The 72,089-nt window shown below is 30.4% G+C and overlaps 2 protein-coding genes across 5 annotated transcripts in view; both read right to left on the reverse strand.

Annotated features, from left to right (window-relative positions):
• Positions 1-23,921: 23,921 nt before the first annotated feature.
• Positions 23,922-56,754, reverse strand: LOC135925289 (uncharacterized). 2 transcript variants are annotated; one of them, XM_065460532.1, is made up of 9 exons: positions 56,613-56,754; positions 36,273-36,507; positions 31,063-31,338; positions 30,618-30,762; positions 30,246-30,436; positions 29,990-30,165; positions 28,975-29,698; positions 26,349-26,668; positions 23,922-25,412 (listed from the first exon to the last, which is right to left on the reverse strand). In XM_065460532.1, the coding sequence occupies exons 1-9, from the start codon at positions 56,682-56,684 to the stop codon at positions 24,780-24,782; spliced, it is 2,772 nt and encodes a 923-aa protein (XP_065316604.1). In that variant the 5' UTR covers positions 56,685-56,754; the 3' UTR covers positions 23,922-24,779. The 2 variants fall into 2 exon arrangements, with proteins under 2 accessions (XP_065316604.1, XP_065316605.1); XM_065460533.1 differs by having other exon boundaries at positions 23,924-25,412; positions 26,349-26,665.
• Positions 56,755-62,788: 6,034 nt separating this feature from the next.
• The window catches only part of LOC135923307 (solute carrier family 41 member 1-like), a 17,250-nt gene continuing 7,949 nt past the window's right edge, over positions 62,789-72,089 (reverse strand). For all 3 annotated transcript variants that reach the window (XM_065457982.1, XM_065457983.1, XM_065457981.1), the window contains 4 exons: positions 71,352-71,499; positions 70,939-71,153; positions 69,442-69,590; positions 62,789-63,178 (listed from right to left, as the gene is read on the reverse strand). In XM_065457982.1, coding sequence (XP_065314054.1) covers positions 62,993-63,178; positions 69,442-69,590; positions 70,939-71,153; positions 71,352-71,499 — 698 coding nt within the window. In that variant the 3' untranslated portion in view covers positions 62,789-62,992. The remainder of the gene's footprint in view (positions 63,179-69,441; positions 69,591-70,938; positions 71,154-71,351; positions 71,500-72,089) is intronic.

Below are 72,089 nucleotides of genomic sequence, written 5' to 3' on the forward strand. Positions count from 1 at the left end.
GGCCGTCGCCTCTCTACCAAAAAAGGGTAGATGCCCAGATTAGTTCTCACGAGATTCGTGTAATATGATTATTAATCTAGCGGGAAATGGTCATTTTAAGAGAAATAAAACCAAATATTTATTAGGAGACATTATTCATAAACTAAGGAATGAAAAAAGGAAATTCCTAGAGGATCGCACAAGAGAAATTAATAATCTTTTTAATTCAAACGACACTTACAAAGCCTTCAAACTACTAAAATCATTAACGTACGACAGGAAGGGCATAATATCAAAACTAAAATATGATAATAAAGTGATAACAGACCCGAAAATCCAAATGAATATTTGGCAAACCCTCTACGCTAATCTTTTCAGTGGAAATAAAACCCCTTCGGATAAGGATACTAATTCTAACACAGATCCAATAACAAAACCCAATATGACAAATACCCGTTCCTACCCATTCCTTCCCAAAAAGATCAACTCCCTCCCACCCTGAATTTTCGGTCCATTACCCCCCCCCCCCCCCAAAAAAAAATACGATCAAAGTTCCTCAATTCTGAATTGGTCCAGTATCCCTCCCCCAAAACACGATCAATGCCCCTCAACTTCGAAATTATGGCCCCCAAAACACGATCAATGCCCCTCAACTTCGAAATTATGGCCCCCTAACCGTTTCGCTGATCACACGAAATTTATACACTGCTCTTCCTCGCCTAATCATCACATTTCATGGCATACATTATTAAATAATCACAGTAATAATGGGACCCTTGAACAAAATCCCACAACTTCGAAGGATTGGCCTCCCACACAAATTAATAATAAAGTAAAGAGATGCAGTCATAATACCCCCCCCCCCCATTTATAACCAGCCTAAATAAAAACACAATAAAAACACTTAGTACAATGAATGACGTTCTACCTTCATCTAACTACCACAAAAAACAAACCTCAGAGGTTCACCCAACGACTAAAGGTGAAATAACAAATATAATCAAAAAACTAAAGAACCACAAAGCGTGCGGGCAGGATTCCATCTATAGTGAATACCTAAAAACCGACTCAGTTTTAAGCGCTGAAATTATTTTCCCGGTAATAAACCGTGTGTGGTACAAAGGGACTTGCCCCAAAGAATGGATTACAGCCATATTGATCAACTTCCCAAAAACGAATAATCCTACTTCCCTGGAGGATTGGAGGTGTATTTCATTAAACTCAGTCATCTATAAGATTTTTGCTAATATAATACTAAACAGAATAAGATGGTTTATCGAACCAAAATATGTAGATTCAATAGTGTCTTTTAGAAGAGGGCATAACACATTAGAAGCAATTCTCGCTGCAAAAATTCATTTGGAAAAGGGCGAACGTACGGAAAAGCCAATTAATTATGGTCGCCTTAGACTTCGAGAAGGCATTTGATTCAATTATACACTCCAAATTATGGAGTACACTAGAGGAAGTAGGCATACCTAATTCCTTAATAAATTTGGTAAAAACGATTTACAAAGATTACTCTATACAAATCATACAATCAGATCTAAAATCTGCAAAAATTCCAGTCAAAATAGGTCTTAAACAAGGGTGCGTATTATCTCCCATTATGTTCAACCTCATTATAAACTGTATAATTCAAAATAAAAACATTCTATACTGACAGATGGGACAAAGGTGAAATAAATATTTTAGCCTTCGCCGATGATCTATGTCTGATAGGTATATCAGAGTTAGACCTACAACATATCATTGATTTAATAATAATAGAGGCTGGCCTATTTGGGTTAAAATTAAATATAAGGAAAACGAAAATGCTAAGTTCATTATATACTTCCTCGCAGACAAATCTTACATTAAATGGTCAAATAATAAGGGTAGTATCCCAATTAAAATATCTAGGCGTTACAATAGATAGGAAGGGAAGTACAAAGCAAGATCAATGCTTAAAAATAAATAAAACAAGAACCAAATACAGAATGCTCACAAAAATATGGACCTCCCGACAGATATCAATTCCGCTAAAAATAAGACTTTTTAAAACTCTTATAATACCATCCTTATATTACGGTATTGAAACCTAGAAGGATTCCCAAATAGGGAACAGAAAGACCCAAACATTTATAAATAAATGCCTTCGATACATAACAAAAACCTATTACCCTAGAAACACAACAAACTACTCCCTATGGACGAGATGCGATCTGCTCCCCGTCTATAAAATGATACAATACAAAAAAATAGAACTGATGGGCGGCCATATCCTACGACATAAATCCAACAACTTAATTTATCAAACATTAGTAAATATTCCGGAGGAAAAGTTTCACAAGCCTTTCCTGTCGTACAAAAACAGCTGGTACGGAAAAATAACAAAATCCTTAGAAGAACTCGACCTATCCTGGGGTTTCCTAGAGAGAGCGCCGACCGACAGAAAAATTTTCAAATCCATTCTGAGCCTAATTGATGAGCATATGTCCAATAACTGCTGAGTAGGGCAATAAATTAAATATTAATATTGAAATATCATAATTATGAGCTATTAACATTCCTTTAAGGGTAAATAAATAAATTAAGCACAGATAAAAAAAACAGGAAAGAAAACATAAATAAATTAAGCACAGATAATAAAACAGGAAAGGAAACTAAACCTCATAAGAAATAAAAATTTTTTAACCCACAATTTTTAATCTTCAGAGCTCAATTTAGGCAATGTAATTAATCTTCGTGACTAATCGTAAAGAATAAAACCCTTTCTAAAATCTTTTAAATCAATCCTAATTAAAAGAGACTGTTGTATTTGGTACTTGAAAATAGAGAAAATAAATAACAGTTATTCCATTACTATTCCTTTTCTTTGATCCCCCTTTACTTTCCTCACTAAATCTAATTATTTTACAAAAATGGTATAGGGAAGTTCCACCCTCACTTAAAAACTCGTGGGTAAGAGGTTTGTTGGTACCCTCGAGGAAAAAAAACCGGCATAATTATATAAAGGTGGGCCTTCATTTTGGGCAGGTCTATGATCAACGTGCTAGATAAGATAAGATAATAATTATAGAATATCGATTATTATTAAAATAATTTTTTTTTTAATATTAGAATATCGATTTTTATTAAAATAATGTTTTTTTAAATATTTTTTGTTATTTTTTTTTCATCATATTTTTTATTTATTATTTGTTAAAAAAAGAAGAAATTATTATTTGTGTTGATATACATATATAGAGTAGAAAAATAAAAAATAATTAGTCTCGTCATTAATTTTGAAAAGTTGAAAAATAAGGAGTCTTATCAATTTTTTGTGTTGAAGAACAAGGTTAGCGAAGAATAAAAATATACAGGGCAAGGTAAACTTTAAATAAATATATATACTTAGGGTTTTTTTTAACTGGTACAAACTTCGCAATTATGAAAATTGTGGTGTATGTACATAGATTACAATATCTTTTTGACAAAGGATGTCTATAATTTTTTTAAATTAAAATTTCAATATGAACTGTTTTAAATATAATAAACACAATGATCCTATTTCTTATAGCACTAACCAAAAACACCCCAAAAACCTTATCTATGAGTTTGTTTAAAAAACTAGTTAACGAATAAAAAATAAATCTTGTATAAGTATAAGAGACAAAATAAAAATAAACTATATAATATAAAAATATTAAACAAAATATTATACCTTGATCAAGAAGTGGAATAGACTGATCTTTCAAATTTGAGATGGGAAGATATGTTTGTGATTGAACTATTACAATATAATAAAAAATAAAAATATTAAGCAAAATATTATACCTTGATCAAGAAGATGAATAGTCTGATATTTCAAATTTGAGATGTGAAGATATGTTGGAGGTGATTGAACTCTTACTATATGATATAAAATAAAGTAAAAATATTAAAGAAAATATTACACCGTTATCATCACCATCAGGAAGATTTTACAATGTAGTAATAGGTGTGGGATGTGATTTGTTGAAATATGAATAAATTAATGATTGTTTTATAAAATGGAATATGACAAACTAGACAACTTTTATGAAATGCAAAATAATATAAAATTTATTTAATTATTATTTATAATAAATTTGAAACATAAAAATCAAGCGTTTTATTAAAGTAAAAAAAAAAACTTCATGGGGCAGGGGGGGGGGTGGCCTATGCCACTCTTATTCTTTTGTAATATATGATCTATACTTCGTTAATAATATAGTAAATTTTTTGGAATTTTTTTTTATTTTGATCTAAAAAAATAATACGCGAACTTGCGGATTTAATATTAACAAAATTTATAATTATAATAATTATTTTTTTTTAAAAAATTTAATAAGTATTTCTATTTTTAGATGAGTTGTTACTGCTACTTACTACTTTGACGATGTTTGTTCTTTTTTAGTTTTTATGGGATATTACTTGATCCATTAGAAAGTTTTTCATTTCCTTGATATTTGATCTCCAAATTATTTTTTATCCTTATATTATTCTCATTCTTTTGTAATATATGATCTCTTTACCAGAGTTGTTAAACGCTATTTTTAAAAGTAGCGCGCTACCGTAATAGATATTTGTCAAAAAAAGTAGCGCGCTTTTAAGCTACTTTTTATAAAAAAAAATTTAGAAACAAATGAAACAAATTTTTTTTATTTTTTTGCTTATAATGTAAATGTATAATAAATAATATATAAAAATCAACATTTATAAATATAAAAATATAGTTAGTTTAGATTATAAAAAAATAAGCAATATAAATAAATATTTATTTTAATTTGTTGCATTTTAATAATAATATCATTTCAATATAATCATCCCCAAGTCTAGAGCGACGATCAGAAAGTATAAGCTTTCCTTTACTAAATAATCTCTCGACACTAGCACTTGAGGGCAAGGGGGTATTAAATTTTATATATAAATTTTTAATATATGAAAAATTATCAAAAATATTCATTTCAATATTTTTTGATTGAAAAAAAAGATCAATTGGATTTTCTATTAAATCATCTTTAATTTCAAAAAACAGATCTTCTTTTTAAAGTCCTCGGGTCTAACCAATGGCCTGTGATTCCCAAATAAGCTCTAAAAAATATTTAATCAGATCAATTTATAAATATAAATAAGTTTTTACCTTCTGTTATGTGTCCAACTATCTGCTGTGGTACATACATAAGATATATCTGATAACTCTACTATTAGAGCATCTTTCATCACTTTGAAGTTGTCGGCTATTTTATTCATAAGTGTCTGGCGACATAAACTGTTGTGCCAGGGGATAAAGTTTTAATCGTCAGAGTAAATGATGGATTATCAACCAAAGACACTGGCTGAACTGTGTCAATAATAAAATCAACAATAACTTTATCAGCCAATTTTTGTGAAATATTGGCATGTTTATTATCAGTTAATTTGGTTTGGATAGTATTTTTCTTGAATGAAGATTCTCCTATACCAAAATTTTTTATATGCTTCTCTATTTCCTTATAGCAATTGGCGTGAACAGTCTAATAAAATAAATATTATTATAATGTAAAAATAAAAATTTACCTTTAGGTGTTTCTTCAGGTTATAGCTACTCGATTGATTTGATGATATATTTTTTTTACATTTTAAGCACATGAATTTGAATCCAGATTTTGTTTTAATATTTATTTTAAAAACTTTTTCAAATTTAGGGAATGGAAAAACGTTATTAGAGCTATTAAGTACATTTTCTTCCATTGAATCTTATATCTGAATCACTTTCAAGGATTTGGATATCCATGGACGATGCCATTTTAGATTATTAACACAGATTGAAAATATAAATTAAAAATTGAAAACATATTTAAATTTCAAAATTAAATAATAAATTATAAAAATTATAATTAATTATGATATTATATTTAAATTTTCATGTTTATACTTACATTCATGCTACTTAGCTACTTTTAAAAAAAGTAGCGCGCTAAAAAATTAAATAATTTTAAAAAAGTAGCGGCTATTAGCTATAGCTACCAAAAAAGATAGCGCGCTACTTTAACAACTCTGCTCTTTACTTCGTTTTTAATAGTATTGATATCATTTTCCTCATTGTTAGAATAAGTTGATAATTTTTTTTTTTATAAATTTTAAATTATTTGATTAATAAAATAAATAATTTTCTTTCAGTAATCTGAGAAAAAAAAGCCAATTTCGTAGACCAATATTGTTCTAAATGAAGGTTAATTAAAAATTGGAAATAATTCCCCCTTAGTGTTGTTAAACTATCTATCTTTAGTCAACTGTAAGACAGCGAATCCATATTTTTATCCGGAGATATTCTAATCAATCTTCAAGTTGAGGCTCACTTTTTTACAAATTTTTTAAACTGTGCAAAGCTAGAGAGATATCCGTTTTCACAAGAATCCATATTTTCAACTCAACCATCATCCCGATTCTCTTTTATGGCGGTGATACATTGGAGATTACCAAGACCGAAACTAGGAAATTACAAACGTTTGTAAATAAATGCCTAAGAATAATAAAGAATTTTCTACCCTAATATTATCTCTCAAATGAAAACCTTTGGAAGATGTCTAACCATACCCAAGTTCACGTGTCTTTAAAAAAGAAGCGTCTTACTTTCTTTGGCCATATTTTGAGAAACCATAGTAACAATAGCCTCGTTATCGATGCCATTAATTGGTTATACTCCTTTAATGGGAAAACATATTGCAAATATAAGACATTATGGTTCTACAGAGCCTTGAAGGACATAATGGATCTAAACTTAAATTTGAAACAGTTCCTAAGGCTAAATAAAAACAAAAAATCTATAAAGAAATTACTAAAAGTTAAATCGAACTACCTAAACCTCTCATAATTTTTTATTTCTGTATTTCAGGTTATTTAATTTATTCATTTCTCAATTTACCTCCTGACTTTGTCTTTCACCTTTTCTGTGAATGACTTACTAAACCGACATTAGCTTTATTTATCTTATTGATCTAATGTAGTAATTTAAATCAGTCCGTCTCATATTTTTAATTACATAAACAATGTCTTAGGTATTGTTGTACTTCTATACATTTCCCATTATATGAGTTAAGATTTATTAATGGCATTTGAGAAATAGTTTGTGATTTGCGTTTCTTAAGTGGGCTAGAATTAATCTTTGGCTCTTTTTAACTTAGTTCTTGGGTATGTTTTTTATATTTTTCCATAGTTTTTGAGTTCGAAATGTTTCTGGGGTAGAGGGTATCTTCTTTTGTTTATGAGACATTTATTTGTTTATAGTCATTTATTTATTTTATTTTTTAATTTATTTTTATTTATTTTTTTCTTCCCTAGTTTCTTTGGTTTCTCTAACATGTCCGCCCCCTCCATAGACTAATATAGGAATAGTGGATGTGCCCTCAGTCTAGAAAATACCGATTTCTCTCTTATCTTCCATACTTTTTGTATACGTTTAAAAGTTTCCACTCGCCTTTGTATTATAATTTTTCTTCTTCTTTGCAACTACTTTTATTATTAAGTTTATTATTAAGTATATTACCTAAATACATTGTGCATTTACTCTGTTATAACTATAAGTTTTTGAAGTGGTTACTTGTTTTCTTGGGAAAAATAATGAGGAAAACTGTTTTTTTTTCAATATTTTTCTTTATTATTGCTAGTTAACTAGATTTAACGTCTTTAACTTTTTTCTTTTTCAAAACATTACATCTTAATTGGAGTCTGCATATAATACATTGGTCGTTGCCAGTGTTTCTCTTGTTTTTATTTTTATGTTTTTATTTATTTAGGAGTGGTAAGAGTTTAGCCTTGTTTTACTCCTTTTTTTTACCTTGGAGGTAGGGGATTTTCTTCGTCATTGATTTTCGAAGCATCCAAACATGTATTAGTGGTTTTCTGGATCTGGAAGATGTTGGGGTCTTCCCTTTTCTGAAACGAAGCTGCTTGGTTAACATTATAATGTAGTAGAAGGAGGTTTGTACTTACTTTCTCTGCATGATTATATTTCTGAATTAATTTTTGGCTTCTGTATTTTTCTTTTCTTGGCCTGTATATACTTATGTATTTTTGGGGAGAAAATTCGGTGTAGGTGATACGCTTGTGGTTTTTTGAGTGAACCAAAAATTTTTTCCCATGCTACAGGATGTGATGGCTATAGCTTGTGGTCTTAGTTTTTTGGGTAGTTACTTAGGTAGGATTTGTTCCATCCCACTGCAGTAGTTCCGCTCTCCCATATTTTATTGAAAGAGGGCAAATAGGTAGCGATATTGTTATAGGTGCTATTTTTGGTTTTTCTGCTGTGATATTATCTAGCCCCGGAGCTTTGTTTTTTCTTAGTCTTTAACCACTTGTTATTTCATGGAGAAACCAGTTGGCAGGGGGGGGGGGTGGCGAGGTTTTGTAATTATGTTTGTTAGTAGAGTCTTTTCATGAGTGATAGACTATCATATAACAATCAAGCCATAATGCCTTTTGTTGATCCTGGCAAACAATTACTTTTCTATTTCCTAAAACTTACGGAGCTGGTTCCTATTTCTGCGTCATGGTTCCCATATCTTTATCATTATCAAAGACCTTTTTCGCTATATAATCTATCTATCACTCCATAGTGTTTCTCTGGGAAGAGAGAAAAAAAACCTTTGTTGTGTGGTGTTCGTTGCTGGATAGTCATAAACCTATCACTGTCTAGTTTTTAGCCTATTCACTGGAATTTTCACCTATTTAAACAATTTGCGGTAAACCCATTAGCTTTTTATTATTTTCACGAATAAATTCTAATCTCAATTGATATGAACACATTCTCAATTATTGATAGTAATTATCAAGGCTTACATTAGATGTTAAACTTAAAATTAGCTATCACACCCTTAAAGTAATTAAATTATTTTTGCAGTTCTTGGGTATAGGCTTTTGTTTTGCCCATTTCTTTTTGTTTATTAGCATATAGACGTTTAAGCCACAGATCTCGGACTGTTGGGCGTACAAGTACGTGCGGCTTGCCACCAAACGTGTGAAGAGCTCCTCATTTTTCTCCCCTTAATTAACTATCCAGTTTGATGGATTTTTGAAGAAAACCTAGCGTAGCTCTGTTGTATCCACAACCAGAGGGCTCTGTTGTATCCACAACCAGAGGGCCAAAACGCTTTTATCACGTATCACATAAAAAAAGTAAAAAAAAATTTTTTTGTTTTTTATACCATAATTTATTTTTTAAGAAAATTATTTTTTTATTTGTAAATAAATTTTTTGATAATATTTTTTTTTTTTTCCTAAATATTTTTATTAATAATATGTGATATCAATTGTAGATCAATTATAAATCTACTATGATTTTATTTTGGTGTCATCAGTAAAATTCTATCATTATAAGTTTTCGAATGTAATATAAACTCGATGCATATATTAATCTGTTTAAGAAAATATATAATCATTAAAATGATTAGGATAGAAAGATTGTAAGATTATTTTTGAGATTTCATATTAATTAATGCCATCTATTGTTCTATTTGTTATTTATTTAAAAATTATTCGTTTATTTATTACAAAAAAAAATATAATGATTAGCATTTAATAATCCTTTTATTAAAGTCCACTTTCATATTTTCGATTGTAAACTTAGCGTGGCGGACATTATTGGTATTTTAGAAGTAAATTAAATTTTCCTAGTGGATTATCATTTCGTTTTATTTTATTTCCTATTATCAAATCATAAGTTATATTTGCTGACAAAGTTTAATGGAGGAAAAGGAAAAGCCCCAAAGAAAACTAAAATATAATTATTTAATTTTGATGGTTTCTCTTTAATCATTTTTGGTGTTATGAACAAGTCAAAACATTTTTATGGAGTGTGCCTTTTTCCCATATTTTAAAAACTCCTGGCAGATAAATAACTAAATTTTCTTGACTAGTTCTTATTCTTTGATTAGGAAAATCCTTTTCCCATTTAATTACCTTATTTATAGCAAATTTTATAGACAATCATCTAATTCAGATAGTGTATCATAATCACTATCAGAAAATCTTCATCTTCACTATTAAATACTTTGTCATAATCACTTTTAATAAAAATGATATTACATCTTAAATAATTTTATATCCAATTTTTTTAATATGGTGTATAATTTATATAATCATATTGCAATTTTTTGATTTGAATTTATAGAGAGAAATCTAATTTTTAATTTATAAAGAGGAATAAAAATAGTAAATTAAAATAATTCTATCCACATGCCTATGCCCCTGTATAATTAATTTACTGTTTCTTAAGTTTTAAATAATTTTTTCTTTCAGCTGCTAAATGTATCATTGATCTCTGGAATTTCAGCAAAGATGGTTCAACTTGGATTTTATATGATATTTATAATTTTAAAATATATTCAAAGATCAAATTAGAAAATTTTGATGGAAGAAGATGTGGTAAAGGACATAGTCAATCCTCAAATAGTTCTATCTACATCAATATATGATCAAATTGAACATGTTAATATTGTTAGGCGAAAAAAATTATTTAATATGGAATCATTATATGCATGATTCTAAAACAGAAACAGCTAGATGTAAGATTCTTTTTTAAATGTCATTTTTAATGATATACGATTTTAATGTAGACCAATTATAAGTCTGCTATGATTTTATTTTGGTGTCATGGGTAAAATTCTATCATTATAAGTTTTCGAATGTAATATAAACTCGATGCGTATATTATTCTGTTTAAGAAAATATATTTTAATCATTAAAATGATTAGGATTGAAAGAGTGTAAAGATTATTTTGAGATTTCGTATTAATTAACGCCATCTATTATTCCTTTCGTTATTTATTTGAAAATTATTCGTGTATTTATTACAAAAATTGTATTTAATAATCCTTTTAAATCCCACTATCATATTTTTGATGGTACATGTGTTATATAATGAAATTTAACGTAACGGACATTATTGGTATTTTATAATTTTTTTAAAAATGGCGATAGCGTTATTTATGATTATTATTTTTAAAAACGAAAGATTTTGATATAAATTTTAAATTTTTAGTTAAATAAACCTTTTGTTTTTTAAAGCAGTGTTTCGAACCGTTAAGTACAGCGGTTCGGTTAGTTTCGGATTTAGTTCGGTTTTTTACCGTTTGTACCGGTTTTTATAAATTTATAATTAAAAAAAAAAAATTAATCACAAACCATATATATATATTAATCTTAGAGTTTAAATAAGTTTAAAACTAACATTTGCATTTAAATTATTTTTAATGCTTTTATTTATTTATTTATTTATGTGTTTTATATTAAATAGACTTACATTGAGTTAAAAAATAAATAGCAAATATTGACATTTTGATGATAAACTAAATACAAATACTATAGTAGTTTATAACTTAAATTATTCTCTCTCTCATATTCTATATAAACTAAGAATAAACCTCTTTTTTTTTATTAATTAATAAGAAATTAATATAAAACAAGTATTTTTAATAAAAGTGGTTAGTACTTGATTTTTTTATATTAGATGTTAGGTTATTAATGGTAGAACTATAAGAAATTTCCCTAAATTATTACCAAGTATTATTACAAGAGCTAATCGTCGGCCTATGTTTTAAAATGAGAAAAAAAAATCAACATTAAAGTTTAAAATAAAATTATTTGATCAATTTTAATATTAACTTCGGCAAAAATTAGTATTTTTTAAAATCTATATTAATATAAATTTGAAATAAATAAGTTATTATCCACTTCTAACTCAAAAATTTTGTAAATGTCAAGTGGAGCACTCTAATTCTAGACCGAATATATATATATATATAAACTTCTTAATTTAGCCAAGAATAGTTTTGTGTGATTTTAAGATTATATCTTATCAAATTAACCTGTAATTTGCCTAATCTCTATTAAATCGAGTATATAAAGTAAAAAAAACAATAAACTTGGTATTGATTGATTGATATGTAGATAATAAAAAAAAATTTTAATTGTGAAAAGGAATCGCGAATTTAAAAAATTGCCCCCCTAGGAAAAAGTAAAATTTTAAAATTAGATTAATAATTTTAACCGTTTTGAAACCGGTTTAAAATATTTATAATCAGTTCGCTCTTTTTATATTTTCTTTATAACAGTTCCATTTCGGTTCATTCCGGTTTGTCGGTTTCTATTCGAAACTCGGTTTTAAAGTGTTAGATATTTTTATTCCTCCTGTAACCATATATTCCACGTTTTACAAATTGAACTAATAGCTCTCACATCTTATAATCTAAAGAATTATTATAATTTTCTGCCGAAACTAAATTACTGACATACAAAAAGGGTGTAACATGGAGACTTTTAAAGAAAAATTACTAAATGAGTTTTTTTTTATATTAACAATAATAATTTTGGTATACTTTACTCTTTAATTAAAAACCTCCCGTCTATTATAATATTCCTCACCGTCAATCTAAATTTAACCAATAGTGTTCTTTTTTTTAAAAAAATAATATATTCGTTCAATAAAAATGATTATAGCGTATATCGGGCCCAATTGATACTATAATACCAAATTCAAACATTCACGCACTTCGACCATTATATTTCACACATTACAAACATATATTATATACATCATCACCATCTTCTATCAATATTTCATTTCTCACACAATCAATATATTAATTAATACATATATATATATTAGAGGCAATGTGTTATTTTTTCAAGTTCAAATCTTTTTTTGAGAGACCCTTTTTTAAAAAATCTGATACCGAAAGTGCATTCCATCATGTTTGGAATATTCCTAACTAATGAATTTGTAGACAATTTTTGCTGTTAAACCTTTGGAGTCATTTATAAATTTAATATAAAAAAAATTTTATGGTCTCTTCTCTTCTCTTCTCTTCTCTTCTCTTCTCTTCTCTTCTCTTCTCTTCTCTTCTCTTCTCTTCTCTTCTCTTCTCTTCTCTTCTCTTCTCTCCTCTTCTTCCTTCCTTCCTTCCTTCCTTCCTTCCTTCCTTCCTTCCTTCCTTCCTTCCTTCCTTCCTTCCTTCCTTCCTTCCTTCCTTCCTTCCTTCCTTCCTTCCTTCCTTCCTTAAATAAAAAAAGAAAGAAAGAAAGAAAGCAAGAAAGAAAGAAAGCATCATATATTAAATAAGTTTTTAAAAAAATATATATATCTCATATTAAAAGAGACAAATAGCCAATATTTAGGACCACGTCATCAGGTATACAGTTAACTATAGTTAAAACGAGCAAGGTGAGCGGAAATTTCAAAGCCTCAATGATAGGTGTTGGAAGGGGTCCGTTAAGAATCATATTCAGTAACCTGGTAAGGTTCTGTAAAAGGGCTCTGCATGATTTTTTTTTCAGTATTTTTTGTAATTATATAATTTATTTTTTTTTACAAATTTATAATACGCGATTCATATTACCAAAATCTTACAATCAATAAAAAATAACCGAGTTTAAAATTTTAAATCCGAGGCTAATTTATTCTAGAAAATATTTCTAAATTTTTGGAATGGTTTATCAAGTTGATTCATATTGAAACTTCGTGTTGGTATTATTAAAATTCTGGTCAACGTTATGCCTTTAAATTGGGGATGATGAGATTGAAGGATTTATAAAAGGAAGGAAGGAAGGAAGGAAGGAAGGGAAGGAAGGAAGGAAGGAAGGAAGGAAGGAAGGAATATGGTTGACGAGATTCGATAAAAATTATGAAATTCCGAGTTCAGATAAATTTTATTTTAAAAAAAAGATGAATGTGTAATATTTAAGTTTTGATAACATTCATTATGCAAGATAAGGTGTAAATATTCAAGATAATTTAAATATTTCATCATAATTTAAAAAAATATTGATCGATAATATGTATATTTATCGATTATTTATCATTATGTTTATTTACAATATGCCAATTAAAAATTAACGAGATTATATTAATGTTGCATAAAGCAGAGATCTGTAGGTCCGGCCCGGTCCGGCCGTATTTTAAAATATACCCAGGCCGGGTCGTAAAATTTTTTTTAAAAAATTTATACGACATGAATTGTTATATTCATCAATTAGATATGGTTATAATGATTATATATAGTTATGATTAGTATATTGTTGGGTGAAAGTTAACACTAGCTAACACTCATAGTATCTATTACATAATATAATTACAGTTTTCATGCCCTGGAATAATTAGGCAAAGGATAGATAATAAGTAATAAATACATTATTATATAAATATATGTTTAATTTTTTTATCAATTTTAAAATATCAGTTTTTTTTTTATAAATACAATTAGTATAGTATATATCTCAAAATATTATTTACAAAAAATTTTTATAGTATCAATTTGTATAATATACTAAATATCTGTTTAAAATAAAAAAAAAATATTAGTGTTGTTAAAACGGCTAACAGTATTTTATCCAAAAAAAATATTACGCAAGCCTGAAAACTTTGTCCATAGTAGTAGCGAAGGTCTATAGACATATAGTATCTCGGAATTTTGAGGCTTAGCCAATATTTTTCTGGCAAAAAATATTGAGTTAGTCGTTTTTAAAAATCGGCTCAAAATGAGTCGATGATTTGCTTATTAAATGATAATACTCGCCAAAAAATATGATAAAATAGCGAATAGGTGATTTTTTTGTACATACTAGGTCCGATATAATCTTAGAAAATATCCGGGCCGGGCCGTGTAAATGGTACCTGTGGTGTCTGTTATGAAGGTTATATTTTTTTCTTTATCCACGATTTATAAAAAATTTAAAAATATATGTAATAATACAATAATATCTGTTATATTTGAATATCGTATATATTCAAAATGTTACGTTATATATTATAAAAGGACGTTATTTGTGTATTATATTATTATAACTTTCCGACATGTAATACTATATTATCGAGGTTAATCGAATTGCATATTATTAGAAGTTAATTGGATAATATGTCTATATGTTAGCGGCAATATGTTTTATCCGGCAATGTGTTATTTTTTCAACTTTAAAACAATTTTTTTAGCGCGTTTTTTTTTAAAATTTAAAAATCTGATTTTACCCGAAAATGAATTCTCCAGCATGTTTTAGAATACCCATCTTATGAATTGTAGATAATTTTACCTTTAAATTTTGAGTTATTTATAATTTATATTGAAAAATCTATGGGAGAAATAATATAAATTATATTAGGTTCAAAAGCTCACGATAAAATTATCTGAATTTCTTAGGGTAGGTAGGTACTCCAAGCATGATAGAATGCATTTCCGGTAAAATCCTATTTTTAAATTTAAAAAAAACGCTTTTAAAATATGATTTAAAGTGGAAAAAATAATACATTTCCGGAAAAAAGAGATTACTGCTAACATGTATAAAAAATTACAAATAAAATTCATTATTGTTTTTAAAACTTTAATCGATTTAATAATATCGGAATGTCGATAAAAAATAAATAATAAAACGATTAATATAGAGTTTTGTGTAGAACAATTATAGTCGGCTATGATTTTACTTTGGGTATCAACGATAAAAGATACGTTATCACATTATTCAAATATAATTATAACTGGATTCAGATTTATTCTGTTTAAGAAAATATGTATAAATATATAAAATGATTTGTTATGAAAGATTTTAAGAGTATTTTTTACGATTTCGTATATTAACGCCATCTATCTTTCGAATTATTATTTATTTAAAAATTATTTTACTTTTTTTTTACTTACCAAAAATAATAAATAAAATGATTGGCATTTAATAACCCTTTTAAACCATACCTTCATTTTTGTTGATTTGTACATGTGCTATAAAATGATATTTAGCGTCGTGGACATTATTGGTATTTTATATCTTTAAAAAAATTCTTTTTTGTTAGTTAACGTCTTAATTTATTCTTATATACAATAATAATTCACATCTTTAGAATGACAGCTGTGGCTCAGAGACCCAATGAGAAGGCGCTACATATCAAAACGGGTTTCGATCTCCTGCGCCAGGGACAATTACTTGAACCCAAATCTCTTGGATGCCTTAGCTAAAGATTAGAATGATATGTGATTAAAGTAACTATTATATATAAATGATTCAAATAAAATACCCTTTCCCATCGTAACTATCTCCCCCACGACTTAACGTTTGATGATTGGCTATCCAATCGGTTTCCAATTTTTTCACCTCCCAATCAAAATTACGCTATCGATTTTAATATAAAAATTTATATTTTATTTGAATTATTTTTGATATTTTAACCCTGTATTGCATACTGTGTATCTCAATCCACATACCACAAATTATACAATAAATATTTTATAAATAAATTTTAAATCAATTGCATGGTGTGTATTTGAAGCCACAATCCATATTTTCGATTCGAATGTTAATATGGCCCACGTGATCTATTATATATTTTTAATTTCGCATTTTATTAAACCCTATTTTTAAAAATGGCTATTTTTTTATAAAATTTTTCTTCTCAATTTTCTACACATCGTAAAAGGATAAATAATATATTTGACAAATTTCAAAACATTAAAATTAGATAAATAAAAGGTAAAAATTAATGTTTATGAAATTATTTTATATATATTTATTATTTTTGATAATTATATTTTGTAATAATCATACGTTGCTTTAAAGACACATTATGCAAATAAGGTATTTTATTTGAGTTTTATATTTTTAGAATTATGAATTGTGGTACCATACCTAATGATAGTGAAGATTCAAATTTAAGTGAATCGTCTGATGAGGAGTTTCTGTCAACCCAAAATAATGATTTAGGTATATTTAAAATGTATGCTCTTATATAATCTATAAATATCTAGATTTCAATGAGAGTGATGAATCGGAAGAGGATGAAAATATCAATAATGAAAAAGGAATCGTGAGAAAAATGATTTGGAAAAATTGCTTAACTAATTTACCGTTAGTTATTCCAAAGTGGAAAGGAGAAAACCAACTTTTGATAAGGAAAAAAACCAATGGATTATTATAAGACATATCTCACTGATTTATTACCTCTAATTGTTTACGAATCAAATTTATATGCAATTCAATGCAATTCCAACAAACCTTTGAATTTATCGATAGATGAATTAGAAAAATTTATAGAAATTATTTTTACATGTCAATTATTAAACTTCCCAGAGCACGTCTCTACTGGGCCACCAATACAAGACAGGCCAAGATGGCTGATGTCATGACCCTAAATCGCTGGGAACAAATCAAATCATTCATTCATATAAATGATAATGACAAATTTATTCCACTTGGAAGTGAGGGCCATGACCCACTTCATAAAATTAGACCCTTGATAACTATAACCAATAATATACTAAAGTCTTTATCGATAGGGGAAAATATTTGCGTAGATGAGCAAATAATTCCATACAAAGGGATGAGCAGTAGAAAAAAAAGGATAAAATAATGATAAAATGTCCAAACATTGTTAAAGTTTATAATAAATCAATGGGAGGTGTAGATCTTATGGATTCTTTACTTTCATTATATAGTTCATACCAAATCAAGAAAATGGTACCATCGAATTTTATTTCATGTATTCGGCATGTTACTTATAAATTCTTGGTTGCTATACAAACGGGATTATAATAGTATATCAATAGCAGGCAAGGATCGATTAATTTTGTACAATTTCAAAATTTCGGTGGCGGAAGTCCTTTGCAAATATGGCAAATGCACTTCAAACAATATTCCAAAACGAAAATCAGTTCAAACTGGTTATCGGGAAAAATGTAAAAAAGGACCAGCCCAATCTTTACCAAATGAAGAGGTTAGGAAAGACCTCACAGCTCACTGGCCCAAATATAATGATAAAAAGGGTAGATGTAAAATGCCAGGATGCATATTTATTACAAAAGTATCTTGCAAAAAATGTGGTGTATATTTATGTTTTACGCCCACAAATAATTGTTTTATAGATTTTCATGAAAATTAAAATGTTCAAACATTTAATATTTGTTGTATTTATATAAAATTATATATATTTATAGTTTATAGTATAATAAAAATTATTGTGGAAAAATTGAAATTTGTATCCTTAATTGCATAATGTGTATTTTAATCCACATACCGTTCATCTTCTAAGAAATTTAGAATTTTTTTAAAAAAAGTGAGCCATGAGATTATCAATAGTATCGAGAGAAATAAAAAATCTAGTTTGCCAAAAAATAATTATTCTAACATAGTACATGCAATACAGGGTTAATAATAAATATTAAAATAAAAAAAATAATAATATAAAAAATAAAAATATATTATTTACGTGATATTAAGCACATAGCCCTAAAATGTCTTATATATATCAAATATATATATATACAACAGAGCAACGCTTGGTTCTCTCATGAAAAAATCCATCGATAAAAGAATGGGAAATAATTAAATAAGTAAGAGGACCATCCACGTTCTTTGGGCTAGCCGCAGTTACCTGCGCGCGCAGAGGCTAGGCCCCTTACTTAAACGTTCATGGGAAAATAAAAAAGAGAGGTAAAAAACCCATGCCCGATTAAAATAAAAGTTGATTATGGAAGGATAATATTGGCTATAATAATTTTGTTTAAAATAATATTGATAATAATATAACTCGGGCTTAAATAGATATAATAACATAATGTTAGGATAATATATTAAAATAAGGTTCAAAACTTAAGTTGAGCAACAATAAATCGAATAACCAAATAATATTAAACGTTAATAATCTGTTAAAAGCAAGGTTTCCAGGTCAAAATTTTTAAATTGCGGGAGAAATTTGGTATTACGCGGGAGAAATTTAAAAATTGTGGTAGAGATCTAAAAATTGTGGTAGAGATCTAAAAATTGCTAAAAAAAAAAATTTTCGGTAACTATTTTTCAAAATAAAATATTGATTTATTAAAATATATTGATTTATAAAAAAAACCAACGATCTATTTTAAATATAAAAGAATGTACAAGATAAAATTAAAAAAAAACCATATTAATTTTGCTAAATATATTTTATGCGAATGTCCCGCAAAACGACCACAATTGGAAATCTACCGTTTGTGTGTATAACTTTAGGGATAGGCGCTTATTTATCACGTATTACGTTTAAATATATAATAAGGTACTCCAAAAATAAGAAATAATACAGATGCAACTACATTTGCGGCAATTGTAATCACTTATCTTGTAGTACAACATTCAAAGAGATACTTATCATCACAATGTTGGTAGAATCTTTTTCCCATAATATTTAACGACTCTAATATAAGTGATAACTATGCTTTTAGAACAAAAATGAGCAAGGCTATCATCAATGTTTTAGGACCTAATTCCAAGAGGTCAATTCTTGACGATTTGAAAGATGGACATACATATGCAATTCTAACAGATGCATCGCTATTTCAACAAAATTAAGGTCTTTTCAATAAAACTATTAAATTTTCCCCCCTCAAATAGTTAAAAATCCGACATAGCTAACCATATAATGGTAAATATAGCAGATTTGAGATTATCAATAAATTGCATGTCAGATTTTTGATCTGATAATGCCTCAGTGAATTTGGTAAAAACAGAGTGTATTTACAGAATTGAGTCAGCACAATGTTGGTTGCGATATGTTCATAATACCCGCTATCGATAGAATTTTAAAATTTTATAAACATTTAAAAAAATATTTCACAAATAAAGATTATAAAAGCTGTCCTAATATTTTGAAAATTTTTTCCAATAATCAATGGCAGAGGTATATTTAGGAATGATTTCACATGTAGGAAATCTACTACATGTTGTTAATGTGTAGTTGCAATCAGTATCTTAACAAAGTATCACAAAATTATGCTGCAGATGTGTTCATCTTTACAGTTAAAAATTGTCAATAATTTTATGGCGCCATTGCTCAAACTTAATTATATTTTATTTGAGATTTAAATAATAGAATTAATGTTTACCGTTGTTATTGAGGTATTTATAAAATTCCTGGAATGACATATTATATATTTGTGTAACCATTAGCTCGGCCTCTAATGTTGTTAAAGCAATCCTATTACTCTCCTTTTTCCAGGCAGTCCTCATCGGGCTAAAAATGCGCTCGGATGAGGCTTTAGAATGAGGTAAGGAGAAGACATACCCGCATATTTTTTCCAAGCATGGGGATTTATCGTTATTACGAAAAATTTCTACCCATTTCTCCTCTGCTTTTAGACCATCTAACTTTAAGTATTTTAGCAAATCATAAAAAATAGAGAGAATTACAATCTCCTCAAACAAGACATCAATGTCTTTCGGTATTTTTAATATATTTATTAAATTATAAAAACCATCAATTGATGGTTTCTGTTCTTAAGTCATAATATTTATACATTTGTAAATAGAGTTATTAAAATCAAACTTTGATTGTAAATATTCTAAAAATTGTCTTAATAAAAATATCTGCTTCATTTAAAAATGTATTAAATAGAGTATTATTTGAACATTTTAATAAAATATTTTTAGCAATAGCGCCATAAAATTTATTATCAATTTTTAACTGTAGCATGATTTTGTGAATCTTTTTTAATGATTGCAATTAAATATTAATTTAATGAAGTAGATTTCCTACATGTTCATCGCAGTTCTTGACGGCGATCTTTCACGATGGGCTTGTTCCATTGCTTGCATGCGCGTAGACATATTTTGCATCTGTTGTGCTTATCCCAAATAAGCTTCTGCCATTTCATCTTCAAAAAAATTTTTCAAAATTTTAGGACAGCTTTTAATATCTTTATTTAAGAAGTATTTTTTAAGGGTTTATAAATATTTAAAATTCTATCGATGAGAGGTATTAATGACAACCACCTGATAGGTATATATCGCAACAACTCACTCCATTCCAAGTCAGACCACACTTCACCAACTCTTTTAATTCAATAACTCTTTTAGTTGATGAACTAAATTCGTTAAAACATTTCATCACAATTATTTCGACATCCACAGATAGTACATTTATTGCCTTCTTGCAAGAATTATATAGTATATTACTTATACAGCCAATTGGTATTAATTCATTATTGTGCTGCCTCAATTCTGTAACTTTGGTTTTTGCCAAAATTTACAGAGGCATTATCAGCGCAGAAAGCTGATGCAAATCATTGATAACCCTAAATCAGCTATATTTACAATTATGTGGCTAGCTACATCGTTGGATTTTTCACTATCCGAGGAAAAAATTTTAACAGTTTTATTGAAATGTTCTTATTCTTGTTGAAATGGCGAAGGATCGAGGGAAATGTTTTAATATTTCCCTTATTAGATGCATCTGTTAGAATTGCATATGGATGACCATCTTTCAAATCGTCTAGAATTGACCTCTAGGATTCAGGTACTAAAACACTCGTGATAGCCTTGCTCATTTTTGTTCTGCCACAAGTAAGGGTTTGCACTTATATTGGAGTCGTTAAATATCGTGGAAAAAAGATTCGACCCACATTGTGAAGATATAGCTCTGTGAATGTTGAACTACATGATAGGTGTATACGATTTCCGCAACTGTAGTTGCATCTGTATTATTAATTATTTTTGGATAATATTTTTGTATTTCAATCGATGTTGATATACTCTGTATTAATGAAATGATGTTGATTTATTGTATAAAAATAAAACAGGATAGAAAGAAATTTACAAACTAGACATGTTTTTCGAATAAATATTTAAAATTTATTTTAAAAATATAAAAATAATCAATTAATGTCTCTCAAAATTATTATTTTTAAAACGTTAAAATACTAAAAAAAATGCGGAATAAAATTAAAAAATTGCGGTAGATTTTTGCGGGAGATTTTCATTTGCGGTAGATTTTTACAGGAGATTTTCAAATGCGGTAGTTTTGCTAGAGAGAGATGTCTGCGTGTAAACTAAAAAATTGTGGGAGTCTCCCGCTGATGGGGGGGGGGGCATGGTAATCCTGGTTAGAAGTCGGAATATAATATATTTCCGGCAGGATTTGTTCGATTTCATCGTTATTTTTCTAAACACACTGATTATTTTTTTAATTTTAAAAATGTGTTTTGGACTAGTACATTTGATAACATTATTTTCTTAAATACGGCAAGCTTGAGCTTGAATGAGATATTTAGAATAATTTTTGATATTCGTTTTTAATTTGGGGGGGGGGGGGAGAGTAAACAAGCTACAATTTTTATATAGTTTGGGAAGGGAAACCGGGGATAGTGTGATCCAGGAGGTATTTATTACTCAAATAATTTAAAAACTAACAAACTTTGAGTTTTAAAATTTATGTCAAACATGTATTTTAATAAGGTGCTTAAATAGAGCTAAAATGTTTGGCACAAAATTGGTCATGAAAAAATTTTAACATACCAAAAGTTGACTTTTTAAAATTTTACATTTTCACATATAACTTTTTTTTTATTAATGTTGTTTAGACTTAATATTAACTCTAAATAAAGAAATATAAATTATTATCATATACATAGAAATATTGACACAATTTAATGGTAATTTTAATTTCTCAATATTAAACTTTAATTTAATGGTGAAAACCTGGGGGCAGGGTTTGACGGGTAGCCATTTTTAAACAAGGATTAGCTGTGAGGACGAACCAAAAGATTTATCGCTCATAAGACAAATAACAATGACAATATTTCGAAGTTTTGGAAGGCAGTAATATCATTTTCCTTTTTCGAGGAAATTAGCGACTAAAATTTTGTCAGCCCAGGTAAAATTCTGCTTCTAGTGAAAGTTTTTTTCTTCAGCCCAACCTCTTATTAGAAGAAAAGAGTAGAAAATTGAAATAAAAAAAAATATAGACATTTTTCTTAGTTTCGAAAATTTTTTTTAAAAAAAAACATCGAATTTTTGGGGCATGACGGGCCTAAATCAAAATATCGCCATTCGTTAGCGGACAGGTCGGGTCGAAATTTGATTTAATAGTAAAAGCGTGAATTTTTTTATTTGCCACCGTGAGTGAAAAATTAGGCCCGTTTACCCACCTCTAGTTAAGATTACTCAAAATTTGACATGTCGATTAGTTCTTTCCAATAAAAATCATCTAAAATAAATTTTGATTAAAATCACGCGTGCGAATTTTCCAATTATTAATTATTAAATTAAACATGATGATTAATATAAAAAAATATCAAGCAACTTTTGAAATTAAATCATAAAAAATAAATAGATTTTATTAATAGTGTTTTAATGTAGACCAATTATAGGTCTGCTATGATTTTATTTTGATGACACACGGTAAAAGATACGTTATTATATTTTTCACATATAATTACAAATCGACCTTCTATTCTGTTTAAGAAAAATATGTTTTAATAATAAAAAATAATTCGGTTTTGAAAGATTGATAGATACTTTTTTACAATTTCGTATTTTAACGCCATCTATCTTTCGAATTGTTATTTATTTAAAAATAATTCCCTTTTTTTATTTACAAAAAATAATAAAATAAAATGATTGGCATTTAATAACCCTTTGAACCCCACTTTCATATTTTTGATTTATACATGTGTTATAATATGAAATTTAGCGTCGCGGACACTATTGGTATTTTATATCTTTAAAAAATTATTTTTTTTGTTAGGTAACGTCTTAAATTATTCTTTTAAACAATAATAATTCTCATCTTTTGAATGACAGCTGTGGTTCAGAGACCGGATGAAGAGGCGCTACACATCAAGGTTCAATCTCCTGCATCAGGGACATAAATTACTTGAACCCAAATCTCTTGGATGCCTTAAGAAAAGATTAGAATGATATGGGGTTAGTTAGGGTTACTATAAAAAATTTATCGTTATTTAGTCAATAAACGTATCATTATCCCTCCCCCTAAAACGACCTAACGTTTTATGGGCTATCCAATCGGTTGCCAATTTTTTCACCGCCCAATCAAAATTACGCAATCAATTTTAAAATATAAATTCATATTTTATTTGAATTTATTTTGATATTTTATTAATAATTAAAATAAATAATAATATAAAAAATAAAAATATATTATTTAATAATAATAAACGTTATATATATTTTTTTTTTCGTTGTGTATTTTGTCTGTTAGAAATCGGAAATATAATATAAATCCCCCCCTAAATTTATTGTCTAGAAAACTCATTTTAAAGATAAATAAAACATTGGGGGGTTATAACTCATAGCGAAATAATAAAAAACAAATTTAATAATAATCAGATTATTATTTTTTTTCTAGGAGTTTTATCCTTAAGATATCTTAGATATCTCTTCAAAAAAAAATATGGTGCGTTTCTTTGGATTGCCAGAGACTAAACAAACAACTGTCCAAATTGATAAGCGCGTGTCAACTTAGGAAGAATCAGAAAACGAAAATAAAAAATTGTATTAAATTAAATTTTTAATAATTATTTTGAAAAAATTTCTAATTTCCTTTACGTTAAATTGAAAATAAATGTTGAATACTTATATATATATATATAAAGTTTACAACGTGTAAGCGAATCGTATAAAATTCGGGAGGTTGGAAGGGGGGGGGGGTGATAGGGAATTCGAAAAAATTAAATTTTATTTTTCTCGTGCGATATGAAGTTTTAAAAAAAATAGAATAATTAAAATAAATTATATTATAAGTCGTAATAAGTGTGATGGTCGAATTTGTAAAAATATAAATATAATTCATATAAATTCCTAAAATATTTTAATTTTTTTAAAATAAAAAAAAATGGAAATAAAGATAAAAAAAAATTCATTCGTTCATTCACGCGGTGTTCCGCAACCGTAGGCGAAAATGAAATCTGAGGACAATAGTTCAAGTCAATCAAACATAAATCATAAGTGATTAGCATTCGAGTTTTCTGAGTCTTTTTAAAAACTTTTTCTACATAAAATTTTCTTATTTTTTAAAAAAAAATGAGTGTTGTGAATAATCAGATCTTGGAACATAGCATAGGGGGCTTAGGTGCCCGTTTTTTAGCCGAAGTTCTGACAGGCGGGGAAAAAAGGAGGGAAGGATTTATGGAATTGGTGTGGGAAGGCGAAAAAATATTCGATATTGCCGATAACTTCTTAGGGTCATTAGTCCCCATGCCCCGAACAGCTGATAACCTGATAGCGGACTTCAGGAAAGTGTCGATGTCGCTTATATTACTGTTTTCTTGGTGGCTGAATGCGACGTAGTCGTCGTAGTATGTGGCCCGCTTTTTATAATGATGCTGACCGGGCTGAGAATTCTGATTATTTTTCGCGGAATTGTCACCGCGAATCACGACACCGCCGCCATATTCGGCACTTAATTTGGTTTTGCCATTTTCCGCCGTATATCCTCCGTGTTTTACCACCAGGGGCGAAATTCTTTTGGCGGAATGAATATCGGAGGTTACAGAATTCGATTTATCGCCATGATTGAGGTTATCGTGGTCTACATTTTGGTTAGTCACATCATAAATCATGACGTCATCGTCATCTTCCTCCTCTTCCGATTGGCTCAAGTGATCCATGACGTCCTCGTAAAACGATTTACCGAGGTTCAATGTGGAATGCAGGAGCGAAGGTGGCGGTTTCTACAACGGATAATATATTACAACACAAAACAACTATATAATAATATGCATAACGTGGAAAAAAAAATCTCCCAAAAAGTTGTTAATCCCGTAATTCTTTTGGATCCCTGGCAAACTTCCTTAATCAAAGATGCTTACCTAATTTCTTTCAAATTATTTCATTTTTTTTTAAAAGAGAGGTTAATTGAAAAACAATAATACGTCGCCAATACATTTCCCGTGAAACCAATCTTTAAGGTTAAAAAATTGTAAAAATTATGTACTATAAAAAAAAAACTAGTGATGTTAAAACGGCTAACTCAATATGTTTAACCAGAAAAAATTATACCTAAGCCTCAAGATTTCGTTAATATGTGTCTAGATCTTTGTTGCTTCTATGAGCAAAATCTTCAGGGTTCGCGTAATCTTTTTTTCTGGATGGAATATTGAATTAGCCGTTTTTAAAAATCGACTCAAATGCGAACCGTCTTACAACACTATAAAAAAAACCGTACCAGTACAACGCTATTTTGTAACTCACACAATTTACCAACACCACAAACTCTAAAATTAAAAGTAATTACACGTGATATATAAAATCAGGTGACTATTTATAAATGATAAGATAAATATTAAAGAAAACAATTTTTTTTTTACAAAAATAAACAATTTTAAATAATAATATCATATGAGATGAATGAATGACATCGTCGATTAAGTAAACACAATTTTTGCTTCGACAAATTAATTATTCGGTAACCTATATTCTGACCGATAAAAATGTTTAAAATATAATTTATTTAATATTGTATCTCCCATTTAAAAATGCCAAGGAAAAATTTAAAAATTACTAAAAATGGACATAGAACAAAATAATACTGGAAAGACGACAAGTATAAAAAGAATAGTTTAAGAATCTTGCATCACGAATTATTTATTGAGAAAAAAAAAACAAACCTTATCGTTTCCGAATATAGGCGAAGCGTCGAAGAGCGATTCGGCGAAATATCTATCGTTTTGATTGATAGCCGTTAAATCGATCGAGCGTGGGCCCTTATCGCGCGTAGAATCAGCCAGAGAAGCAGGGCTATCATTACGAGCCACAAGGCGGTGACCGTTTTTATCGGCTGGCCCGTAAAAATCGTCCACTGTCCGATTCGGGACATTTTTGGCGAGATTCGGCGAACCTGGGTCACGAAAAAGATGTTTGGAAATTTTGCCCGTTTCGGGAAATTTGGAGGAATCATTTAGGCCAGCGTCGGATATTTTTAGACCTTCTCATTTTTTTTTGTTTTTGTTTACGGTTGGAATAAATATAAAAAATTATGAGCTATATATATAAAAAAAGGTGTAAATATTTTTTTTTGAGAAAAAGGACTTTACGTATCTTTAGATTAAAACGGGGTTTGATCTTCCCTTACAACCCCCGCTATGCAGAAGATTCTTATAGATACAGAAGATTCATATCTATAATATTCTTATAGATACAAATTATTCTTTATAGTATCGAGTTGGAAAAAAATAGCAATAAAATTATCACCTCTCATAATTTCTTCCACTATTATTTATTTTTAATTACAGGCTAAAAAGTATTAGCCAAAATCACCGTGAATTTTATTTTAGCTAAATCACTTGTGATTCTCGTTTCCTTAACTTGCGATCGTTAACGGCGTTAAATAAAAATTATCACTTTAAAAAATTTTTTTTTTTTATGGGCTGAAATTTTAAGGGAAGGTTATTAATGTTGTTGTGCTGCTCAATATTTTAGCCAGAAAAAAAAATAGCAGCCTAAGGGCGCGTTTACCACGGTAGAGAGGGACAGTGACAAGACTAAACACGACATTGAGCGACAGAGCAGCTGATGTGCAGTAATGCGTCATGGCATTCGCAGTATTTTAATTCTTTTTAGCTTTCACCTTTAAGCTCTCTCAATATCTCTCTCCACTTTATTACTCATGCTATCTTCTTTTTTATCTAATTTATATTTTTTGATATCCCAACCGGAAGTATTCTGATCGATTCCAATCGGATCTCCCACCTATCTTGAATCTCACACCGATGAGCCGTTTAACAACACTACTGCTAACTCTCCTTCCTCTTCGTCAGATTATTTTTTTCTTCGCCTTTTCATGTAGCGATTTATAGTAGGATTAATCACATCAGCTGCTCTGTCCCTTACGACACATCAGCTGCTCTGTCGCTTAATTTCGTGTCGCGTTTGTCTTGTCGCTCTCTACCGTGGATGCGTCTTAACAAAAAGGTTTTGTAATTTGAATTTCTATGTTTATTACGACAAAACTTGGCGGGATTTGCCGTGCCGCGTTGCTATCGCTCTCTACTGAGAAGGCACCCCCCCCAAGCCTCGAGATTTGGCTGATAAGATGTCCAAAGCTTTGTGCCATCTACGAGCAAAATTTACATGGCCGCCGCCATTTTTCTGGATAAAATATCGAGTTAGCCGTTTTTGAAAATTGGCGCGAATCGAGCCTTTTAACACTGCAAGACACTCTATACATTCTCAAATACGATTCTCGTGGTTAAAAAAAAATGATTTTTAGTTTAACCCCCCCCCCCCCCCAACCCTCTGGCATTTATATGTAGGAGAGATTAGGGGTAGTGTGTGGCATCATTTTTAGAACATTTTATTTACATAAAAAAATTAATAATAAAGTTGTTTTAGATATAGTAAAATTTGGCCAACAAAAATAATATATTATCTCCATATATCAGACACCTACGATTTTATTTGGAGTACTGTGTTTTCATACCCTAAATATTTACCCATAAAAAAATATTTTTAAGCATATTTTCATTTTAGCTCTTTCAAAATATCAAAAACTGAAATACATAAATTTTAAAAATGAAATCTCTCAACCTCTCCCTTATCATGGGACATATAAAATGTATTTTATCTATCATGATAATATATCACAATATCTTTAATATTGACATCTGCCAAAAGCGAGTAGTAAAGGGGCACGTGGGAAAAATTTATTTGTGCCAATCATTGATATTTATTTCTATCAGCCAAATAAATTAAAAATCCATGAAGCTGTCTGTTCAGAATACGACCTCTAGATTCAATTTTTTTTAAGAGCATTCATTCTAATCGACATTTTAGGTCAAAGTTCTCTATTTAAAATAAAACAAAAGCGCGTATCTTTTACCGGCATTTTCTGGATAGATGCTTTATTCAGTATTAAGGATGAATTTATAGTAACTGTAATTCGCGTAAGCGATGCGTAATTTACATAATCAAGCCAATAATAGATGTAAAAATACTAAGCGAAATTAATGAAATCGCGACAGCTCCCTTGAGTATATTTCGAAAAGTATTATGGCTGAGATAATTCCGCTTAGCGACTAATTTAGCATCGCTAGAGCGATTCGCGCTTACTATAAATGCAGCGTAAGAACAAAAATTAAGACGAGTCAGAAGCCAGAAACATTTATGTATATGTATAAATATACTACAATTAAAGACAGGTGACATGTCTGATAAAATTATGTCAAGTCATCATAATTAATTATCAAGGTTTGATTTCATATATAGTTAATTGATTTTTTGTTAAAAATTTCTCACCAGCAAAATCGTTAGCCTTTTTCCGTGGTGGTGGAGTGGGTAGTGCCGCCTCGAAATCACCTTTTTGATCGATGCGTTGTGGCGATCGGCTGACTGGAACGTGTGTTTGATTGGTGTTATGGGGGCGTCTCTGTCTAAGGAGCAAGGAAGGTCTAGGCGGAATGGGCGGCGGACTACCGTTCAACGCTAGGTAGTAGTCGTCCCTCTTAGAATCTTCGTGTTGAGGGGAAGGCGCTACAGCTTTAAGTTTAGCGGGAGCGGCCTTTTTGATTTGTTCAGGGTCGAGATTATTTTGGGGAGAGATTCGTTTTTCTTCTTTACACTCCATATTTTGATTGGCATGGTTATTTGATGGACGTAAATCGTCCTTCCACCCAATTTTGCCGAGGTTGCTTCTCCTCCTATCTTCAATGTTAGCATCGCGACGGTTCCCCGAATTGCCGCTAAACGTTTCCCGCTGTTTGGCTTCGACTAAAGGGGTGCCATTTTTCTCGGCCCAGTTGGACCTACTTCTTTCTTCTCGTCTCTCCTCGCTCGTTTTGTAGGCGCCACAATTTTCCTTTTCGCTTATAGAACCGTTATACCCCTTAGGAAGTCCCCTAGCTTTCACCAGGGTACTGCTCTGGTCGGCGGGTTTAACGGTTAAAACTAAGTCGCTCGCGTTGGCGACCATCATATCCGTCACTTGGTCCAAACTTTTACCGTCGGTGGGAACGCCGTTCACCTTTTTTTTAAACGAATCAAAATTAAAAAAATAAGAAAGAAATAACAACGTTTTCCTAACATCGATGCCATTTGCTATTTGTTTCCAAAATCATTAGTTCAAAAATAAAAATAAACTTTTTATTTGTTTACAAAATTTATGTATACCACGAGGAAACTCCGCATTTAATAATTCCATAATATATAAGGATTCGCCCCAAAATTTCATTTTAAACTATTTGTTAGCTCTGATCTATTTTGGAATTGTTTTCCGGAAATAGATTAGAAGCCAACAAAACATAAAAATATATACCTCCAAAATTTGATCTCCCACGGCTAGCAGACCTGTGGCGGCAGCGATTCCGCCCGGAACGAGACGCGATACGTATATAGTGGCGAGACGGGTGAGGCCGGAGGAAGATATTTGACAAGCCCAACCCTGGCGGATATAAAATCCCAGGGGACGATCGTCGAAATAAAAATGCGTATCTGCGAAAATAATAATTACGAATTACACGAATAAAATGAGTTAAAGGAAGAAAAGGTATTTTTTTAAAAATAAAATAAACCTGGCTCGTTAAATTCTTTGTTAACGCCATCTTTTTTTAGAGGTTTTTTCGGCTTAACCAACCGCACCCTCCTTTGGGTTTCCGGTACCAGATCGACGTCTATGATGGAGGATACTGTTCGGAAATCCAGAGGTTTACCTATGAGAGGTCTCTGATTCGGAAATGCCGGGATGTGATGGTGGCCATTTTCACTTATATTTTTCATAAATCGCATAAAAAGATTTTACTAGAAAAAAAACAGAAGTTGCAAATTAATTAATTACCCCGCCATTTTTTTTAAAAATGACACCCTTATGACGACATATACGCGCGCAAAATTAAAATCGAAAAATTATGAAAAATCGCTATATTTTGTGTTGTTTCTTTGTCTACTTGTAGTGAGGATCACTGAGCCGATCCAAGCTTTCCTTGAGCGGTGTTAGAATGGAATGGTTCACGATAGTAGCATTAGACGTAACAGGAGTTGGGATGCCAGGATTGTGAGAATTCTGTTGGTGAGTTTTATTGCTTTGAGCACCTATGAGAAGGGGGGAGGGGCACATAAATAAGTTTCCTTTATAATTTATATAATAAAAATCCTTATTTCATTGCTCAACCAGAAATTTGGATAAGAGACGAACCGATTCCACCCTTTCTAGCCGATACCGATACTCAGTGTCGATACATCTCTAATCCGGATTATCTCTTAAACACAGTTTTATATATTTGTATCTGTGGATCGATGAGTTTTGTGTTAGGAAATAGTTCGTTCTATATTTTTAGGTACTACACAACTAAGCTCATTATCGTTTGTGTTTTTTTAAAAAAAAAATAAAACCGTTTTTAGGCAAACTCCCGTTATCCCCGCTAGGAGGGACACCGCCGTTATAGACGACCACGCTACCGTGTTGTTGATAGGCATCACCGCCGTTATTATACGCGTTAGGAAGAGCGTGGTGATTTTGATGATGGTGCAGAGGGGAGCCACAAAAGGGCGCTCCGTTTTTCTCGGAAAGATAGCTGGGAACGTTGAGCAAGTACTGGCTCAGCCTGTTTTTCTTTTTGTTGGCGTTCGGCGGATTGCCGTAACCGATTATTTGACCCGGGTCTTCCTCTGAAAAAAAATATTATATTATGCTATTAGGGAGGGATTTTAAAGGGAAATGTTTGTGGTCAGCTTATATTAGAGATCATAGAGACCCCGCCCGTTCAATAACTTTCGGGCTCGGATAGTAACGGCCCGAATAAATTTGGGACAAATTATCGGTTCGGTCCAAAATATGAAAATTACCCGAACAATTATTTTGACAAGAAATGTTTTTTCACTGAACAAATTTTTTTTTAATATAATTTATAAGATACGAATTCGGGAAATGTGGTGGGGTCAGTGTTGGCCGGGGTAAGTTGGTGGTGTTTCACCTTAGTAAATATTCCTATTTCGTTTTTTTTTTAAATAATGGAACCTCCAAGCAAGGAACATATGATTTTCTTTTATTTCCTTTTAATTATGGCACCAAATTAATTTTCATTTAAATGGATTGTTTCGAAATTAAAAAAAAATGGGTGTAAGATCGGGGGGGGGGGGGGGTTAAGGTAAATAAATGAAATCGGCGGTGAATTTATATTAGGTTTGATATTTAGGGATCTTCCACCCAGAGTATATAAAAAACACTTATGTATCTAGCTACATTTAAAAAAAAGTATCTTTTTAACAAGTCTGTTCCGAACTTATGTTCAGACGCGAATCCCCCAAAAATGTACTCTTGCTAGGTCACCTTTCTTTTTAGGAAAAATATGTGGGAAATGACGAATGACAGTAGAAGTAATTGACTTCGTTGTTTTTTCGACATATTAAAGAGAATTCTATGTTTTTTGTTTATTACGCGAAAAATAACAGGATTAATCCATGTTTGGTGAGCTTGTCTTTTTCCTAGTGGAGATAAAAAAGCAAGCCAACCGACATTTGGCATATCGATTGTTTTAAATGGACCCACTATGAAACATGGGATAGCTCCTTTTTTTAAATGTCTTTTTGATGCGCAGGCGTCAAAGTTTGTCAAGTTATCTAAGAACGAGGTGGCGTATTCAGAACCAACCAATGGTCAGAACCCACAGGGCTCTAAAAATGTGTCAGGTACCTAAGAAAATACCCTCTTCGTCAATACCTAGTCAGTATCCACGGTAATTGGAAGGGGGAGGGATAAAATCTAAAAGATTTTGGGCAATTCTCATAGGTAAATTCAGTCACGAGACCCATGGTTGATTCCGCCAGAAAAATGGAGTCAAGAATTTTATGTAGACGCAGAATAAATCGAAACCTCTCACCAATTCATAGAACTATGTCGGTTCTATTTTTTTTCTAGAACTTTTCGTATAAACAATTAATAATTTATATTTCAAAATGAAAGAAAGAAAGAAAGAAAGAAAGAAAGGAAGAAAGAAAAGAAAGCAAAAGTTTTAAAATAATTATTTTATAAATGTAACACAAAATGCTATTATTATTATTCCATATAAGACGTTGTTTATAGAATTCCACACAATTTAAATGAACAAATCTTTATCTAAAAAAAGGAAAAAGGGGTGATTTAAAGATAAAATTGTAATTGCTAAATTGAATATCAGAGATCTGCGAATCACCCTTTTCGGGCACGGTCGGGATATGGAAAAATTTACCGATTTATAAAAAGTCCGACCCAGCCTCGACAATTTTTTTTCTTCTTTTTTAAAATGGCTCAGTAGGAAGTTTTTTCCCGGCTCTGATTGACGCTTGATAATATATCACGTGATTCTCGGTCAGCTTGCCGATATAATTTGATCGTTTAATCGCCCGGATTTTTAAAATCATAAATCCGGCCGACTCGGGTCGAATACCAGAACCGGGTTTGCAAGTTTCTGATAAACTTCCTTTTTATTTTAAGGAATAAAATTTAATTAACTTTTAAATATTATTATTCAAGGTAAGGAAATTTTTTTTCCCCCATGATCTCAAATTTTTCTTTACCTTCAAAAAAAAAATTCATATTACATGATAAAATAATCGTAAAAAGCATATTTTAAATAAGTTTAACGTTCAATCATTATTTTAAAGAATCCTTTTTTAAAAAAAATAATAATCTGAACAGGGAATGTGTCGGCGTTTTAAGAATCGCTACCAATTCTCAGCGTTTTAAACAATCGAGCACATATATTCAGCGTTTTTTTCTTAGCGTTTTAACAATCTGCGAATATTCTCGACGTTTTAAAAATCGTGGCCAATTCTCAACGTTAAACAATCAGGCACATATTTTCAGCGTTTTTAACAATCAAACACATATTTTCAGCGTTTCTTAGCGATTTAAACAATCGAGCACATATATTCAGCGTTTTTTCTTAGCGTTTTAACAATCTGCGAATATTCTCGGCGTTTTAGGAATCGGCGTCAATTCTCAGCGTTTTCATATTTTTCAGCGTTCCTCAGCGTTTTAAGAATCGGAGGCAATTCTCAGCGTTTTAATAATCTGCTAAAATTCTCGGCGTTTTAAGAAACGGCGCTTATATAAAAATGTCACTCAGAGCATTTCTAAAAATATCTACGAATGAGAGGTGAGAGTTATAGTCAAGAAAAATAACATCTATGCTAGGAGGTGAGGCGGAGCTCTTCTTGATCTCGGATAGTAGAATCATTTAATAATCTCGAAAAAAATGAAGGATTTGTGTCACGAATTTGAAAATCTTAAAATTTTCTACGAAACATCATTTCCATCATTAAAAAAAGAAAGAAAGGATTAACCAATCATAAGTACGGATGAGGTAATTGGCTATAAAAAAAATCGCCTTACTCGGTTCTATCCAAAAACGCGCGCCGAAGAAAATTGGCTAAACACTGAAGGCGCGCGTTAAGTTATTTCCGGTATCTTGAAGGTCGAGCCATGTTCGCAAATAAAATAAAAAGCTACACCCCAAAGTGGAGATTAGCGTTTCCGGCTAGAAATAAAGTTTTAACTGTTGTTTTTTTAGCCCCCGTTAAACGGTTTTAAAAAAAATCGAACGATTAACCCACCCACCAACTTTACGAAAATACGTTAAAAAAAATATTTTATCATATAGAAACTTTAAAAAAAAAATTCAAGAAAATAGACATAATTATAATTACTGCCCTAATAAAGGGTTTAATTTTGCAACAAGGAACCAATGACATATAATAATACCTAAACAGACGGTGCACACCATGATAACGCACTGGATGAAAAACAGCTGGGGACGCCATTTTGATTACGCGTAATCATTATTTTTAAAAATAATTTTGAACGGAGCGGCCAATTTATTTCCTATGATCCGACGAGAACTTTTTTAAGGAATCGCCTGATTATAGAAAGATAATAAAATGAAAGCTGTTTATCAATTTAAATAGTTATTTTTTTTAAACGTGAGAACGATTACTATATCGGTTACCAAAATGGCGGGTCCAGCTGATTTGCATTCAACTACGCTTACAAATGCATCGCCAGTCTAGGTACTATTCACATGTCATCGCGTAAGATATCATCTAACAGTGCTAAGTTAAACGGCTCGATATGAGAGCAGAATTTTTCACAAAAAAACGGCCAGACTCAATATTTGATTCCGGTTAAAATATCACGTGGGCCCGAAAAGTTTTCCCGTGAGTTGGCGCAACGGTTTCGGGAACATTTGACTAGCAAAAAAAATCTCGAGGTTCAAAGTCAATATCTTTTTTTAATTTCGGGTTAAAATATTCGAGTCAGCCGTATATAACAACACTATTAAATATCCGCTATAGTGTTGTTAAACGGCTCGTTATGAACCGATTTTTCGAAACGGCCAACTCAATATTTTAGCCAGAAGAATATTGCCTAAGCCTTGAGATTTCGCATATGTCTAGAGCCTTTGTTTCAGGCTTACGTGGTATATTTTCTGGGTGAAATATTGAGTTCTCCGCAAATGCGAGACTGTCAAACGTTTTTTTCCTTATCATCATCTTAAAAATAATGTTAATAATTTTGTATTATTTTAACCTCTGCCCCCCCCCTCCCCTACAACTTTAACGTTAAATATAAAAAAAAATAGCGTATAATTATATTTATTACATAATTTCGGTTATTTTATATAAAAGTTTTAATTTTTTTTAAAAAAAATATATCAACCCTCTTAATAAAAAATTTTTTTTCCTTCCTATAATAAGATAGTAATTATAAGATTGATTTTTTTTTAAAAAAATGAATGATAATAATAAACCGCCATTTTATTTTGTAAAAAAAAATAAATTAAAATTAAGATGAATGAATGGATGAGAATTTTGGAGTATTCTTATAGGGCGATTCGAGGAAGACTTAGAATGAGTAAGATCTCGTTCGTCGATCGAATAATTTGGTTCCGTCAAATTTAATTCTTCAATTATAACACGTGTCATTTAGATTCGTTATTCGTCTAGCTGGGCGCAAACACCCTCGTTCCCTAACCTACCAAACATTCCCTTCGAATTTTTTTTATAGAATATCTATCCAAAACGTAAAAAAAAGGCCACTTTAATGGTTGACAAGAAATAACAATTTCGACAAGGGGGGGGGGGGGTATTTTGTTATAAGAACAAAATTGGAGAATGAAATATTTATTTTAGGCTAAAAATTTAAAAATTGACACTTTTTTCTATCTCTTACCTTGGTTAAATTTGGTTTTTTTTCAAATATGATTGATTTTAAATGATTCTTAAATAACCCGATATCATCAATCGATTGGTTGGATCCCATTAAAGTGGGGAATAATTATTGATTTTTTTTAAAAAAAATCATTTTTTAACCTTTATATATAAGATATTCGATTTTTTATTATTGTCAAAAAAAAATATTTTATATATGTATAATTTAAGTTTGAATCATTTTTTTTAAGTATGATAAGGGAATGAATGACAAAAGTTGAGTTATTATCAAAAAAAACTATGTTTTAGAAAATAAATCGACCTGCCAATCAAATTTTTTTTTAAAAAAAAAATAAAATAAAATAGAAAATAGACCAATCAAAAATCGGATATATTCGATTCAAAACCCTTTTTACCCAATCTCTGCAAGATGATCCTCAGTAACGCGTTGTGGGACACGACGGAGGAGAGAGCTTTCGCGAAATTTTCGTCGTTGTTTATGGGCAACAAGTCGCCGTGCAACGGGTCGGTGTAGCAGATGGTGAAGGGTATGGAGGAGAGGCGGAAGGACTTCAGGACCAAGTCCCTGAAATCGAGGAATTTGTTGAGTTTGAGGCGGTTTACCGAAAATCTTCTGAATTCGGCGTAAAACTAAAATCGAAAAACAAAATAAATATAGGAGTATATTTTACATATAGTTTCAAAGTGCAAAATAAATTCTGCGCACTTTTTATGGCGGAGGTTAGCGACATGCGCGGCCCAAACCCACGGACTAGACCTGACCGGGATAACTAAACGGATCGGTCTATACCCGAAAATCGTTAATAGCTTGATCTGCCATAAATTATTCGAATTTAAACCCCCCTCCCCCTCCTCCAGACAATTCATCAAAATTAAACATATAGAAAATTTAGTGATGTGATTGGTGCCATTCAAAGATATTTTTTTATATTCTTAATTATTCCAAAACACTCTCCTTTGTTTTCAACAACAACAAAAAAACCCATAAAAAAAATTAAAATTTAAAAATGCAATTATTTCGTTTTTATTAATCATTTTTTTTAGAAAAATAAATATAAATTTTGAAAGTTCGCCTTAAAAAGGAATATGGTTGGGGAGATTAAATAAATTTTAAATTTGGATTGTTAAAAGAATATATAATATAATATAATAAATGATTAAAATTGGAAGAAAAATAAATAAATAAATAAATTACATAGAAAACAAAAAGAAGAGAAAAGAATGAAATACATTATTAAAAAAAAAAGAAAGAAAAAGATAAAAAGCAAAGTAAAAATGGAATTTTACATTTTTTCGATGACTTGCAAGAAGGTATCACTTACACAACCCGGCTCGGATTGTTTTCGGCCCGGCCCGGGTATTTTAAAAAACGGTTTTTAGGCTCGACCCGGGTTATATTTTAAAAAAAAATTAAATACAAAATAAAGGATATGGAACAAACTAGAAAAATAGTGTTTCTCCCTTCCTTCTTCCAATTATACATTCCACCAGGAGTTCGCGACGGATTAATATTGCTGGAATAGATATGGAATTGGTGAATTATATGGGATGGAATGGGCAAAGGATTCAGCTCGATGCGGAATCGGAGAAATTATAGAACCAACGACGAACGGGGGAGGAAGATGGGGTGAGTGGGGAGTGCACTTGAATTAGGATAATTTTCCCGGGAAAAAAAATCCGTTTCGACCAGATAAATTCGATTACACGCCCCTCTCAAACTTATGTACCGCCATTTTTATCCTATACGAGATTGGAGTGGGGTAGTAGGATTCACAAATTTAAATAATATAATAAAAAACTACCTGGAGGAAAATAAATTTATATATATATATAAAAAAATTTTTTATTTATTAACCAAACATAAGGTTTTTTTTTATTTGTATTTAAACCTCAATTTTTCCCTGTGGAGTTTTTTTTTGAGTAAATAAAAACTTTAAAAAATTAGCAAATAAAAAAAAATATATTATGAGGTTATCTATCAATATTTACCCTTTTATATTAATTTTTTAATAATATATTGTTTCTTGTGAGCATTATAAAATTTATAATTAAATTTTTCTTTATAGATATATAATTAGAATTAAATTAACATCAATCTATTTTTTTTCGGCAATGTGTTATTATATACAACTACAAACCTTGAATCCATAGTAACGCGTTACGCGATTTAGAGCGCGATAAATGCGACATACAGCAAATAATCGTATCGCGTTTAAAGTTACCGATAGCGCGACGTTAGCCGCCATTGAGAAACCAAAAGCTAAAAATTTTTGAAATGTTTATTCGTTTAAATTACAGGCCCTAGGTGAAATATATAGTAATTTACATTTTGGAGGTAATTTTAAATTATTTGAAGATATAAAAACCTTTGAATCAAGTTAAAATTATGATCTTTTAATAAATTGGCTTTTATTCAATCTGTTAAAGATCACATAATAACTTATATAAAAATGTTATAAAAACAAAAATATGGGGCATATTGGCTCACGAGTAGGTTTGACTGGTAAAAAAAATAGGCGCCATATATATTATATTTTACGTAACCAATTTTAGTATCCTTCCTTAAATCTCTTTGGAAAAAAATTTGATAGATTTTTTCATGATAGAGCGGCTCATACTGAGCAAGCTCAAAAGATGGCCAGAGGCTGGTCACCACATTGGCCATACTATCAGGATATGCTATTCCTGGTAGATACTGTAACACCAAGGTTACAGTCCTCTTTTAGATAATGGAAGGAGAATCTGTCCCAAAAATATAATGTAAAATATATTGCATTTGAATAAGTAATATATTTATTATCTAGCCCTGATCTCTTCTCTTTGATAGTGACAATTCCCAAAGATCCTGCATTAATTATTCTTGGTACTGAGTCTATCAATTAACAATATCTAAAAATATTATATCGTTTATATATGCCTTCTTAATGACATATTGTCAAATCTGGTGGCATGAATAACTCTCGCTTAACCTAATGAAAATTGTTGTAATCGTAGTGCCACTGTGTCTACCAGGAATAGCGGATCAACTAAATAATATACTACCAATTCAAATCACTATTTTCATTAAACATATCATTTACATCTATTGTAAATACATTCTCCTTCCATATCTAAAAGAGGACTTCACTTCTCTAACACAGGTATTACAGTATCTACAAATTATAACATATCCTAGTAATAAAAGGCATGATATGGGATGATCACCCGCTGGCACACACTTATATTTCGATTTCATTTACAAAAATAAATGGTTTTTTCAAAGACCTGCAGACCCGGTTCTAAGCCCGGTTTGGGTTAATTTTTTAAATATACCCGGGCCGGCCCGTACTTATTTTTGTTAAAAACGTCCATTTTTTATGGGATCGGATTGGAAAATTTTACAATATCCGATAACCGGTATTTCAAAATGGATGAAATATCGGCCCGATCCGATAAAAGTATCGGTACATCCCTACTAATATTATTCAACAAAAATAAATTCGTTAAATAACAAATATTTTATATTTTTTTTAGAAATTTATTTGTACTCGAAATTTTTGGATTAATTTTTTTGGGAGATAACGGCGCCAAAAAAAAATATCTCCTTTAAAAAATTTAAATTTTATCTTTTTTACCCGCAAAAATATATATCGGCCGCGCGATAATCATCATCGTATTTAAGATATCTTAATTGTAACTGTAAGTATCGTAATTGAAGTCAAAGGGATACAGAAAATAAATGAATAATTATGACTCTAAGAAAACTTTTCTTAAAATAAGTAGCTTCATCCTACTTATACCCTTTTTGAAACATATGAAATTTATTTTTTCAGAAATCAAGAGTCTTATTTCAATAAACATAATATAATAATGATTTATATTTCTTATAAATTATGAATAATAATTTTGCCAATACAATATAGAGTAAAATATTGGTTAAACTTATACTATAATATTATGAAATAATACAAAAATAGTAAGCCAACAGCCCTACTAGATACAAGTAGTATCGAATGGCGTATACCTTATTAGCCAATCGGCATATCAGGTATATAAGTATTAGGAAGTTATGTTTAGCAATATGGAAAAGCAAGACTCAGAGCTTACCATTCCTGATGAACCCACATAGAGCTATTCCAAAGGATGAAAGTATAAATTTTTAAAATTGTCACGTGGTGTGGTGCTTCATTTAGGCGGCATTTTTAAATATCCCATCCTATAATTCAACTAATACATTTTCTTTAGTAATTTTAAACAGCTCGGTTTGGGTCTATTTAAACATGACTAACTTAACATATTATCCAGAATAATATTGCGTGAGCCTGAAGAGTTTGCTCATAGATGACCACAAAGGTCACGACTACCTTTCAGTAAAATTTTGAGGCTCAGAGCAATATTTTTCTGGCTAAAATATTGAGCTAGCCGCTTTTAAAAATCGCCACCAAAAGCGAGCCGTTATTTAACAACACTAACTTTCTTAGAGAATCACCCTCTGAATTCTTAGTGGCGCGATTGCGATTTAGACGCGATAAATACAAAATACAGTAAATATCATATCGCATTCATGGTTACCGACCACGCGATTTGAGTCGCAAATCGCCGCGATTTTTTGTGTTTATCGCGTGATTTTGAAATAGTGCTTCGTTAAATACAGATTTTGGTGAATTTAGTTTAAAATGTTAAATTTAAGCGCTAATTTTATATTATTTTGAAATGAATTCAATGGCTACCTTTTTCGATGATATAAAACCAAAGAATCAAGTTAAAATTATGATTAAAATTTGAAAAATTTACATTTCATAAAACATCCAATAAATTCGCATAAAGGAAATTCAATATTCAATATAAAAAATATCAATTACAAATAATATATAAATTATTAAGAAAACACATATTGTAAATGTATATAAAAAACTGGCTTTTAAAAAAAAAATATATATATGAAAATTCCAAATTCAAATCACATAAATTTGAATTAAAAATCAAATGTATATAATAATTTAAAAATACCAATGAAGAACGGGAATGGTATAATGAGAGAGAAAAAAATGGATTTAGGATGGCTCTTTGGCTATTAGACTACCATTGAATTTGATATAGTTGGCTTTAAGGATTGCCATGGCGAGCCTTTGTCGTAGAAAAAAACCCTCTCGAGGTTCTTCCTAATGTTTGCTGATTTGAGATCCTATTTGCCGAAGGTGGCATTGAAATAATTGGAATGAAACAATGGTCATTAGAAATTTCTGTGTATTTCGAGGGTTTAAGCTGTTCCTTCTGGTCTATGATGTTGAGTGTCTGGTTAGATGGGGCAAGGGGGGTCAATACAAGAAAAGTCCCATACTAATAATTGGCCTCTCCTCCACGGAATTCGAGTGATGCCGTCTGGACGTTTACCATCAGATGTTAAAAGACCCCGAGGTGCAAGTATGGATGGGATTTGTGCTGATTTCAAGGCGTGTTGGATGATTGAATTGCATTGCCTGTGTCTAATGAATGGACCATTGCAGGAGCGACATGTAAACTATGTCTTCAATTCTTGTCGACGGGCGAGTTACAGTCTAAACAGATGTGAGGGTGGGTGATTGAGCAATTTAGACGAATACCGATGGTGTGGGTAAGTTCCATGTTCGAAAGTTGAAGGTTGACAGAAGGAATGGCCTCGAGAAACTCGTGCCCAGTACCATTGAGCAGGGAAGAGAATAGGGTGCGGTCAGTTAATTGCATGCTAGATAAGAGAGTTTCAACGCAGCGAGCAACTACCGGAGCATCCCAGTCCTTCTGTCTATGGGTTGTGGTGGGATGAGAATCAACATTGATTCGAGTTTTCCAAGTGTTTAGGGCCTCAATTAAGGAAAGATCTTCTTTAGAATGATGGGCGTTTGTTATTTGCTTCGACAAGAGACTACTAGATATAATGAAAGAGGTTATTGCTAGATCATAAGGAGATCTAATGCCAAGTCCGCCGGATTTTGTGGGGAGCGAAGCTTGCGCCCAAGCGGATTCGTTGAATCTTAGATTTATTATTTTTTCGGTTAGGTCTTTTATTCCGTTTTCGTACGTTTTTAATGGAGAAGGATATTTAAATATGGGTGTTGGGCGAAGTGCATAAAGAATCCTTGGTATGAAAAAGAAATTTTTTACTAAGAAAAATGACTTGTGTGAGGGAAGATGAGTGAAGATGTCCTCAAGTTTATGGATGATTTCAAGTGTGGAATGAAGGAAGGTACAAATTGCCTTATGTACTCCTACGGGAGATCCTAAGTGTGTTAATTCATCAATAACAGTGAATTTGATTATGTGAGTTTGGAGCGTTTGTGGATGAATTCGGATTTGCTCGGGTTAAGAGAGAGTCCAATGGCTGTTCCCATTTCATATGTTGACTGCTTTGTCAATCTCACTGCGGGAGCCACTTAAGATTCAGTCATCGATGTACCGAGCATGAAGCGATAAAGTACAAGAAGCGTTTATTGATTTAATAATGTCATTGATTCCAAGACTAAATAGAAGAGATCCAAGGGGATCTCCTTGTTGAATATCCTCAAGTATTTTTTCCGTGTTGAATTGTAGGGGATTGGTAACAAGAGAAAAGAAATTTGGTGTAAGCGGGGAAATAGGAACAAGTGGAATGTAAGAAGGTGTTGCGGGAAAGAGTGTTGTATGCGTTGGAAAAGTCGATTTTCACTAAAGCTTCGTTAGTTGGGTTATTTTCAAGATGAATTCTTGTTAAGTGTACTGCAGTTTCACATCCACCAGGTACGCCAACACCCAATTGAAAAGGGCTGAGGATATGTGATGCTTCGTGTTTGATTCTCGAGGAAACTAATTTTGCTACCAATCTTCGATAAGTTGAACTAATGGAGATGGGACGGATGTCCTTGTTGGGTTTTGGAGTGATGAGTCTGGCTCCAAAGAACAAGGGGGTGATAAAGCTTGGTACATCTCCTTTTAAGATTTTATTGCATAAGTTGGTAATTTTTGGTGAGAATTGAAATATGAGCACAAATCATGGGAGTGGTTATGTCCTGTAAGAAGATTGGTCTAATTCGGTCAAGTCCATGCGCTGAGTCGCGATGAAATGATAGGATTGCTTTCCTTACTTCTTTTCGCGTGAAGTCTGCTGCACAATGCGTGTAAGGCTGTGCAATTATTGGGTTAAGAGTCGAAGTCGGATGTTTTGAGCGTAGCTTGCTTAAGGTTTCTTCTGAGAAATCAGCAAGGGTATCATTGGTCGAAATGAGTCTGAGAGCCCCTCTGATGTTAAGACTATCGATTTTCTTCGAGATCAATGAAGTTTTTTGCTGGATTGGAGTTACTTTTTTTTGTTTTGTTTGGATGTGAATAGATTTAGGTATCTTGAAGACGGCTAAGGATATTTAAACTGGCGTCCTTTATTTGTTGAGTTATGGATTTCTGGACTGATTTGTCAGGTATTTTTAAAGTATTGTAACCGAAGTGGAAGAATTTTAACCATTCTTCTTCATTGTCAAAATTTTGCAGGAGAGAGGATATGCAGTCACTGAGAGATTTGGCTACTTGTATTCTCGCTCCTTTGAGTATTCTGGATATGATACTTGGTTTTGTAGTATTGAGAAAATTGTCTGAGAAAGTGGTATTAGAGGCGGGGTTTATTGGCGGTTCCGTGAATGAGTTGGGAAGTGAGTAAGCCATATGAGAGTGAGGAGCAAGTCTAGAATGCGGACACCTATTGGAAATTGGTTCATGAACATAAAAAACACCTTCATTTGTTAAATGTACAAGTTTCCGGCAAGTAGGACATATTTTGGGTTCGAATGAGGCAGCCATTTTTATAAAATCAATACGCGTATGAATTAGAAAAGAATAAGAAAAATGGCGAATATATGGCCATATTTAACGATCATACGCGGTAAGAAATCACATGATCTGCGCGTCGAATAATAAAAATGTGGCGTTGAGTTCGATGGAGGTAGCCATAGTTATAAAATAATTACGCGCTTCAATTAAAAAAGAAGAAGAATAATGGCGAATACATGGCCATATTAAATTAAAATTTTTTTTAGAAAATAGAAAAAATAGCTTTTATTCTTTCTGTTAAAGAGTACGAATGTTCATATAATAAGCATAATCATTTGTATAAAAATATTATATACAAGAATAAAATCTGGGAATTGTTCGCCAAGCAGTATAATATGCCTGGTTATAATTTTGCATACATATTTATATTTATAAATTTTTTTATGTTCATCTCTCAAAACTCTTTGGAAAAATCTGAGAGATTGTTTTATAAAAGAGAGACGAAAGCTAAAAAGTAGGTCAGGGGGTGGCCATCACGTCTCATGGCCATTCTATCAGGATATGCTATTCCTGGTAGAAACCATAACACCCAGATCACAAAAGTCCTCTTTAGATATAGAGGAATGTACTAATAAAGATGCTAATGATATATTGAATGAAATAACAGGGGAGATACTGTAAAATATAGCATTTTAATTGATAATATATTTATTATTTAGGTGATCTCATTGATAGTGAGAATATATCAGGTGATATATTTGTACAATCCATCTAATTTTTCTTTAAAAATTAGACATATTCCTTAATTCAGTTGGTTTATTTTTAAGCATTTCCATGGTTATTAATGTATTATCATTTTCTAATTTTATTAGTTTCCTAAAGTCATCTATTTAAAATTTTTCAATAAATCAAATAATATAAATTGCCTATATCATTATTTTTTCTCTTGTGATCCATCACAGGACATAGATTCTTCAATATAAATAATATAAATTTTTGGATATTATTATTTACCAATGCCATTACTAAGCTTTAGTGCTGCAGGGAATATATATTATCTGGTATATTCTAGCTATCAATGAGATCACCTAAACAATAAATATATTATCAATTAAAATGCTATATTTTTCCATTCATGTATCTCCCCTGTTATTTCATTTAATATATCATTAACAATCTCTAGGAGTACATTCTTCTTTATCTAAAGAGGAATTCTGGTTTCTACCAAGAATAACATATCCTGACAAAATGGCCATGAGATGTGATGGCCAGCCTCTGACCCACTTTTCAGTCTGTTAAGCTTTTGTCTCTCCTTTATGAAACAATCTCTCAGATTTTTCCAGAGAGTTTTGAGAGATGAACCTAAAAAAATTTAAAAATATAAATATGTACGCAAAATTATTACCAGGCATATTATACTGCTGGGCTAATAATTCCCAAATTTTGTTCTTGTATATAATATTTTTATTTTATAATAAATGATTATGCTTATTATATAAGCATTCGTATTCTATAACTGAAAGAATAAAAGCAATTTTATCTAAAAAATTTAAATTTAAATCATAATTTTAACTTGATTATTTGATTTTAGATCGTCAAAAAAGGTAGTCATTAAATTCTTTTCAAATAATATAAAATTAGCGCTAAATCTAAAATTTTGAGCTATATTTCATAAAAATCTGTATTTAACGAACTACTATTTCAAAATCACGCGATAAACACGAAATGATTTGTGTTTTCAAAAAATCGCGGCGATTAGCTTTTGCGACTTGTATTTATCGCGTCTAAATCGCAATCGCGCCACTATGAATTCATGGTAATAAAAATAATAATTTGAGGATGGATACCATTTTGAATTAATAAAATCGCTTTGCACTATGAATGAAAATCGCTGCGATCGATCCAGCTGATCGGCCTCTGCGATATCGCAATCGCTCTTCACTATGAATACAGGGTCATGTAAGAGTATAAATAATAAAAGCCAATCATTATCCAGGAATTTACAATAATGATCACAAAAATCTTCTTCAATATTAGTCTTTTAGAAAACTTGCGTTGTCCTGATTGGTAAATTTTTAAATACAATATTTTGTCTGCCTAAAAATAGAATTGGTTGAAAAGGAAAATGATGTTTTTTATAAAATCTCATTTCGCGGGGAAAAAATAGGCATTCCGGCAAATACGATTTTACGATGGGGAAAAATAAAAAAAAAATAGCCAAAAAAAGAAATAAAATAAAAGGAATGGGGAATGAAAAAAAAAATGAAGGAAAGAAAGAAATATATAAATAGATAAAGAAAATTTAACAAATATAAAAGAAGAAAACACACAATAGAATAAATGATAGGAATAAAACACAAACGCGACTTTTTAAAAATAAATTATTGTTTTTTTTAACGGGGAAAAGAAAAATGAAATTTTTAAAGAGGCGAGGTCGGTTTATCACGATTTTATTTCAAAGAATAAAAAAATTGAATATAAATATTTATCTTTTGTCGAAAAAAAAACAAAACAATGACATATTTTTCTTAGAAAATCGCGAACAAAAAAAAAGGACAAAGCATGGCTATTTTAAAACCGGCCAACACTCCAACAATCCATCCATCATTCACAAATTATAAAGGGAAATTCCAGTTTTCTTCTTTTTTTTTAAAAATAATTATTATATTTACCTTGAGGTGTAATATATTAAGTTATAATATTTCTTTTTATATTGCTTTTACCCATTTCTAATTCATTTTGTAACTAAAATACTTTTCAAAAATGTATCTCCCCCCGTTAGGGGGATTGTTAAGATTTTAGCCAACATAATATTACGTAAGCCAAGAGAGTTGGGGGAAATAGAGTTCCAAAACCTTTCGGCCATCTATGATCCTCCAGGGTAGTGTTTGCAACGGTCCGGTCCGGTCCAGTCCGGTCTTATTAGACTTTTCGGTCCTATGGGACGGTCCCGTCCAACAACACGGTCCCACGGTCCGGTCCGGTCCGACCGAAGACCGATTAAAGAATATAAAAGTTTACTATAAATTGCTTTATAGTTAATGTGTATGTACATGAACATATTAAATATGATTATTTAATGCCTAACACTATATAATATCTAATTCATCGTTTACTTTTTATATTCTAAATTCAATATTCATAGTTTACTTTTTATATTCTTCTTTGATTAGGCATTTGTGTATAATATAATAAAAATGAATTGATGATATAATTGAAATATTAATAGGGTAATTTAACTATTCATTTTTAATAAATTTAAATGCAGAATAAAACTTTTGTAGCTTTATAAAAAAATTTTTTTTAGGTGGGACCGGACCGCCTGGACCGGACCGGACCGACGGTCCCACGGTCCGGTCTCATATGACTTAACGGTCCATCGGTCTGGTCCCAGTTTAGAAAAAAAGACCGGACTGGACCAGACCGGACCGTTGCAAACACTACTCCAGGGTTATACAATATTATTTTGGCTAACATTTTAATCGAATCGTGTTTTAAGCATCTATCCGAATGGGGGTTTTTTTAACAACCCTATTCCTAAATACTAGTTTTATTTTGTTTTTTAAATCAAAGGTTGTATCGAGATCCAGACTACATTTTTGATCAGATGTTTTAAATTTATCGATATTTTAAAGCGTTACTTTTCATTTATCGAACAGATACTTCTTATTTTATCATTTTTGGGGGGTTATATATACTATACAGAGGAAAAATATTTCTATCTCAAAAAAACTCTATATCGAAAATAGGATCCAATCGCGATGACGTCAACAAAAATTTTCCTTCCCTACCGGAAGGTTGATTCACCTCTAAAATATTTCCATATCCGGTGTAAATTACTAAAAAATATATTTTATCTAACAAATAATAATAATTGAGTATCCTATGTCAGCAAATCTAACCTTTTCTTTCATTTTTTTAAAACTATTTACCACGCCTTTTTAAACATACAATTTATATATTTGAAGCCAAAAATGCTTGCTCGCTCTCCTCCATTACTCATTTCTTATTGGCTCATTCGATTCCCTCGCGGATTGATATGGGTGGGGTTTGGAAGGTAAGCGGGTAAAAGGCCCATTCAAAAAACGAATTGAATATCGAATTATCCGATTGGTTCAAAAATAAAATCAATACGACTAATTCATCGCCCGGATTCGGTTAATTCGAATAAACCTATCGCGTCGCTATTAGCTTCATCTAAAGATACTCGGTTCGCTAGAAGTTTGGACAAAAGACAAAAAAAACTTTGAAAAAACAGCGTCCATTTATAAGTTTTTTTTTATTGGCTAGCAAAAAAAACAACAAAAAAAACATTTTGTTTATTTTTTTTGTTAATTTAATTAAGCATTTTGATTGGTAGGATAAAAGCCAAAAAAATAAAATCTATATGACATTGACAATAAAAAGCTTTTAAAAGTTTTTAATATACAATTTTTTTTTACAAGGAAAATATTAATTTTGTCTAAATAAAAATTATTTTTCGACATTTTTCAAAAATGTTTTTGCGAGGGATTAAGTTGGATATTTTAAATTCTTTTTTTAAAAATCTTTTCTTTCATTCTTTTCTTCTCTTCCTCTTTCTTTTCTATTCTATTCCTTAATTTTAATTTTCTTCTTCCTAAACCAAAAAAAAAATATAAAATTTAATAGGAATAAATAAAAATTACTTTATAATAAAAATGTTAAACGTTATTTTTTAAGGATCTTGATTTAAATATTTTAAAATAATTTTTTTTTAAAATTGTTATAGATAAGAATCTTTAAGTATCAGATTATATTTTTCGCAGTCCGTTATAAGAAAGTTTTTATTTAAGCTATTAAATATCCAAAAAAAATTCTTTATCAAGATATTTACTTGCTAATTTAACATGTACTTTTATTTGTTTTTTTTATCCTAGTAGAAGTTTGACAATATGGAACAGGGTGAGGCTAAAGATACTTTTATAGTGTTGGCAAAAGTCACGAGTTAGATTTATTGGGGGGGGGGATGTAACTGCAAGATTAACTGTTTACTTTTGGTAAAAATATCGTTCATTATTCTCTTACTTTTATATAAGATAAATTTTTCCCAAATTTAAAAATGATTACCTTTTAAATGCCTCATTTACATCACGCACTCCTTGTGGAACTTTATTTTATCTTTAAAGTCTTTTAAGAGTTAAATTCCCCAAAATAGTAAAAAATAAAAAAAACTAAACGCGCCAAAATAATTGCGAAGAAATTAAATATTATCCCGCCATATTAAAAAAAAAATTTTGTTTTTTTTTGTTTGAAAAACATAATCAGAGACCTGTGCAGAGGTACAAATTGCAAGGCCCGATCCGAATTTTTTTTTTCAAAAATTTATTCGACCCGGCCCGGGTTTATTTTCAGGCCCGATCCGGATTTTTTTTTAAAAATTTATTCGACCCGGCCCGGGTTTATTTTCAGGCCCGATCCGGATTTTTTTTTCAAAAATTTATTCGACCCGGCCCGGGTTTATTTTCAGGCCCGGCCCGGATTTTTTTTTAAAAATATATTAAATTTATTTTCGATTTTTATAGCTAATAATGGCGATTTCAAATATTTGGTTTTAAAATACGTCCAGATATTTTTTTTTTAAATTTCAGGTCCGGCCCGGGTTTATTTAAAAAAAAATTAAAATACGGCCGCAGGTCTCTGGGATATCAAAATATAGTTTAAAGTTGTTACACTTATTTTTTTTTTATTATATATATAACTAATCTGTGCAAAAAGGAAAAGGATTTACGAATGTCATTTAAGCCAAGTGATTGTTAAAAGGGGGTTGATTTGGTCAATTTTTTTTAAAAAACGGTTTTAACTCAAGGTTTTGACCAATAGTAAATTACTCGAGCTTAGAGCCAGCAATTGGAAGAACGGTTTGGACCTTCTATTGGTCGAAAATTTTGAGATTTTATGTAATAAAATTTGTGACATTGGTTCAAAGATAGATGATAAGTTAAAAAAAATAATAATATAAGTTATCGGAACAGCCTTTTTAAAATTAATATCGGAATGTATCGGATGGGGAAAAGATTTATAAATCGGCACACAGCCATACTTTATACATACCCATATTATATTGTGTTTAAAAGAATGACGAGTTACATATATAATTTATAAAGCTAACTAGTTACTTTTGCAATGTAACTAGTTGTTACTTTTTATGTTAAAGGAACTTGATATAGCCGATTTTTTTTAAAAAAATGGCGAAACATTTTTAGCAAAAAAAAATAAATAATCACAAGTCTCGTGATTTAGCCAAAAGAAAACCCATCTTTCTTTCTTTTCCGCAAATCATTAATGCGAAATGAAGATTAGGTATTTTTTTTATATTAGTTTGGCTAAAAATCTTGATTAATTTGATCGACATTTCTAAACTCGTTTCGCCCCGGGCCTAAACCAAAAACACCCCCAACCCATGTGGCTTTCGGATTCCTATCCGGGGGACAGAAGCTACGGGGTTCTAAGCTCCTGATTTATAATCTATTTTGACTCTTCATCCCCTTCCCATTAAATTCTAATCTCTATTAATTTTTGTTAATAATAAATTGTATAAAAATTTTATTTAACAAAATAATAACTAGATGGATGATGACAATTTGACTTTAATAACTATTTTAGAGATAATAATATGATTATGTTAATGTAATTTATATATAATAATCTATCTATCCATTCACTACTACTAAAGATTAAAATAAATTTTCGTTTATCTATATTTGATGATATATTTATATGATCTATTTTATTTTTACATTAAAAAAATAAAATAATTTTCGGAATAATTATTTAACCTCCTTCTCTAATCTTTATGGTTCAAAGAATTTTTCTTTCTATTCTTTCTTTCTTTTTTTTATACAATTATTTATTTTATTTTTAATTAAATTTTTATATTTATTTTATTATCATCATTCTCTTTTCATTTTATATTCATTTTTTCCCCACTTTCTTTCTTTTTAGAGTCAAAAATTGAGAGAAAGAAAATATAATATTTAAAAAATAAACGCAAAAAATAGAATAAATTAGTTTAAAATAAAACAAACAATGGAAACACAAAAACCCTGCTTTACAAAGCAAAATGGCGTTGATGCCTCTTGCCAAAATATAAATGGATAACTGTCACAGTGTACGTTGACTAAAGGGCTGGGCAATGGCATAATAACAACAAGACTAACGATGCTGAAAGCGTCGTTGAATGCTAATTGGGTGTAACCAAAAATGGCGTCGCCAGCTGTTTTTCTGCTTTTAATGAATGCATAGTGCCATACCCTTCCCCCCCTCCCCCTTCGATTACCCACTTTGTCCATATTTCTCGCAGTGTAAGCACCGAGTGGCAAAAACTTTTCTTCCGAAAATCTTTTAGGAGAGGAAGGTTGAACAGCCATTTATATATTTTTTTAAAGATTTTAATTTATTTCCACAGTATTTTAAAAACACCCACTAAACAAATACAAAAAAAGATTAAAATTACTTATTTTTAATTATAATATGATAAATATAAATATTTATATTTTTGAAAATGTAACTGTAAAAATAATAACAAAACATACCTTTATTTACTTAAATAATAAAAATTAAATTTCTCAAAAAATCATGGAACCATGAAAAAGCAAAATTGTCATCTCTCATTGTTAACTTTTGTAAAACTGTTACACTATTATTTTTTTTTGTTGAATTAAAAGATATAATATTTATTTTTTATATAATAATAATAATATTTAATTTTCTTTTTATATTATTATTATTAAAAAAAAAAAATTAAATAAATTTTTAAGGATTTTTAAAATTCTTTTGAATCCATTTTCGATTGTAGTTCTTTCCCCCTCTATTACTTTCTCCAATTAAATTATTCCGTTTTGTATTATACTTGGTTTAAAGTTAAAATTGTAAATTATCTCCGCAAATATCGTGTTTAGTATCGGTTTTGTAACGTTTGGTATTGGCCAATACGGTGTTAGTATCAGTTTGGTATCAATGGTATTGACCAATAGTGTGTTAGTAACGTTGGTATCAGCTTTATATTGTGTTTAGTAACAGTTTGATATCGATTATATTGACCAATACGTAGTATGAGTTTGGTATCAATGGTATTGACCAATAGTGTGTTGGTATCTGCTGTATCACCTAAAAAAGAGTAGTATGGGTGCCTCTTTGCTCTCTTTCAACAAGTAAAATATGTTAAACCCAACTGAACCAGTTAGCGGACCTGGAAAAACCGTTCAGTTAAATATTATATTCTAATCCCAACCAATCTTCACTAAATATAGGTATCTTGAAATTAATACTAATAAGTTTTCATTTAAAAAAGTGTAAATTGTCACCGTGATTTAGGGGTATATATATAAAAGGGAGATCTTTCATCCACCCTGCCCTACTTGCTTGCGTCATTCCGCTTATGACTTTCAGTACCTAGCAGGGCGTGGCTAGAGTAGTTATAACGGGGGTTAATCACGTAAACATGAATTTGTCGAAGGTATTAAAGAGACATCTCTTTCAAATACTAATCAGATAGATTATACAATGATTGAAAAAAAAATTAAATATATCTAATATGATCAGATGAACCGATACCAACATTGTAACGAACGATTCTAATAGATACTTGGAAAAATTAGCTATTATAAAGAAAAGGGTTATTTGATTCGTCCAAATGAATCGTTTTTATTTATTTAATCTAATTTAGGAAAGATGTGATTAAATTTTATGTGTAAACCACAAAATGGCGTCACAGCTGGAGGGTCCTATGTATGTTACACATTTAATTAAACGAATGGTCAATCTAGTAGCAATTATATGCATCTTTGCTTATTTCTAAGCATAAATAAGCCGTTCTATATGGCGTCTTCCTCTAAGCAAAATTTCAAAGATTAAGAAGCTACTTAGCTTTAGAAAACATACTTATAAAACAAAAGAGAAGAGGGTGCCCCAGTTCAAAATCTGAAATAGACTAGTGTCTAGTGGATGCAAAATTGCTCCGATTTTTAAAAAAAAACCGCTAGCTCAATATTCTTTCCAGAAAAATATTAGGCGCTAGCCGGAGATTGTTACTCGTAGATTCGAACATCTATTTAGCGAAATATCTAAGCTTTTAAGGCAATACTTTTCCGGTTAAAATTGGCTCAAATGGAGCGATCGCATTACTACCAGTCTCGTTAAACGCGTCAATTGGGCGGCAATTTTTTTTTAAAAACGGACCGATTAAGATTTTATTGGTTTTCAGGCCCGGCCCGGATTTTTATAAAATATATTTTTGATTTTTATAGCTAATAATGGCGATTTCAAATAGTTGGTTTTAAAATATACGGCCCGGCCCGGGTATATTCAACAGGTCGCTGGTATTTACCTAATAATAAGCATCGAGATTTGGCTAATAGAGGGTCAAAAAATTTCAGTTTTAGGACAAAAATATCAAGGCTTACGTAACGTTACTTTAGGCTAAAATCTTAATCTGACCACCCAGTAGCTATTTACAGCTCGGACAACCTTTAAAAATAAAAATTATTTTGCGTTTTTAGGTAATAAGCGTTTTATCCGCTAAAACTCTTATTGACAGCGCGAAGCAAATAAATTCAAGAGTTGGACCACCGAATCTCAAAACCGGTTAACCGGGTTTGGACAGTAATTTATTAATCGGTGGGGGGGATAAAAGGGTTGAAATATTAATTAAATAAATTTTAAAAAAAAAATTAAAATAAAATAAATAGAAGGGTAGAAAAGAAAGAAATGGAAGATGGAAAAAGGGAAGAAAAGAATAGGAAAAAAATATATATATAAAGGAATTGAAAGGAGAACGACAATTATTGCCAATGCCATTAAAATACAATTTTACAAATTTTTTTTTTCTTGTTTTTATGAGGTATTAAAAAAAATTATTATAAGGTGTGTATAAAAGGTTTGATATATTACATACATGATATATATGTATATATAAAAATATTTATTTTATTAATTTATATATTAGTATTTATTTTATTATATTATATTTTTTAATAAAATAATTATATAATTTTCAATTTTTCCATTCAATTGATATATTCATATTTTATATGAAAAAATAGCTTAAAGCTATTGTCAATGGGAAGAAGGAAAAAAAAAACATTAAAAAAATGTTCCGACATTTAATTAATAATTTACATATTTTTTTGTTTTCCTTTCTCTTTACCAAAATATAAAATAAAAATGGAGGTCAACTAGGTTTGTTTTTGGCGCGTTGATTAGAGAGAGGTCCTTCGGTCCGCTTTAATCGGGCAAAACCGAATTTTAGGGTAAGGTCTTTATGCGAATCCTTTTCGTTCTCGCTGTCACTGGGTTTAAGTTCTGTCACACCCTTTTGGCATTTTATTTTGGCATTTTTGAGCAAAAATTCTTTTGAATTTCCTTTTTTTTATTGTGGATAAAATGGGGAGTTTGTTTAATCAGCTGATTTAAGGAATGAGCAAATTTGCGGGTAAATAAATCGCGTAGCGTCAAATACTCTCCTCTTTTTTTTTAAAATTAAAGATAGATATTAATTTAAGATTTTTCTCCCATCTAGATCATGAGTAGTTATGGAAGGAAAAGGATTGCACCAGACATTTTACTGGTTTTTTAAAAAAAATAGGATCGGGAGATACTTTCAAAAAATTCCGATACAATATGGGGATTATATTTATATAGTCGAGAATTAGGTTATTCCAAATAAATTAAAAAAATTTTATAATTATACTTTTCTATTTATTTACATTTAAAAAAAAATCGAGAATAATAGAAGCCTAATTTTGTTTTTTTTTTAAAAAAAATAATTGTTCTCGTGTTAAATTATAACGAGAAAAAAAAAGTGGAGATGGAATAATCTAATTCTCGAGCGACGATATGTCACAATAGGTTGATGCGTATTGGAATATAAATTCGAGACTTTGAAGGGGGGGGGGAGAATCTAATATAGTCTTGACAACAAACAAAAAGTGGAGATGGAATAATCTAATTCTAGAGCGACGATATGTCACAATAGGTCGATGCGTGTTAGAATATAAATTTAAGTGTTTTTAAAATGAGATGAACGACTTGGGGGGGGGGGGAAATCTAATATAGTCTTGGCCAAAAACAAAAAGTGGAGATGGAATAATCTAATTCTCGAGCGACGATATGTCACAATAGGTCAATGCGTGTTAGAATATAAATTTAAGTGTTTTTAAAATATAGTCTTGGCCACGAACATGGAGATGGAATAATCTAATTCTCGAGCGACGATATGAGGTCGATGGGTGTTGGAATATAAATTCAAGTGTTATAAAATGAGATGATCGATTTTGAGGGATCTAATATCGCCTTGGGAAAATTTCAGTGTTTTTTTTTAAAAAAAGAGTTTTGAAAGAAAATTTTGCTTAAAAATTCCAGCAAAATAAAATCTTAAAAGATCATAGAATTGAAGATTTTCTATGCATAAAAATCGCCAGATAATTTTATATTCTGGAGAGCATTTCAAATTCTGGTTTATCCGTCGTTTATTATAGTGCGACTAATTGAGCGTTTTCAAAAAAAAAGCAAACCATTGCGTTTTTATTAATGTTGCTAAATCGTTATACACATACCATTTTTTGAAGTATTGTTTGCGTTTTGAATAACGAGAGACAAACGCTCAATTTTGTCGCACTATTAAGTAGTAATTTTTTTTTAATTATGAAATTTGTTTTAAGGATAGATGGTTTAATAAAAAATAATCAATTCAAATATCCTATAAGTAAAAAGATCGGTCTTGTTTGAATATCGGATTGAATAGGTAAAAAAAAAAATTGAGGATCGCGACCACCCTAGAAACAACCCCCTTCCACCCCATCCCTCAAAACATTTCTGGAGATATGCTGTCATGCTAGGAAAATACAACTAATTAATTTCATTAATGTTTATATATTTTTAAAATATAATGTTTTTCTGTTTTTATAAAAAAATTTTTATAAAAATATTATTATATTGGTGTAAACTAGGGGAGAAGAGCAAATACCCCCTTCCCCTTCATTAATTGATTGAGAAAATGATGGATACATCAGTTTATAGTTCATCTTGCCTGAATCAACATGAACATATTATATTAAGCCTAAAGTATATTTTATTTAGAAAGGAATATTAATTTTTTTTTTCTATTTAAAGGACGAGTAAATTTAAAGATATTTATTCATATTTAAAAAAAAACTAATTAAAATAAATTAAATTTATCCATGTCACTTGCTGTTAATTTAATCATTAGTAATTCCTTTAGTTGTGACGATATCTTTGTCAAAATTAAAATAATGTAGTATCAATATGTGTTATATCTCAGAATTGTTAGAAGATATGTCAAAATTTTTTAATGTGTAACCATCTTGGAAGGCTAATACGCTATTTCAGTATTAGAAAATAAAATCAGACTATATTTTGGACCCACTTTAACAAATTTTTTTAAATATTGAACATATTTTTGAGACCAATTCTAATGCCTCCTTCTATTAATCTCGTCATATAACAAGTTTTAATGTTTTATCAATATTACAAGATATTTATATAAAAAATCAATCTGGTAAATATTCCAAAATCTACACATTTTTTAACATGATTCACTTTCACACCAATCTATAAAATTAAGTGAGCATTTAATTTTTAAAAATTAGAATATCAAAGAGCAAAAAGTTAAATATGATATAATCATCCACAAACCATAAATAACTCAATCACTTAGTCAGTGTTCTCTCCATTAAATTATTGTAATCTAATTTGAAACCCATTTACATACTATTTTATTTAAAATAATTCTCTGTTCTTATCATTTATATAAATATTTTCTTATACATGTTTAAAAATAATAGAAAGAAAAAAAGACTTTTGGTATAAAATTAAAATAATTTATATTAACAAATTTATTTGGCAATATTCCATAATTAATGTGATATATATATATATATATGTGATAATTTAATATAAAGTAATTAGGTTTAAATTTCATAAATATATTAATTAAAAATAATTACTTTTGATTTAACTTCTATGGTATTAGGATCTGGAATTTTTCTTCTTTTAGATGATTTTCTATAGCTTGACATATTAATTTTTAAAACTACACATGATGATTAAAACAATTAAAATTTTCAGGTAAAAATGGATGAGTTACCTTCAAAATGAAAGATCTGTTAGTCATAAATGTTTTTAGGCTAGTAGTGTTACATCCCTTCATTACATCCTAAAACAACAACTAAATTATATTAAAATGTAATAAAGCCAGAAGTGTAATGGGGCTATGCCCCCCTCTGATAACTTCTTTGATTTTTAGCACCCATTCCAAATTTTGCGGATAGGCTGAGGTCAAATTATTGTTAGACGTAATTTGTAAAATATTCGATATTAATGAATTCTGATATTTGATTGTTGGATATGTTGATCGATGTTATTTTATTATTTATTTTGGCAATTGATCTATTTTATATTATATCAATTAGTATTTAAATTTAATCGGTGAAAATTATATATTAACATTTTTTTTATACATCAATTTGTATTAGTTATTTTTTTTATTATTGTTTAAAAAAAAGATATATAAAAAAAAATGTAATTGAGGATGAAAAAATAAAAATGTAATTTACCATATAATAAAATTATGATTAAAAATAAAATAATAATCAAATAATAAATGTGGATATTAATTCAATTCCAACATGGAGGCCAATCTACGTCCGAACTTTGCGTAAGTACTATCTCAAAATTTGATCTTGATTTTACAATGTACATTTATTCTATTTGACGCCTTTATCGATTATAATTCTCTTACGATGGATGCTTTGAACAATTCCACATATATGACTGAAATCAAGCTCCCCAAATTCAGTAGCGATGACAGCGCCTACATAGGGAAATTGCAAAATTTCGTCAACACCAGCAAGATCTCCAACGGAGAAAAGGCCGCTCTATTTCTCCGAAGTCTTCCTGATGACGAATTTAATCATATTTGGGAAATTTGCACTGAGGAAGACTTCCAGTACCCAATCGCCCTGCTTGGCAAATTCAAGTTACAACATCCATCGAAGACCGAGAACGCTAAATTATTTTATGCTGCAATTCAAGGCAAGGATGAGACATTCTCGGCTTGGGTCACGCGCGTCACGACTCAATAAAAAATGTAAATTTAATGGCATTCAGAGAATTATTGAGAAAGTGAGAGTATCTTCGTATTCCAAAGATGTCAAGAACTCTAAGACCATAGAAGACATTTACAATCTAGGTCTAGAGGAAGACACCGAGGACCCAAGTGGCATCAAGGGTGAGATGAAATTGTTACATTTGAATGAATCATCTGGTGTACAAGAGGTTAATCACATGGGCAGAGTCAAAAATAGTTAAGTAACAACAAAACTCATTCAGGACTCTCACGCACATGGTAAATCGCTTATCAAGCAACCCCAGTTCATTAATGACAATCGCCCCGCACAGCATTTCGATGAACGTTACGATTTACGCTGCGAATATTGCCGTGACAAACGATTTGATGAACGTTACAATATACGCTACGACAACGACCGCGACAAACGATTCAACGGACGGCACAGCAATTCCACGACAATCGTTTTGATCAAAGCTAAGATAATTGTCACTACCGCAACCGTTCCGATAATCGCATCGATAACTACTACGACGATCGATACAACAATAGCATGTACAACGTCCAGGGCAATCGCCACGACTCTCATTGTGACAATCATCAAAGTCCTGATCGACGGGATGACTGCATAGGATAACCGAACCAACTATCCCCGTCGTAGTCAGCACAGACACAACCCTCAAAATATTAATGGTTTTCCAAAATATTCGTCGAGGCCCAACCAGTACAATAATGACAATAATACTTATAATAGATCTTCTGATTACAAAGATCGAGATTGTCAATTGAATACGAACCATGCTATGAACATCGAAGTAATTGATGATGACGACGACTCAAACACAGACCTTAAAGAATATAATCTGCAGAATTTGGAAGTGTACAATCTGGGGGTCAAGGATACCACATATGACGCGTACAACGTGACAGTGAGCATCAACAACATACCCACGTTGATGCAAGTTGACACCGGTACTAGTACAGTATACTTCCGAAGCTGACAGCTAAGACTGTAGGCATAACCGCGATACGTAAGACGGATATTAAACTCACTGGTTATGACGGCAGCGCTATCAAGATATTAGGTCTTACCAATGTGAACGTTAAGTATGATGGAAACTCACATACACTGGAAGCCATTGTAGTGGATTGTGATAAGATCCCCCTGCTAGGGCGTATGTGGCTCAATACCTTCAACAATATTTTAAAAACGTTCTTAGTGGGTGTGAAGAATGATCTCGAAAAGATAATCTCGACAACAAAAAAAGACCTCGAATCAACTTACTCCTACAAACCCAAAATGGTCAGACAAGATAAAGTTCACTTGAATCCCGATGCTGTGCCTAAGATCATACCTTCAAGGAGAATTCCGTGCGCCTAGATTGATGCAACGACTCAGAAAGTGGATTGCTGGCTAAAGCACGACAAAATAAACCTTGCTTGAAAGGAATCTAGATGTCCGATGCCATGCACAAGCGATCCGGTTTGGAAATTAGCTAGGGGTTGTCTTTACTTTACCAAGCCATTGTTCGGTTTGAAAAGAAGACTGCACCATGAACATGGGTGGCGTATAGCGTGATGATCATGAATGTTAATGACGTTACCACTTAACTTATCCAAGGAAATCATAAGCCGAATTTCTTTGGAGAGTGGAATGTTGAATTTGTTGACCGATGTTATTTTATTATTTATTATGGCAATTGATTTATTTTATATTATATCAATTTGTATTTAAATTTAATCGGTCAACATATTCAACATTCCACCCTCCAAAGAAATTCAGCTTATGATTTCCTTGGATAAGTTGAGTGGTAACGTCATTAACATTCATGATCACCACGCATTAAGTAATTAGGTTTATAAAAATAATTACTTTTGATTTAACTTCTATGATATTAGGATCTGGAATTTTTCTTTTTTTTTAGATGATTTTCTATAGCTTGACATTATAATTTTTAAAACTAAACATGATGATTAAAACAATTAAAATTTTGGTAATCAAGTAAAAATGGATGAGTTACCTTCAATATGAAAGATCTGTTAGTCATAAATGTTTTTTAGGCTAGTAGTTTACATCCCTTCATTACATCCTAATGCTAAACAACAACTAAATTATATTAAAATGTAATAAAACCAGAAGTGTAATGGGGCTATGCCCCCTGTAACTTCTTTGATTTTTATCACCCATTCCAAATTTTGCGGATGGGCTGAGGCCAAATTATTGTTAGACATAATTTGTAAAATATTCGATTTATTGATGAATTCTGATATTTGATAAAAATAATAATCCATCAAATTTATAATTTTTAACTTAACAACTCACAAATATTATAAATTTATTATCATATTCAACTACAAAATATTCAGGTTAGGCCTTATATTTAAAAAAAAACCTTGCGAATTTTATAAAACTGGGCTGGGATTAGCAAAAATTGAATCCGGGAGTGGTGAGGGCTTAAAAACTTTACTATCGAGCCGAGCAGTGCTTGAGGATTTAGCCTTGCAGCCTAATGTATAGTTACAACTTATATTGATTATATAAATTCATTAATTAATAAATATAATTTAGCATTGTACGATGAAATAAAGATATCCTTATTACTAGGAGAATTAAAATTGATGTAAACAAATATACAATGATTAGTCACTGTCATATTTTTTTTATAAAGCTTTGTTTTCTTTTGTAACATAGGTTTTACAAAAAATTAAAAAATTTATGCTTCAGTTATTAATATCATATAGGCTTTTAAATTCATGATTACACTATTATTAGTATTATATCCTACCCTTTTAGTTAGGGATATCTTAGTTCTCTAAGAGTTGAAACAGCTGCTCTAGTAAATTTAAATTAAATGTAGTTTAATAAACCTTAGGGTGGTTTATATTATATATTTCAACGGCGATTATTAGAAGACGGATTTATAAATTTCAAATTAGTTCCATTTTTATGGATATAATTTCTATATAAGAGATAAAACATCGCTTTATCAATTTACAACTTTACTCAAATCTTTATATAATTTAAACTCATAGCTATAAGGCAAGATTTGAGGGTCGGAAAATTTTTTCTAGTGAATAATAACTTTTAGTAAGAGCGATTAGCTCAATTAATTCGCATCGCATCTTATAACTATCAAATTTCACATTAGACGACGTGGATAAAGGTGTTGGCGGAATTTATGAGAAAAATGAATCTTACAAAATATTGACACTCCGGACCGTCAAAAATGGAAAAGAAAAATAAGAATGTGAAAACTGGTTAAAACTAGAAATCGCCATTAAACGGAAAAGAAGAAAAATCATAGAGATCTAGATCGTTTCAACGTAATTCATTTGGTTATTAAAAATTTATACCCTATTATTTACTTATTTTTTTTCTTTGTAAAATTACGCAGCGACATACCAAAGCAAATAGTGTTCTATATTAATTAAACTGCGCCTAACTAACCTCTGTAATTTTTCAAATATTTTATTATTAATATTATTCGACAAGGACCAATATAATAATGTTTTTCACTTCCCAAATATTTTAAAATTTTTTTAATGGTAAGTTCATCAATGACATAATAATAATACCTAGACTGACGATGCATTCATTAAAAGTGTACATCAAGGAATAACAGCTGGGGACGCCATTTTGGTTACCCATATGATCATTATCAAAAATATTTTAAACAAGAGGCCAATTTATTTCCTACGTCGGTGGCAAACTTTATTAAAGAATCGCCTGATCAACGAGATAATAAGGAAGCAAGTTATCAATTTAATAGTAGTTTTTTTAAGATGAGAATAATTACGAATATGGGTTGCCAAAATGGCTGGTCCAGCTGATTCGCATTCATTAGTCGGACAGACAAATAATATTTCCGAGTCGGGTTTGGCTGGGCTTGAAAAATTAGATTTGATACAGATCACTTAGTCTATATTATAGGTTAGGCTTAGGGGGGGGGATATTGACAAGTTTAACAAATATAAAAAATAAAAGGGGATATCATTATGATTATTCTTGATCTGAGGGTGGCAAATCCTAGAATTTATTTAGAAAATTAATTTCATCCTGTATCATTGTATCGAAGGAGGTTATCATTTAAATATAATATGTTAACGTGTTATTTTTTTTTTCCAACTTTAAAAACATTTTTTGGGAACGTTTTTTAAAAAAATTTTAAAAAAAAATCTGGTTTTGCCGGAAATGTAATGACATCGTGTTTCGGAAATACACCCCCCATGACATTTCGGACAATGTTTGCGTGAACTTTTAAACTTAATATAATATTTATATTAAATTTTTCCATATAAATTTTAAATGACTCAAAGGTTAACAGCAAAATTTGTCTACAATCAGTGTCTACAAGAGCGAAGGGGGGGGGGGGGTAGGAACAGTTTGCATCCTAATATCTATAAAGGGGTAGGGGGTAGGCTATAAAAATCTAGAAAATTTTCCATTACATTTTTAAATTATCTATGGGATAACATTTTGGTATTTTTAGGGGGTTAGAGATATATTTTTGAGGGTGGTTTGCATCCAGTGAATATACTGTCATGTCATGTAGACGCTGTTCTACATTTCATAAGATAGATAGGTATTCCAAACATGATTGAATACAAAAAAAGATTTAGGAAAAGAAATTTTTTTTTTAAAAAAAAAGAGATAAAAATGTAAGTAAGGGGGGGGGGGTGTTATTTTAGTTAATTAATGTTTAATAAATCTCTCAATTTTTAGTCGATTTTTTGTCTATTTCAAAAAACAGGCGAAATATCGATTATATTAGTCAGAAAAAAATAAATTATCCCGAAAAAGATAGGTAGAGAGAGAGAGAAAAATAAATAAATAAATTCCCGCCTCAACGTTAGGCAAGGAACATCGGATCGGCATTTACGATTGGATGAGGCATTATCTATTATAAATCGTCTCCATATTTTTTTTTTACAAATTCGTAAGCTTTAAATATATTGGGAGCCATCTTTAAAATTTTTTAAACGAATCCTAAACAAAAAGAAAAAACTTTTAGGAAGTTAGGTTCTCATCGGAACAGTTGCGTTATTTCGAAATCGTAAAAATATCGAATTTTATTTCATTTCGTACATATCCCTCCCCCATAATTATAATTATAATAAATATAAACATTTTTTTTTATAGATAACCATTAATTAGTCCAATCGCGTTATACTATAATATACAAATAAATAGGCGCGTGTAAATGATAATAGGTTTTTGATTGGTGGGAATTTTTTCTTTTTCCCGAAGTAGTCTAGAGACTAATCACCTAAATCGGCGTCTTTGTCTCCTACATTCCACAGGACCCAAAAAGCGATCGCTAATAGGCCGGTGCCCAACATGTCTCCTATCGCGGTAATGTAAGGGATAGCCGCGTTATCCGGATCGACTCCGCGTGCCCACATTGAAGCGACTATTCGCTCCGTTATGTAGAGGAGAACAACGACCTACATTTTTGAAAGGAAAAAAAAAATTACATCATTTTAAATATTATATCTTGTCTACTATCAATTCAGCCAATAGAGCCTCGGGGATTTTAAAAAAACAGCATGGAATATTATAAAATGAGCATTTTAGTCTACATTATGACATGGGTTAGAGCGGAGGTTTAGCAATCATCCAGAGATAGAGATAAGAGTGAACAATTTTTGAGGAGGGGGAAAAAATAATGGGGGGGGGGGAGAGAGGGGGTGTAGCTGAGAAATTTTTTAACATTATAATAGTAAAAGTATTTCAACGATACATAAATTATGGATATATTGAGAAAATCTTTCAATATTTTTACGATGATTTAGGCACAAACAATTTTGCTTGTAATTCCCCATTTGAATATCCTTAAAGAATTAATTTCTCGTAAAGTATGTCTCAGTAAGCATTGACTGAAGAATATCTTAGTCATTCATATAAATAAGAGTCAGAGTTCGCGATCAAATTGCTCTGAGAACTACTTATATCGGAATACGGTTTCGGTAAAAATAACCAGAATTTTCAAAAATGTACGAAAAAAAGGAGGCTTTTATATAAAATAGTAAATCGGAAAAAGATATTACATTATAAATTGTATTAATTTACGTAATTTTTTTTTATATAAATTGTCTTTCGTTCTTTTATAAAAAAAATAATACATTGTATATGGCGAATTCAGCAAAAAATAGGTGTAAAAAATAAACACGATTCTAGGCCTTACCAGTTTTAGATGCTTTTTGTAAAAAAAAAAATTTAAATTTGTGCACTAATAGTAGGTAATAGAGTAACTATGAAAAAAAATATGTAACAATATATCAGTTGTAGTTGTGTATAGTAGTGTTGTTAAACGGCTCGTTTTGAGCCGATTTTTAAGAACGGCTAACTCAATATTTTAGCCAGAAAAATATTCCTAAGCCCCGAAATTTCGATAATATAATGTCTAGACCTTCTTCGTTCCTTCTATGAGCAAAATCCGTGTAACAACACTAGTTGTGTATTTGTTTTTTTTGCATTATATGTATATAACTTTTATATGATATCCAGAATGAAGGCATTTCATCCTAAAATATAATTTTTTTTAAAAATCAACTTAGTCAAGAGAAGAGAATGAGAAGAGATCCTTCCTTCCTTATTAAAATTAGGCAAGATTATTTGTCGCTCCTATAACCGTATTTTGCAACAACAAAAAAAATATATATATGTATATTTATATAATCAATATTTAAGGTTTGGCTTGCGTCAATGTGTTTCTTCTGGCAATATGTCATTTTTTTTTCTTCAACTTTTAAATCATTATTTTTGAGCGCGTTTATTTTTTAAAAAATTTTAAAAAAAAATCCTGATTTGGATGTGTGCCGTCATGTTTAGAATAATTACTCCAAGAATTTCGTTAGTATACAATTTATTCTACGAAAACCTTTAACTTTAATATAATTAATATTAAATTTCCCATATATTATTTTTTATATATATATATAAATTATAAATGGCTCAAAAGTTAATAGCAAAATGCAAAATTGTTACGATACGTATCCGGTAAAATCCTATTACCCGGGTCGAGTCGGGCGTGTAATTTTTTTTTAAAAAAACCGGGTCCGGACCGGAAATTTGTTTTTAAAAAGAAAGCCTGGCCGGGCCGTTAAATCCGGGCCGAGCGGTGCAAATGATACCTCTGCAGGTCTTTGGCTTAAAAATTAAAAAAAAAATAGTGTAAATTTCGCTGGTCATAATTGCTATTAAAGGGCATTGTGATTCTTTTATCAACTAATAAAGCCCCAAAATTTTCTTTTCCTATTTATAAATTATCGTATCGAATGTGGGAATGAAAGGCAATTCGTTCCCCGATAAATAATTGTTGATACGGGAAATGATTTACGGGAAATCTTTGGGAAGGTAAAATTGAATGAAAAAACTGATTTAAAAATTTAAAAGTAGAAAAAAATAATTAATTATTTAATCCAATAAATTATATTTTGGGCGCGTTCCCGCCATCTTTATCTAACGTGTATGGAATAACTTTTCGCCATCTTGGGTTCGTCTTCCTGATTTATTTGTTCTAATATCTGAATCTATCGATTCTGGATAAAAGTACCCACTGTTGTATCTGTCGATTAGTAATTGACATTTATGGACGTTTTGCCGATATATTTTGGAGGAAAAAAAAATCGATTTTTTAAAAAAAAATTATTGTCGAACAGGTATCGGCAGATCCATTTGACTTTGTTTTGTCATTAAACCATTTCGCTACAATTTTTCGAAAAATTTTTCGTATAAGTTTTTGACTTCAATATTAACAGATTTTTAACTCAATATAGCAGATTTTTTCGAGATTTGACAAAGGTAATCGGTTTTAATTATATTTTACATATAAATTGTAAATTAAATACAGTTTTAATTAGATGTGCTATATGATCATTTTCAGAGTTGTTAAAGGATCTAGATACAAGTATCTGATCTGTATCTAGATAGATTTTTGATTAAAATATCTGCATCTAGATATTATTTTAGACGATGTATCTTTATTTAGATCCATTTAAAAAGTATCTTTTAACAACTCTGGTAATTTTTATTGCACTTTTCTTTAAAATTAGGTAGTATAAAGCCATCAATTCCATACCATAATTGTAATAATCTCCAATAATGATACCTTCTTCATATAAGAAGATCAAAATATTACAAAAATAAATTTTATTATATTTGTAAATCACCAACCTGCCATGGGAAAAGGTTATACACTAAATAACGTTATTCACACAATGACAGCAGAATGCAGTGGTAAATTATTTAATATACAAGGTGTGATTTATTATTTTCTAGATATTTGCAAGTATTTGACTGCAAGAAGAGGAAGTATTTTACAAATCAATATGAAATATTATATTTTAAATTTGATTACGAATAGATAATCAAAATTTTTTAATATATTTTTCCTTAAGTGTCGTTGGCAAGAAATCAAGAGACATTAGTGCTTTCTTTGATCAATCCTACACGTGAGGATTTCTGGGATCCTGTTGAAAGAAGGTCAAGAGGCTCTGGCATCCATGATCAATCCTACACAAGAAGTTGGAGACGGTGATGTGGGAATTTAAGGGATCCTGAAAGAAGGTCAAGAGGCTCTGTCTTCCATGATCATACTCAAGGCTGTGGAGAGTGTTTTTAGTTAATCAAAATTTTCTTAATATATTTTATTTTAAATTTTATTATAAATAGTTAATCAAAAATTTTGTTAATATATTTTTCCTTAAATATCGTTGGCAAGAAATCAAGAGACATTAGTGCCTTCTTTGATTAATCCTACACAAGAAGCTGGAGAGAGTGACCTCCCTGTTTTACTATTTTTAGACGAAAGTTTTATAGATGAAGAAGTTGTAGTCGACATCTCCATTGCAACTGATAGCTCTGTAACTTTACCAATATCAGTTAATAACACTCAAATCTCATATTTAAATGTAGAACAGTAATATAATTTTATTCTTCCCCCCCCCCCCCCAAAAAAAAAGTAATTTATTATATTCAAATAAATATCTATTTATACACCATAAATTTGGATTTTATTTAAATGTAGATTAAGTCATCGTACCGCAAGAGGTACATTATTAAATATGCAGTTCATTGACACATATTCACAACCATCCTACCGAATCTGAGGAAGAACATTATGCTATTTTAGTAACTATGAATAAACTTAAAGAACAAATTCGGGCATACCCCTATCAAAGCAAACGTAAAACATATAGTCAAGCTAATGTGCATTAGAAAAATGGATTCCATCGTTCGACTCCATCCTCGAAATTTGATCGGCACTACAGAGGCTTTCAAGTAGTTTACGCGTAGAAAATATTAATAATTCATTATTTTCATTTACAAATTAAAAAAAAAAGTTTATCTTCTAGTGTTGATATATATAAATTGCCGTATAATCGAATATCAGAAATTATAAGAGGCAAAGGAGGTCTCAAATGATTTAATAACACACGATTCATAATAGTTTTGACAGATAGAAATGTTGGTAGAACATCAGGATGGAGTCGAACGATGGGATCCATTTTTCTAATACATGTTTTACGTTTGCTTTGATAGGGGTATGCTCGAATTTGTTCTTTAAGTTTATTCATAGTTACTTAAACAGCATAATGTTCTTCCTCAGATTCGGCAGGATGGTTGTGAATATGTGTCAATGTAAACTGCACATTTGATAATGTACCTCTTGCGGTACAATGACTTAGTCTACATTTAAATAAAATCCAAATTTATGGTGTATATATATGTGTAGATATTTATTTGAATATAATAAATTACGTTTTTTTTTGGGGGGGGGGGGGAATAAAATTATATTGCTATTCTACATTTAAATATGAGAATTGAGTGTTATAAACTGATACTGGTAAAGTTACAGAGCTATCAGTTGCAATGGAGATATCGACTACAACTTCTTCATCTATAAAACTTTCGTCTAAAAATGGTAAAACAGGGAGGTCACTCTCTCCAGCTTCTTGTGTAGGATTAATCAAAGAAGGCACTAATGACTCTGATATTTTACCAAGGATACTTAAGGAAAAATATATTAAAAAATTTTAATCACTTTATATATATTTAAACATTAATTAAATATCATTTCTATATTGGTGGTTAAATATTGCATAAATTAACATTTTTAATTTGTTTTTAATTATATTTAAACTTATTAACAAATTTAAAAATATGTTTTAATATTTATAAATAATTAAAAACTATAAGTAGTTAAATATTGTCAAAATTATCATATAAATATTTTAAAAATTTTATTAAAATTTAAAAAAAAAATGTCTAGTTTGTAGTCACCATCTTTCTTTTATTTTGCCGCGAAATCAGCTGTGGTAATATTTAGGCCCCGAACCATGGACCATTTTGTTTTTTTATATTATTATTATATTTTTATGGAATTCATAAAAAATAAAGATAGGATTATGGTATTTGACACGTCCACATTACCGGTAAATTCGTAGTTTTCGCTAATTCGCGTTGAATTATACAGTGTGCGTCGTATTTTTTATATACCCCGCCGGAAATTAGTGTTAACTATCGGGGTTACGAAATTTCCGACCATTTATTGTTTTTTTTTGTCGCAAAAGACAAATTTTTACGGCGAAAAAGACCAATGGCTTATAATGACTAGAGACGGAATTCATTCTTTAAAAGTGTGCACCAATGAAAAATCAGCTGAGGACGCCATTGTAATTACGCGTAGCACATTTATTTTTAATTTTTTAAATTTTAAATGATATTCTCACAACTAAAATTCGAATAATTTAAGGTGTTCCGGAATCCCGTATAGGTTACCAAAAAAAATGGGTCGTCACGTGATCTTCAGCTGATTCGCGTTCAACGACGCTTTAGAAAAAAAATTGCAATTATCATAAAAGAATTTGCCAGTCTAGGTTTTATTGTATGTCATCGCTCTACTTATGTTGGAATTCCGATCTTTAAAAAAACTTAAAAATCGTGTCCAAAGTAACTAATTTTTAAATCGAGAGAAATCCCAGTGGATTCCATGTTCCAATATGGCATATAAAATCGGGGTGAAAGAAAGAATGGGAAAATTAAAAAAAAAATCTATCATTCTTTTTTTTCTCTCTCGTAGGGTTACTGATCGGGCGATGCGAATGTTTTTTCGATTCATGTTTATGGCGGACCGGGGTGGATCGAGCCACTATTTGAACCCTGCAGAAATTTAATAGGTTAATTTTTTTTATCGATATTGAGCAATCATTATTTGGAATATATTAAGATCGATACAACTGACAGCAATGAGTAAGCGTAATCGTTCATATCAAATTTGATAGCTAAAACTTAGTAATTTACAGAGTTGTTAAAGGATCTAGAAACAAGTATCTAGATATAAAAATGTGGTATCTATATCTGTATCTAGATAGATTTTTGATTAAAATATCGGTATCTAGATATTATTTTAGACGATGTATCTATATCTAGATCCATTTAAAAAGTATCTTTTAACAACTCTGGTAATTTAGCAAGTTTTTAAAGGATAAAATGTCAGTAAGGAGAGAAATCGGGGGACATTTACGTCTCTCTAATGTATTCCTATTCATGTCATTATACCCTGAATCCAAAAATCTACCAACTACCGCTCTGACATCTTATGCCTCATTTCCGGTCGTTTTTTGAACTTCCGGTAAAATATTTGAAACGAAATAATGCTAGGTTTTGTATAATTAATACATCTTTGATATTAAAGTATAATAACTTGAATCAAAGCGGCGGTGATGTAAATGAACGCGAAATGCAGAGTGATAGACGTGTGGCCGGCTTTCATGTAAGCTATCGTATAAATGAATATCAGGTGTCCGGGAACGACCAAGGCTAATAGTATTCTCGAAGTACGCGAATTGGAATCTTAAAATAATAAAAAGTAGCGTTACTTTAAAAAAAATAAATAATTAACGTCTGGCAGTGGTACAGTTACTCGTTCAACAAGTATCGTTTTTTTCCAGTGTGGTCTCCAATTTACGAACATCGGGGATGGAAGTGTTTGAGAACGATTTAACGACAGATTTTTACGATCCTTTAATGACAGGATACTTCCGTGAATGACCAATACAAATAATCGATCACATGACTCCACCTGTTTCTACGAGAAGATTTTAATTTTCCCGCTCAAGTTGATCGTAAACTGCCGGAGTCCGCGATTTAAAAGTTTTGATTATTTTTTTTTGTTTCAATGTAATTTTCTCGAGTTTTAAAGGGATATTTTGGAATAAATTTTCAACCACGAATTTTTTTTAGTGACCTAAATTATATAACCTAAAATTTGAAACAAAAATTATTTAGGTGGAAAACCTAGTATGTTTTAAGGAATACCTTTTATATTTGTATTTTTTTCGTTCTCATTTTTTTTATTTTTATTTGCTTTTCATTTTGTAACATAATTTGTATTTTTTTTTTCGTCCTCATTTTTTTTTATTTTTTCGTTCTCGTTCTTATTTTTTTTATTTTACTTTCCTCGAGTGTTATTATTTTTTTTTTTTAAATAGAAGATTAATAATTAATTATATACGACACATATTTCGCTTGGTTTTCTTTTTATTAGGCCGCGTCAAAAACATCAAAAGATTCTATTCAAAAACTTTTGAAACTTTATCGAAAAAAAAGGCATTTTTTTTTTCTAGGAAAATAAAAAACAAAATGGCCGAAATGCAAAATTTCCATTCATTTTTTTTTTATGGAAAATTGCAATCCTCTTGCTTCCATGGATGATTGGCAACTGTCGTTGCATTTATTTCGACATCAGTTATTTATTACTAAGTAACCAGTCGTGAATTAAAGTATTCTAAAAATCTGTTGATTAATAATTAGAAATTTTCATTCCCCAACGTTCAGAAATTCCGTCCACGCTAGAACCGTTTATGAGACAAACTAGCTGCACGTCCAGATCTGCTATGAACAACTTCACATAGCTCTAGATTTTATCATCAAAATATTAATAATGCACCTCCCTACCCCCCCCCCCCCCCCCATCCACCAGAATCAAAATCTTTGCTACCAGTTTATTGTTTTATAATAATCATTAAGGAATCATTAATTTTAAAAAAAAAATATTCCGGTGTTTTTCTTTTCCACGTGGAACTTTAAATTTCGCGAGACATTTTTTTTAAAAAACCTTTTAGGAATTGGAAACGAGTAGGATCCCCGAATTTCCTTTTTAATTGAGGTTTAAATCATTAAAATGACATTTTTTTATTACCTGGCCCACAAAAGGTGGCGATAAAGTTTTTCTTTTTCCTTTTTTCGTGGGTGTGACAGGTGGCGGGAGACTTGACGTTTTGAGCGTGTAATTGAGTAGAAAGGCGGGAAGCCTGAATAGCGGCCAGGTTACCGCCCACCCCGTTCATCACGGGTTGAAATACGGCTATGCCCTTGAACCTGTGCACGGCGAAATCCAAGATGAAACCTCCCATGCTAAACGTTTAAACGTAATGTAATGTTAGCATTTAAAACAAAAATATTAACCCCTCCCCCCTTTTAAGTGTTTACGGTTAAAATTTTATACAACCCATGGGCGAAAAGGGCCAAACAAAATAAACGGACAGGCGAGTGCTCGGGTTAAAATCTCGTTTAAAATGCCAATCATATATTTTTTAAAAAAATAATATTTACCTACTAATGAGCATAGAAAATATTATAGGAGACCACCCGGTGAGTACGACATCGCGAGTGTAAGGATTCGTGTAGCACACATAGACCCATATAGGGGTTAGGACGGCGTAAAGGCACACAACGCAATAACATATGTCGGGATTGGTGGCTTTCATATATATATTGAATGTTAAATGTTATATAAATTACTATTAATAGAACGCACTTCGAATGCCACATTTTTAACGGACTCTAGTAAACCCCAAATATTGTTAAAACCGTCAAAAATAAAATATCGCAATAGATCGAGACGTTTATGGGAAACGCAAAAATTCCAAAAATAAATAAATATGCGAATTACTGGAATACATTTATAAGAAATCTCGAGGATAATATGGATAGATGAAGTTAGGTCATGGTAAAACTTTTGGCTAAAAAAATGGGGGAAAATTTGGAATTTTTTTTTAATTTAGGAATATCAAAATAAAGCGATATTTAAGTTCAAGAGTACCGTTCCCTTGAATCTATCAATATAGAGATTTTATAGAATATATATATATATATAAGAAACATTTCCCTTATCATTTCACTTTGTTTTCGGCTATTTCGTTATTAAGATCCCTGAAGACTAAGGACAAGTATCGAAAGAAACATTAAAAAGGTATCTGTACGCAAATAATCTATAAAATGTATCGCGCTCCTAATAAAATTTTAAGGATGAGTCCAAAATATCAAAAAAAAACGATTCGCGAACTTTTA

This window comes from Gordionus sp. m RMFG-2023, chromosome 2, assembly GCF_954871325.1.
Source record: "Gordionus sp. m RMFG-2023 chromosome 2, tfGorSpeb1-WG-v2, whole genome shotgun sequence".
Taxonomy (NCBI): domain Eukaryota; kingdom Metazoa; phylum Nematomorpha; class Gordioida; order Chordodea; family Parachordodidae; genus Gordionus; species Gordionus sp. m RMFG-2023.

Excerpts from the sequence above, each read along its gene's own strand:
- LOC135925289 (XM_065460532.1), bottom strand. The coding sequence starts at position 56,684 with ATGTCAAGCTATAGAAAATCATCTAAAAGAAGAAAAATTCCAGATCCT. Across the intron at positions 36,508-56,612 it reads CCATAGAAGTTAAATCAAAA|TTTTACGCCGAATTCAGAAG; the intron begins GTAATTATTTTT and ends TTTCGATTTTAG. Across the intron at positions 30,763-31,062 it reads CGGGAGTTTGCCTAAAAACG|GTGCTCAAAGCAATAAAACT; the intron begins GTTTTATTTTTT and ends CCCTTCTCATAG.